This window comes from Phascolarctos cinereus, unplaced genomic scaffold, assembly GCF_003287225.1.
Source record: "Phascolarctos cinereus isolate Bilbo 61053 unplaced genomic scaffold, phaCin_HiC Scaffold_726;HRSCAF=1367, whole genome shotgun sequence".
Classification (NCBI taxonomy): domain Eukaryota; kingdom Metazoa; phylum Chordata; class Mammalia; order Diprotodontia; family Phascolarctidae; genus Phascolarctos; species Phascolarctos cinereus.
Window position 1 is genome coordinate 86,641,523 of NW_027556098.1, and position 72,089 is coordinate 86,713,611.

Here is a 72,089-nt window from a genome sequence, read left to right on the forward strand (position 1 = left end):
ATGATCAAGTCAACAAGCCTTTATTACGTACCTCTTATGTACCAGGCACTGTGCTAAGCCCTGGAGATACAAATAAAGGTGAAAACAGCCTCTAACTTCAAGGAGATCAGATTTGAATTGGGAGAAGACGACACTCAAACAACTATATACAAACAAGATGCATACGGGATAATTTAGAGGTGACTCAGAGATAAGGCATTAACATGAAGGTGTATCAGAAAAGACTTCCAGCAGCAGGTAGCATTTTCTCTGAGACTTGAAAGAAGCCAGGAGGCAGAGAGAAGGAAGGAGAGAGTTCCAGGCATGAGGGACAGCTGGAGAAAATGCCTGGAGTCCAGAGATAGAGGAACATCACAGAGGCCAGTGTCATTGGACCACAGGGTACGTGGAGGGGAGTAAAGTCTAAGACAGCTGGAAATGTAGGAAGGGAACTGTTGATAAGGGGCTTTAAAAGTCAAACAAGGGATTCTATATTTGATCTTGGACATGACAGTGAGCTCCTGGAGTTTATTGAGTGATGGGGTGTAACATAGTCAAATCTGCACTTTAGGAAGATCTCTTTCACAGCTGCACAGGAAAAACCGACCACCATTTTCCCCCTCCTCCATCCCCTAGGAGTTAGCCTCAGCCCTGTGATTTGAGGGATTGAAATGTGACTGACCAGGTAGCCTTTACCCCTTAAGGAATCGTGGGGAAGGGAGTGGAACAGAGTGGAGGAGCAGGAAAGGAGGAGGCTAGGAGAAGCAGCAGGAGCCCATGGAGATTCTCAGCCAGACTCTATAACCAGAGCTTCCCCACAAGACTGGTAAGGACTGAGACTGTGCAAGTGAAGCACATCTCCACCCAGACTGCAGGCCCCAAGACAAAGAGTCTTCATTTCCTTTCTCCCTTTAGACCTTCCACTTCTCATCTTGATGGTATCCTCCAGGGCACAGTAAGCTTATCTCTGCTTCTTAAAAATTTGCTTACCTTTTCATGATTTTTGTCTCTTATGCCTGTAATTATCAACCTGTTACCCGTTACATTGTGTATTAATGTGTATCTTTGCTTGAACATAATTGAGAGCTGTGATTGGAAGATACTATTTTGGGGAGACAAAATGAGAGTTCAATTGGTTTTCTTTCCAACAATTCACTGACTAAAAATTTCCCAGGGCAGAGAGGAAATTTTATACTTGGATCCTCTGGGCAATGTATGAGAAGCAGTGGGGGCAGCTAAGTGGATAGAGCACTGACCCTGGAGTTAAGAGGAACTGAGTTCAAATCCAGCCTCAGACACTTGATGCTTACTAGCTGTGTGACCCTGGGCAAGTTATTTAACCCCATTTTGAGGAGAATTAGGAGGAGGAAGTGACTAGGGATACATATCTATACATGCGTGTGTTGGTATCATGCATACATACACGTATGCATATATATAAAAGAAAGCCAAAAACTGTTCCTTCTCTCAAGGAGTTATGAAAGACTTAGAAACTCTGATCAATACAATGACCAACCACAATTTCAGAGGAGTCATGATATTGTTAGCCAATAAGCTTTTATTAAATCAAGCCAACAAGCATTTATTAAGCATCTATTGTGGCCAGGCACTATGCTAAAAACTGGGGATATAAAGAAAGGTAAAAGACAGTCCCTGACTTTGAGGAGCTCAAGATGCCAAAGGCTGGAAAAGATGGAAAAGGCTACCTGTGGAAGATGAGATATATTTGGAACTTGAAAGAAGGGAAGCCAATAGACAGAGAAGAGGAGGGACAGTGTTCCAAGTATGGGAAACAGATAGGACAATGTTTGGAGCCAAGAGATGGAGTGTCCTGTTCTAACAGCAAAAAAGGTCAGTATCATTGGATTACAAGGAGGAGAGTAAGGTGTAAGAAGACTAGCGAAATAGGAAAGGCCCAGGTTATAAGGTACTTTAAAAGCCAAACCAAAGCTTTTTCATATTTTACCCTAGAGGTAAGAGGGGAGCCAGTAGAAGGGAGCCGGTAGAGTTTATTGAATGGTGTGGGGTATGATATGACCAAATCTGCATTATAGGAATATCAGTTGGACAGGTGAATGGATAATGACTTACAGTGGAAAGAGACTTGGGGCAGAGAGATTAACTGTGTATACAGATGTATCTATATAACTATATAGATTACAAATAACTATATAGATTTCTATATAGAAAGATACAAATGTATAAGATATATGTGCACATATGTACATATATGTGTGTGCATGTATGCACACATATCCATGCAGTCATGGTCAATCAGCCTATAACTTCACCATCAACGACAAGGAGACTTGTTTCTTTTTCTTTCATGATTTCTTTGCCCCTTAAAGGTTGCCCTTGCCGTTCATTTTAACCCAACTTCTCTGAGAGGTATAGAGAACAAAGAGCTGGATTTGGGATCAGGAAGACACAGGTTCAAATCCTGCCTGTGCCAGTAACTAGCTGTCTGACTGAGTGGGCACTATCGCTGACTCAGACAACTCCAGAAGGGTTATCTACCAAGACTTCAGGCACTCTCTACCCACCATGAAACCCCAGGTTTGCACCTTTGACTTTGTAACCTGTATAACCCTAGGCCTCATATTCTCACCTATAAAATGAAGAAATTAGGTTGTCTTATCCATTAAACTGTGAGCTCTTTGAATGCAAAAACTGTCTTTTACCTTCCTTTATGTCTCCAGCACTTAGCACAGTGCCTGACCCATAAGAGGTGCTGAATTGTTGTCTGTCCTTCTTTCTCTAAGGCAGGCCTGTACAACCAGTAGCCCACGGGCCACTTGTGGCAAGCCAAAGGATGTCAGGCTGCCTGTGAAAAATGTAGAGGAAAGCATCCTTTACCTTTTTCATGGGCCACCCGAAATCCTTTGGTGGACTGCAGGTTGTGCAGGCCTGCTCAAAGGGGACCATGACATCAGGAAGGTGATGTCATAACGTGCATGTGAATTGGATTTCAGTGAGGGAGGGCTGTGTAAAGTCACCAGCCTCGCTCTCTCCTCAGGAGCCATTCGGGTCCAGTGGCCAGATAGAGATCAGCAGAATTGTAGATGGTCCTGGATGCAGTGGGAGACCTTGGCCTTTTGAAGGTAAGGTCTTTCCCAGGTCTTAGTTTGTCTGAAGCAATGTCCATTCAGTGATTAGGCTAGGTAAGAAATGAGGCAGAGAATGGCCTCTTTTACCTAGTCCAAAAAAAATTAATCAGGGAGGGGAAACCTCATCATTTCTGGCCAAAACAGAAACAATTGCTATTTATATTCACCCTGAGACAATAGGGGCCCAAACAATGACCAAGTGAGGCTTGGCCTGGGACCTATTGTTGAGCAATCAATAAGAGCCAGAGTGATCTGGGTTTAAGGCATGGTCCTTAAGAAAAAAATCTAGCCCATAAACCCCAAGATACCTTGTGAGGTTTCAGCAATCAAAATTTGCATTCCTTTGGACAGAGCATCAGAAGGTAAGCATGTGATACCCTATGAAGGAAGGAAGGAAGGAAGGAAAGGAGGAAGAAAGAAGAGAAGGAAGGAAGAAAGAAAGAGTGAGCTGTGCTGTCAAATTGGCCAGTTGCAATTGGGTCCCCTACTCACAAAAGGGAGGGGAGTGAGGTTCAAGAGCAGCAGCAGCTGCCAGCCTCACAGCAGGGGACCTGTAGTAAGGCTCCAAGACTGAAGCAATCCACCAGTGATTCCCACTCCCCCGACCCCACCAAGCATAGGTAAGAAATGAGACAAAGAATAGTCTCTTTTACCTAGTCAAAAAAATAAAATCAATCTTGGAGGAAAGATCCTCAGGGAAGGGAAGGGAAGGGGAGGGAAGGGGAGGGGGAGAACAGAACCTCACAAATCTTTCCTTTTGGTCCAGGAAAAGCTTCCTGCTGAAAGTCAGGCTTGAACTTAGTCTTTGAGGAAAACAAGGATTACTTGAGGCAGAGGTGAAAGGGAGAATCTTCCAGGAATGGAGATTCTGGCCTAAACAGAAACAATTGCTATGTACACTCTGAGCCATCAGAGCCCAAACAATGACCAAGTGAGGCATGGGCTAGGACCTGTTGTCACCAATCAATGAGAGGCAGAGTGATCTGGGTTTAAAGCATGGTCCTTAAAAAAAAAAAGCAAAGAAACTAGGGAGCCAAGATGGTAGAGTAAAAGCAGTGACTTGCTTTAAGCTCTCCCCCAAACCCCTCCAAATACCTGTAAAAAATGGCTCTAAACAAATTCTAAAGCACCAGAACCCACAAACAGATAGAATGAAATAAATTTACAGCCCAAGACAGGCTAGATGGTTTATTGGAAAGCTTGGTTGCAGCGGGCTGGGAGAGGAGTATAGTTCAGCATGAGCCCCGCAGGCAAAGACTGAGCCTCAGTGAACCTGGAGCAGGCCTCAGGGGACTGAATCAAGGGGAGTTGTGGCAGTTTCTAGATTTCTTAATCCACAAATGCCAAAGACAGCTTAGAAGGTGAGTAGGAAAAATCTGTCAGACCTTGGGAAGAGAGAAGCTTGGTCCGGCTCCCATCCTGGTGCAGCCCCAAGGTGGTGGCTGCTTCTGGAGCTCTCGGCCCACAGACTGAGTCGGCCCACAGACTGAGGGGGGATCGAGTGGTTGAGGTGTTGCAGGGATCTCTTTGCTGGTGCTAAGGCAGGAATCTCTTGCTTTGCCTATGCTTGGATCTGGGTCACAGTTCTGGTTGGCGGCCCTGGGTTGAGGAGGAGCACTGGCGTGGTGGAGCTTGTGGTGACAGTGAAGAGAGAATCCTCCTCACAGTTCCAAGGCAGAAAAAGAGTGTTCATGGTCACTCATAGACCAGAGCATAGGCCAGAAAAGGAGTAAACACCTCACCCTTGATCATAGCACCTCGGAAGAACTGAAAAGTTACAGGTACCTAGAAGTATCTCTGAAAACAGCTGCAAAAAACCCTCAAAGTTTTGGACAGTACATTCTCAGACCCCTACCGTAACAGTTTATAACTCAAGTAATTGGCTGGAATCATGAGTAAACTATGCAAAATAAAGTCAGACCATAGAATCTTTCTTTGTTGACAAAGAAGATCAAAACATACAACAAGAAGAAGCCAACAAAGTCAAACCTCCTACATCCAAAGCCTCCAAGAAAAATCTGAATTAGTTCCAGGCCATGGAAGAGCTCAAAAAGGATTTTGAGAAGCAAGTAAGAGAAGTACAGGAAAAACTGGGAAGAGAAATGAGAGTGATGCAAAAAATACAGAAGAAAATTACACCTTAAAAAATAGCCTAACCCAAATGGCAAAACGGGTCCAAAAAACCAATGAGGAGGAGAATGCCTTAAAAAGCAGAATTGGCCAAATGGAAAAGGAAGTCCAAAAGCTCACGGAAGAAAATACTTCCTTAAAAATTAGAATGAAGCAAATGGAAGCTAATGACTTTATGAAAAAATCAAGGAATTGTAAAACAAAACCAAACGAATGAAAAAATAAAGACAGTGTGAAATATCTCATTGGAAAAACAATTGACCTGGAAAATAGATCCAGGAGAGAAAATTTAAAAATTGTTGGACTACCTGGAAGCCATGATCAAAAAAAGTGCTTAGACATCATCTTTCAAGAAATTATCAAGAAAAACTGTCGTGATATTCTAGAACCATAGGGTAAAATAGAAATGGAAAGAATCCACCAATCACCTCCTGAAAGAGATCCCCAAAGGAAAACTCCTAGGAATATTGTAGCTGAAATCCAGAGTTCCCAGGTCAAGGTGAAAATATTGCAAGGGACCAGAGGGCTTGGAATATGATATTTCAAAGGTCAAAGGAGATAGGATTACAACCAAGAATCACCTACCCAGCAGAACTAAGTATAATCCTTCAGGGGGGAAATGGGTATTCAGTGAAACAGAGGACTTTCAAGCATTCTTGATGAAAAGACTAGAGCTGAATAGAAAATTTAACTTTCATATACAAGACTCAAGAGAAGCTTGAAAAAGTAAACAGGAAAGAGAAATCATAAGGGACTTATTAAAGTTGAACTGTTTACATATACACACAGAAATATATTTGTAACTCATGAGACATTTGTTAGTATTAGGGTAGTTGGAGGGAAAATATAGATAGATGATAGATAGATAGATGGATAGATAGATAGATAGATAGATAGATAGATAGATAGATAGATAGATAGATAGAGGGCATAGGATGAGTTGAAGGTGAAAGGCTGATCTCTAAAAAATGAAATTAAGGGGTAAGAAAAGGAGAGGTAGAATGGGGTAAACTATCTCACATAAAACAGATAAGAAAAAGTTTTTACAGTGAAGGGGATGTAGGGAAAGGTAAGAAGAAATAAGTGAATCTTATTCTCATAGGATTTGGCTTAAGGAGGGAATAATATATACACTCAATTGGGTATGGAAATCTATCTTACCCTACAGGAAAATAGAGGGGAATGGGATAGTAGAGGGGGAAGATGATAGAAGGGAGGGAGTAATCAGAAGCAAACACTTCTGAGAAGGGACAGGATCAAAAGAGAGAATAGAAGGGCAACTAGGTGGCACAATGGATAGAATGCTGGCCCTGAAGTCAGGAGGACCTGAGCTCAAGTGTGGCCTCAGACCAAACACTTGACACTTACTAGCTGTGTGACCCTGGGCAAGTCACTTAACCCCAATTGCCTTTTAAAAAAAAAGAGATAATAAAATAAACAGGCAGTGGGATAGGATGAAAGAAAATATAATTAGTTTTTCACAACATGAGTACTATGGAAGTGTTTTGCATGACTACACATGTATAACCTGTATCAAGTTGCTTGCCTTCTCAATGAGGGTGGGTGGGGAGGGAGGAAGGAGAGAATTTGGAACCCAAAGTTTTAAAAACAAATGTTAAAAAAATTGTTTTTACATGCAACTAGGAAATAAGATATACAGGCAATGGGGTATAGAAATCTATCTTGCCCTATAGGAAAATAGGAGAAGGAGATAAGAGAAGGGGGTGGGGTGATAGAAGGGAGGACAGAGTAGGGGAAGGGGTATTCAGAATGCAGGCTGTCTTGGGGCAGGGGGACGGGCAAGATGGGGAGAAAATTTGGAACTCAAAATCTTGTGGAAGTGAATGTTGAAAACTGAAAATAAATATTTAATTAAATATTTAAATTTTTAAAAAATTTTTTAAAAAGGAAATTACTACGTGACCTGAGTTCAAATCTGGCCTTAAGACATTTACTAGTTGTGTGACCCTGGGCGAGTCACTTAACCTTGATTGTGAAAGAAAGAAGAAAGAAAGAAAGAAAGAAAGAAAGAAAGAAAGAAAGAAAGAAAGAAAGAAAGAAATTACTATGTGGTCTGTGACTTTGAGGCTACATCATTGAGCAATTGTAAGCGAGTACTGTGATGCAGTCTTCCTTTAACAATACTTCTGTGTTTCTGATGAAATAAAATAAAACCTATTTTAAGCACACACAAAAAAGAGAAAAAAGAAAAAAAGAAAAGAAAAGAAAAAGAAATCTAGCTTGTAAACCCCAAGGTGATTTTTCTTTTACTAGGTAAAAGCAGCCATTCTTTGCCTCATCTCTTACCTAGGCTTAATCACTGAAAGACTGTTGCCTCAGACAAACTGAGACCTGGCAAAGAACTCAGTTTAAAGGGCCAAGGCCTTGCACTGCATCTAGGGCCATCTCTAATTGACCTGATCTCAACAGTTTTTGTCAAATAGTAAGTTTTTATCCCAGAAGCTGGAGTCTTTGGGTTTATCAAACAGTAGATTATGATAGTCATTTATTACCATGTCATGTGTACCTAATCTATTCCATTGATCCAACGTTCTATTTCTTAGCTAGTGCCAGACAATTTTGATGATTGCTGCTTTATAATACAGTTTGAGATATGGTAAAGCCAGGCCACCTTCCTTTGCATTTCTTTCATTAATTCGTTGATATTCTTGACCTTTTGTTCTTCCAGATGAATTTTGTTACTATTTTTCTAGCTCTATAAAATAATTTTTTAGTAGTTTCGTTGGCATAACACTGAATAAGTAAATTAATTTAGGTAGAATTGTCACTTTTCCAGTTGTTTAGATTTGATTTTATTTGTGTGAAAAATGTTTTGTAACTGTATTCATATAGTTTCTGAATTTATCTTGGCAGGTAGACTCCCAAGTATTTTATATTGTCTACAATTATTTGAAATGGAATTTCTCTTTCTATCCCTTACCATTGGCCTTCGTTGATTTAAGTAGAAATGCTGATGATTTATGTGGGTTTATTTTATATCCTGCACCTTTGCTAAATTTGTTAATTGTTTCAAGTAGTTTTTTAGTTGATTCTATAGGATTCTCTAAGTATACCATCATATCATTTGCAAAGAATAATAGTTTTATTTCCTCATTGCCTATTCTAATTGCTTCCATTTCTTTTTCTTCTCTTATTGCTAAAGCTGAAATTTCTAGTACAATATTAAATAATAATGGTAATAATGGGCATCCTTGCTTTACTCCTGATCTTATTGGGAAGGCTTCTAGGTTATCTCCATTACAGATAATGCTTGCTGATAATTTTAGATAGATACTACTTAATATTTTAAGGAAAGCTCCATTTATTCTTATACTTTCTAGTGTTTTTATAGGAATGGGTGCTGTATTTTGTCGAAAGTTTTTTCTGCATCTATTTAGGTAGCCACATGATTTATATTGGTTTTGTTACTGATATGGTCAATTACGGTGATAGTTTTTCTAATATTGAACCAGTCCTGCATTCCTGGAATAAATCCCACCTGGTCATAATGTATTGGCTCTTCCTGATTTAGATATCAGACCATATTTTTGTCACAAAAGGAATTTGGTAGGAATCCTTCTTTGCCTATCTTCCCAAATAGTTTGTGTAGTATTGTAATTAATTGTTCTTTCAACATTTGGTAGAATTTACTTATAAATCGATCTGGTCCTGGGGATTTTTTTTCTTAGGGAGTTCTTTTATGGATTGTTCAGTTTCTTTTTCTAAACTGGAGTTATTTAAGTATTCTATTTCCTCTTCTGCTAATCTGGACAGTTTATATTTTTGTAAATATTCATCCATTTCACTTAGATTGTCAGTTATTGGCATAGAAGTGGGCAAAATAGCTCCTAATTATTGCTTTAATTTTCTGTCCATTAGTGGTGAATTCACCCTTTTCATTTTTGATACTGGCAATTAGGTTTTTTTTCTTCTTTTTTTTAAATCAAATTAACCAATGTATTTTATTGGGTTTTTCAGGAAACCAGCTCTAAGTTTTATTTATTAGTTCAATGGTTTTCTTTCTTTCAATTTTAGTTATGTCTCCTTTGAGTTTCAAGATTCCTAATTATTATCTTTAATTGGAGGTAAGGTTAATTTGTTATTTTTCTAGCTTTTTTTGTTGCATGCTAAATTCATTGATCTCTTCTTTCTCTATTTTATTGATGTAAGCATCTAGAAATAAAAATTTTCCCATAAGTACTGTTTTGCCTTCATCCCATAAATTTTGGTATGTTGTCTCATTGTTTTCATTCTCTTTAATGAAGTTATTGATTGTTTCTATGATTTGTTCTTTAGCCCATTCATTCTTTAGTATTAGATTATTTAGTTTCCAATTAGTTTTTAACCTATCTTTCCATGGCTCTTTATTAAATGTAATTTTTATTTCATCATGATCTGAAAAGAATGCATTTAATATTTCTAGCTTTTTGCATTTGATTGTGAGGTTTTTATGCTCTAATACAAGGTCGATTTTTGTGTAGTTGCCATGTCTGCTGAGAAAAAGACACATTCTTTTCTATTTCCATTCAATTTTCTCCAAAGATCTAGTATATCTTACTTTTCTAAAATTTTGTTTACCTCCTTAACTTCTTTCTTATTTATTTTGTGGTTAGATTTATCTAGCTCTGAGCGGGGAAAGTTGAAGTCCTTCACTAGTATAGTTTTGCTATCTATTTCTGGCTGTAACTCATTTAACTTCTCCTTTAGAAATATGGATGCTATACCATTTGGTACATATATGTTTAGCATTGTTATTACCTTTATTGGGGGCAGCTAGGTGGTGCAGTGGATAGACCACCGGCCCTGTGTGACCCTGGGCAAGTCAGTTAACCCCAATTGCCTAAAAAAAGAAAAAAAAAGATATTACCTTTACTGGTACCTTTTTGGCAAGATGTAGTTTTCCTCCTTGTCTCTTTTAATTAGATCTATTTTTGCTTTTGCTTTTTCTGAGATCATGAATTTTACTCCTGCTTTTTTTTTTTACTTTAGCTGAAGCATAATATATTCTGCCCCAGCCTTTTACCTTTACTCTGTGTGTGTCTTTTTGCTTCAAATATGTTTCTTGTACACAGCATATGTTAGGATTCTGCTTTTTAATCCACTCTGCTATCTGCTTCCATTTTATGGGAGAATCCATCCCATTTCCATTCACAGTTATAATGACTAACTGTGTATTTCCCTCCTATATTCCACCCATTTATACTTTTCTCTCTCTCTCCTTTCACCCTGTTCCTCTTCATCAGTGTTTTGCTTCTGATCACCACCTCCCTCAATCTGCCCTTCTTTCTATCAGCTCCCCACGTTTTCTTGTCTCCCTCCCCTCCTGCTTCCCTATAGGGTAATACAGAGTGTGTATATTATTTTCTCTTTTTGCCAAATCCAATGAAGGAAAGGTTCAAACAATGCTCACCTTCTCCCTGTTCTCCTCCCACTGTAATAGGTCTTTCATGTCTCTTCACGTGATATAATTTACCCCATTCCACTTCATCCTCCCATCTTCTCCCACCACGATCTTCTTTCTCACCCCTTAGTTTTTTTTATATCATCCCATCAAAGTAAATTCACACCTGCACCCTCTGTCCATGTATATGCCTCTAACTGCCCTAATAGAGATACAGTTCTTAAGAGCTACAAGTATCTAATATGGAAATAGTTTTGCATGACTACACATGTATAATCTGTATCAAATTGCTTGCATTCTCAGTGAGGGGGGTGGGAAGGGAGGGAGAGTATTTGGAACTCAATTAAAAAAATTTTTTTTTCTTTTTAGGCAGTTGGGGTTAAATGACTTGCTCAAAGTCATACAGCTAGTAAGTGTCAAGTGTTTGGTCTGAGACCAGATTTGAACTCCTGACTTTAGGGTCTGTGCTCTATCCACTGCACCACTTAGCTGCCCCATGAAACTCAATTTTTAAATTGAATGTTGAAAATTGTTTTTACATGTAATTGTTGACAAATGAAATACTACATAAAATGGGGGTGGAGGGAAAAAGAGTTACAAATATCATTTTCCCATGTAGGGACACAAACAGTTTAACCTTATTGAATAATTTGTGTTTTTTCTTTCCTGTTTACCTTTTTATACTTCTCTTGAGTCTTATATTTGAAAATTGAATTTTCTGTCCAACTCTGGCCTTTTCATTACAAATGTTTAAAAGTCCCCGATTTCATTAAATATCCATTTTTTCCCCTGAAAAAATAAGCTCAGTTTTGCTGAGGAGTTGATTCTTTTTAAAAAATATATATAAATTTATTTATACTTTTCTTTTTTAAAAAAAAATTTACATTTTAAAAAATTTTTTTATGTTTTTTTTTCCCTATGATTTTGAGTTGAAAATTTTTCTCCCTTTTCTCCCCCCACCCTCCCCAAGACGGCGCACAATCTGCCATAGGCTTTACATTTACATACCCATTAAACATATTTTCACATTAGTGAAGTTGTAAGTAAAAATTAAAACCAATAGGAGGAACCATCACAAAGATGAAACAAAACTCAACAGAAGGTAAAAATAAGTGATAGGATTCGACTTCCATAGTTCTTTCTTTGGATGTGGACAGCATTTTCCATCCGAGGCCTCTGGAGATGTCTTAGATCCTGTAATGCTGAGAAGGGTTCAGTTTAACATTCTTAGCCATTGCATCACGTGGCTGTCATTGTGTACAAAGCCCTCTTGGTTCTGCTCATTTCACTCAGCATCAGACCATATAAGTCTTTCCAGGTTTTTCTAAAGTCAGCATGTTCATCATTTCTTATAGCACAATAGTATTCCATTACATTCATATACCACAACTTGCTCAGCCATTCCCCAATTGATGGGCATCCTCTCAATTTCCAATTCTTTGCCACCACAAAAAGAGCTGCTATGAATATTTTTGTACATGTGGGTCCTTTTCCCATTTGTTTGATCTCTTTGGGATATAGCCCTAGAAGTGCTATTGCTGGATCAAAGGGTATGCACATTTTTGTAGCCCTTTGGGCATAGTTCCAAATTGTTCTCCAAAATGGTTGGATCATTTCACAACTCCACCAACAATGTATTAGTGTTCCAATTTTCCCACATCTCTCCAACATTTATCATTTTCCTGTTTTGTCATGTTGGCCAATCTGATAGGTGTGATGTGGTACCTCAGAGTTGTTTTGATTTGCATTTCTCTAATCAATAATGATTTAGAGCATTTTTTCATATGACTATAGATGGCTTTAATTTCTTCATCTGAGAACTGTCTGTTCATATCCTTTGACCATTTATCAATTGGGGAATGGCTTGTGTTCTTATAAATTTGTCTTAATTCTCTATATATTTTAGAAATGAGGCCTTTATCAGAGAGACTGGTTGTAAAAATTCTTTCCCAATTTTCTACCTTCCTTCTAATCTTAGTTGCATTGGCTTTGTTTGTGCAAAAACTTTTCAATTTAATGTAATCAAAATTATCCATTTTGCTTTTCATAATGTTCTCTATCTCCTGTTTGGTCATGAATTCTTCTGTTCTCCATAGATCTGATAGGTAAACTATTCCTTGTTCTCCCAGTTTACTTATGGTATCAGCCTTTATATCTAAGTCTGAACCCATTTTGACTTTATTTTGGTATATGGTGTGAGATTTGGGTCTATGCCTAGTTTCTGCCATACTCTTTTCCAGTTTTCCCAGCAGTTTTTTTCAAAGAGTGGGTTCTTATCCCAGAAGCTGGGGTCTTTGGGTTTATCAAATAATAGATTACTATAGTCATTGACTACTGTGTCTTGCATATTTAACCTATTCCACTGATCCACCTCCCTATTTCTTAGCCAGTACCAAGCAGTTTTGATGATTGCTGCTTTATAATACAATTTAAGATCTGGAATTGCTAGGCCACCTTCCCCTGCATTTCTTTTCATTAGTTCCTTTGATATTCTGGACCTTTTGTTTTTCCAAATGAATCTTGTTATTATTTTTCTAACTCTATAAAATAATTTTTTGGTAGTTTGATTGGTATGGCACTGAATAAGTAAATTAGCTTAGGTAGGATTGTCATTTTTATTATATTAGCTCGGCCTACCCATGAGCAACTGATGTTTTCCATTATTTAGATGATTTTATTTGTGTGAAAAGTGTTTTTGTAATTGTGTTCATAGAGTTCCTGGGTTTGTTGGAGGTAGACTCCTAAATATTTTATAATGTCTACAGTAAGTTTAAATGGGATTTCTCTTTCTATCTCTTGCTGTTGGGCTTTGTTGGTAATATATAGAAATGCTGATGATTTATGTGGGTTTATTTTATAGCCTGCAACTTTGCTAAAGTTGTTTATTATTTCAAGTAGTTTTTTACTTGATTCTCTAGGATTCTCTAAGTATATCATCATGTCATCTGCAAAGAGTGATAGCTTTGTTTCTTCTTTGCCTATTCTAATGCCTTCAATTTTTTTCTCTTTATTGCTAAAGCTAATTAGTACAATATTGAATAACAGTGGTGAAATGGACATCCTTGTTTCACCCCATCTTATTGGAAATGCTTCTAGCCTGTCCCATTACATATAATGCTTGCTGAAGGTTTTAGATAATGCTATTTATTATTTTAAGGAAGACTCCATTTATACCTATGCTTTCTAGTGTTTTTAATAGGAATGGGTGTTGTATTTTATCAAAAGCTTTTTCTGCATCTATTGAGATGATCATGTGGTTTCTGTTGGTTTTGGTGTTGATATGCTCAATGATGCTGATAGTTTTCCTAATATTGAACCAACCCTGCATTCCTGGTATAAATCCTACCTGGTCATAGTGTATTATTCTTGTGATAAGTTGCTGCAATCTACTTGCTAGTATTTTGTTTAAAATTTTTGCATCTATATTCATTAGAGAAATTGGTCTATAATTTTCTTTCTCTATTTTGACTCTTCCTGGTTTAGGTATCAACACCATATTTGTATCATAAAAAGAATTTGGTAAGACTCCTTCTTCACCTATTTTCCCAAATAGTCTATATAGTATTGGAATTAATTGTTCTTTAAATGTTTGATAGAATTCGCATGTAAATCCATCTGGCCCTGGAGATTTTTTCCTAGGGAGTTCATCAATGGCTTGTTCAATTTCTTTTTCTGAGATGGGGTTATTTAAGTATTTTACTTCCTCTTGGTTAATCTGGGCAATTTATATTTTTGTAAATATGTATCCATTTCACTAAGATTGTCAAATTTGTTGGCATATAGTTGGGCAAAATAATTCCTAATTATTGTTTTAATTTCCTCTTCCTTGGTGGTAGCTTCGCCCTTTTCATTCTTGATACTAGTAATTTGGTTTTCTTCTTTTTTTTTAATTAAATTAACCAAAGGTTTATCTATTTTATTGGTTTTTTCATAAAACCAGCTCTTAGTTTTATTTATTAGTTCAATAGTTTTCTTAATTTCAATTTTATTAATTTTTCCTTTGGTTTTCAATATTTCTAATTTGGTGTTTAGTTGAGGATTTTTAATTTGTTCTTTTTCTAGTTTTTTTAGTTGTATGCCCAATTCATTAATCTCCTCTTTTTCTATTTTATTTATGTAAGCATTTAGAGATATAAAACTTCCCCTAAGAACTGCTTTCTGCATCCCATAGGTTTTGGTATGTTGTCTCATTATTGTCATTCTCTTGAATGAAATTATTGATTGTTTCTATGATTTGTTGTTTGACCCAATCATTTTTTAGGATTAGATTATTTAGTTTCCAATTATTTTTTAGTCTATCTTTCCATGGCCCTTTATTACATATAATTTTTATTGTCATGATCTGAAAAGGATGCATTTAATATTTCTGCCTTTCTGCATTGGATTGTGAGGTTTTTATGCCCTAGTACATGGTCAATTTTTGTGTATGTGCCATGTACTGAGAGAAAAAAGTATATTCCTTTCTATCCCCATTCAGTTTTCTCCAGAGGTCTATCATACCTAACTTTTCTAATGTTCTATTCACCTCCTTAACTTCTTTCTTGTTTATTTTGTGGTTAGACTTATCTAGTGCGAGAGGGGAGGTTCAGGTCCCCCACTAGTTAGTTTTGCTGTCTATTTCTTCCTGTAACTCCCTGAACTTCTCCTGTAAGAATTTGGATGCTATACCATTTGGTGCATATATTTAGTAATGATATTACTTCATTGTCTATGGTGCCTTTTAGCAGGATGTAGTTTCCTTCCTTATCTCTTTTGATTAGATCTATTTTTGCTTTTGCTTTGTCTGAGATCAGGATTGCTACCCCTGCTTTTTTTACTTCAGCTGATGCATATATATTTGCTCCAAGCCTTTTACCTTTACCCTGTATGTGTCACTCTTTTTCAAATGTGTTTCCTGTAAACAACATATTGTAGGATTATGGTTTTTAATCCATTCTGCAATCCGTTTCCATTTTATGGGAGAGTTCATCCCATTCACATTCACAGTTATGATTACTATCTGTGTCTTTTTCTCCATCCTTTTCCCCCATTTATGCTTTTCTTTCTCCTTTTTCCTTTCCCCCTTCACTAGTGTTTTGCTTTTGACCACCCTCCTTCAGTCCCTTCCCCTTTTATTATCCCTTTCCCTTTTCTTCCCCTTTAGTCTTACTGCTGCTTCCCTCCCTTCTTTCCCCCTCCCTTTTCTTTCCCCCCTCCCTTTTCTTTCCCCTTTTCCCTCCTACTGCCTATAGGGCAAGTTAGATTTCTATACCTAACTGATTATATTATGCCCTTCTTGAGCCAAATCTGATGAGAGTAAGGTTCAAACAATGCTCCCCCCTCCCTTCTTTCCCTCTGCTGTAATAGGATTTTGTGTCTTTTCCTGTAATGTAATTTACCCTTGTCTGCCTCCTCCTTTCTCAGTACATTTTCTAAGATCAGATTGATCCACTTATTTGGATCCATTTAACCCACTTGATTAGATTTTTTTTTATCATTACATCAAAGTCAACTAATATCCACCCTCTTTATGTATACTCCTTTAACAAGATGTAATAGCAATACAGTTCTCAAGGGTTGCAAGTGTCATATTCCCTTGTAGGGGTTTAAACAGCCCCCCCCCTTAATTAACATTTACCTTTTTAAGTCCTTCTTGAGTCCTGTACTTGAAGATCAAATTTTTATCAGGAAAGTTTGGAAGTCTCCTGTTTCGTTGAATATCCACCTCCTCCCTTGAAAAATGATGCTCATTTTTGCTGGGTAATTGATCCTTGGCTGCATTCCAAGCTCCTTTGCCTTAGGAATATCATGTTCCATGCCCTGGTCTTTTAATGTAGAAGCTGCAAGGTCCTGTGTAATCCTGACTGTGGTTCCATGATATTTGAATTCTTTCTTTCTGGCTGCTTGCAACACCTTCTCTTTCATCTCGTAATTTTGGAATTTTGCTATTTATTTCTTGGCGTTGTCAATTTGGGAGCTCTTTCAGGTGGTGATCGGTCGATTCTTCCTATGGTTATTTTCCCTTCTGGTTCTAGGACTTCAGGGCAGTTTTCCTTTATGATTTCCTGAAAGATACTGTCCAGGCTCTTTTTTTCATCATGATTTTCAGGTAGTCCAATAATTTTTAAATTGTCTCTCCTGAGTCGATTTTCCAGGTCGGTTGTTTTACTGATGAGGTATTTTACATTTTCATCTATTTTTTCATTTTTTTGTTTCTGTTTGACTGATTCTTGCTCTCTCATAGAGACATTAGTTTCCATTTGTCCAATTCTAGTTTTTAACAGATTGTTTTCTTCTGTTAGTTTTTGTACTTCCTTCTTCAACTGGCCAATTGTGTTTTTTAGGGACTTGTTTCCTTCAGTATACTCTTCTGTTAGTTTTTGTATTTCCTTCTTCAACTGGCCAATTGTGTTTTTTAGGGACTTGTTTTCTTCAGTGTATTTTTTTTCCAACTGGCCAACTGTATTTTTGAAGGACTCTTTTACCTCTCTCATTTGACTATTAAAATCCTTCTTGAGCTCTTCTAAGAAGGCTTTTTGGGCTTCAGACCAGTTCATATTCCCTTTTGTTGTTGCAGATGTGGGTTTGTTGACAATGTTGTCCTCTTCAGAATTTCTGTCTTGATCTTCACTCTTCTCATAATATGAATCTATGGTACATTTCTTTTTACTCATGGTGTTTCTTTATTCCCTGGCCTTTAAAGAGATTGAGCTCTCCTGCTGGGGAACAGAGGTACTGACCCAAGCTTCTTGTGTTGGGAGCCTAGGTCTTGGTCACTGGCTTTGCTTGCTGGGGCCTCTTATGCTGGGAATTGGAGGCTGTAGGTTTCTGGCAGCTTACCTGTGTTGGGCTGGAATCAGCAAGGCTGGAACTTTCAGGCAATTCTAGGTTGCCTGCTTTTCCTTTTCTTTAGCTTTCTTCAGCTCCTTTTAGTTGGGTGCTGCAGGGTGTTTATCTGCCTGGGGCGCCCTGCAATGTTGTCTCCCTCCTTTCTGCTAATGCACCAGGAGATTCCTTTGCAGTGGAGTGCCAAGGCTCCTGGTGGTTTTCTGAGCTGGTTTCCACCAGTTCCTCCCACCCCCACCCCGCACCCTCACTGAGGCACTGGGAGGTCCAGGTGTTGGTGTTTGCCTGCTCTACCACCTGGGCTTCAGGATTTCTTCACAATTGGAGGCTTCAGGGCTCCTACAGCTCACCTGGTGTTGGGTTGGAATCAGCAAGACCGGGCCTTTAGGAAGCCTTTAGGTTGTTTTCTTCACCTCCATTCAGATGAATGCCGCAGGGTACTTGTCTGCCTGGGGCCCCTTTTAGTTCTGCCTCCCTTATTTTTGCTGAGGCACTGGGAGACCCGTTTGCTGGGCTGCTGCGCTGCTGCTTCTCGTCTGTCTTCTAGTTCAGGTGTTCCAGGGTTTTTTTGTTTTCTGGGGTGATATTTTCTGGGTTTTCAGAGATTGATAGGGGAGAGTGAGAGCTTTTCACTCCACCATCTTGGCTCCCGGAAGCGGAAGTCTCCAGGAGTTGATTCTTAATTATAATCCAGGCTCCTTTGCCTTCCAGACTATCACATCCCAAGCCCTCCAGTCTTTTAATGTAAAAACTGCTAAATCTCGTGTTATCCTGACTGTGGCTCCATGATATTTGAATTGTTTCTTTTTGACTGCTTGGGATATTTTCTTCTTGATATGGAAACTCTGAAAATTGGCTATAATAATCCTAGAAGTTTTCATTTTGAGATCGCTTTCAGGAAGTGGTTGGTGGATTCTTTCAATTACTATTTTACCCTCTGGTTCTAGGATATCAGGGCAGTTTTCCTCGATAATTTCTTGAAAGATGCTGTCTAGGCTCTTTTTTTTTTTTTTAGCATGGCTTTCAGATAGGCCAATAATTCTTAAAGTATCTCTCCTGGATCTATTTTCCAGGTCAGTTGTTTTTCCAATGAGGTATTTTACATTTTCTTCTATTTTTTCTTTCTTTTGATTTTGTTTGATTGATTCTTGATGTCTCATAGAGTCATTAGTTTCCTCTTGCCCAGTTCTAATTTTTAAGAAATTATTTTCTTCAGTTAGCTTTTGTACTTCTCTTTTAATTTGGATGATTCTACTTTTTAAGGAGTTGTTTTCAGGGGCAGCTAGGTGGCGCAGTGGATAGAGCACTGGCCCTGAAGTCAGGAGGACCTCAGTTCAAATCTGGCCTCAGACCAAACACTTAACACTTACTAGCTGTGTGACCCTGGGCAAGTCACTTAACCCCAATTGCCTTAAAAAAAAAAAGAGTTGTTTTCTTCAGTGATTTTTTTGTACATCTTTTTCTATTTGTGCTTCCTTTACCAAGCTATTGACTCTTTTTTCCTGATTCTTTTGCATAACTCTTATTAATTTTTCCAATTTTTCTCCTACCTCTCCATTTTTTAAAAGCCTTTTTGATCTCTTGCAGGAAGACTTTTTGAATCTGAGACCAATTCATATTTATCTTTGAGGCTTCACATGTAAGCATTTTGACATTGTTTTCTTCTGAGTTTGTGTTTTGATCTTCCCTGTCACCATAGTAGATTTCTATAGTCAGGGCTTTTCTTGTTTGTTTTTTGCTCATTTTTCAGCCTATTTCATGACTTTTAAAGTTGAGTTCTGCTCCTGGGGTACAGGAGGCACTATCCTAAACTTCTTGCCCGAGTGGCTACTGGCCTGGTCACTGGTTTGCTGTGCTGGTGACTAGCCTGTTTCCTTGGGGCTGGAGGCCTCACTGTGCTGCTAGCCTGATTAGCTGGGACCTGTGGACCTTACTTGTTGATCTGTGCTGGGGTTGAGGGCCTCCTGCTGGCTTGCCCTGACATCTGGGTTGATCTGTGCTCCCCCTTTACCCAAGTGAAATAGACCTTTCATGCAACCTTCTAAGTTATCTTGAGCTCAAAGATAGTTTCACCCCATCCTTTTGTGAGTTCTGTCACTCCAAAATGCAATTTGAGGCTTGATTTAAAGTTATTTTGAGGGAAATTGGAGAGAGCTCAGGCACCTTCCTGCCTTTTTTCTGCCATCTTGGCTCCCCAGATCACAGTTTATGAAAGTTTTCTCATTTTGTATGATCTGTGATCTCTAGCAGTGATATTTCATGTAGGGAAATATTGGTAGATACAGCTGGAAAACTAATTTGTAACCAGATTGTGGAGGGCCTTGGATGTTAACTTAAGGAGTTTTGTAGATAATAGGTTGCTATGGTTTTGATCAAATAACATGATCATGATAGTATTTTAAGCAGATTAATCAAGCAGCAATACGTGGGATAGACAGGGAAAGGAAGAAGCTAGAGGCTAGGAGACTACTACAGTACCCCATCATAAATTAAAAATAATAGAGTTAAGTCACTAAAGTGCATACCCCTTTTGACCCAGCAGTTTTATTACTAAGTTGTACATTAAAGAGGTCAAAGACTGGACTTAGGTGCTTATAAGCAAATACATTTGTAGCAGCACTTTTTGTGGCAGCAAAAAACTAGAAAGAGGATAAGTACCTATTGATTGGGGAATGGCTGAATATGTCATGGTATATGAATGTAAGCCATAAGAAAATGTAAGCCATAAGAAATTCTGACATTAAAGAATCCAGAGAAACTTGGACTTTGGTGAACTGAAATAATGAAATGGTGAAACTGAAACAGAACTTTAGAGACCCACTTCCATAATGTCCATAATAACATACAATAAAACAACACTGAAAGACTTCAGAAATCTAATCATTCAGTGACTAATCATAAATTTGAAAGAATGATAGTGAAGTAGGACAGGTGATAAATTTGGTTTTGTTCAGTCACTTCAATCATATGTGACTCTTTGGGATCCCATTTGGGGTTTTCTTGGCAGAGATACTGGAGTAGTTTGTCATTTCCTTCTGCAGCTCATTTTACAGATGAGGAAACTGAGGCAAACAGGGTTAAGCAAATTCCCCAGGGTCACACACCTTTCTGGGGACAGATTTGAACTCAGCAAGATAAGTCTTTTTGACTCCAGGCCAAGCACTCTATCTACTTCACCCCACCCAGCATACCACTTGAGACTTTGTCAAGACGCTGATTTGGTTTTCTTTAAGGCTACTTCTTATAAAGGGGGGCTTTATCAGAGAAAGTGAGTCAATGTGAAGTATCAAAGTTGTTAAACTAAAAGAGCATCAATAAAACTTTTTTTTTTAAAGAAAAGGGAGGTGACCCTGAGAGAGGAAAAGAAGCAAAACATCTATAGTTCTCCCTTTCTATTTTTCCTGGAGATGACTCATTTAGACTTTGAAGATTGGATAGTAAAAGTCTACTGGCAGGTCAACTAGTGAAATGTTCTAAGAGAAAGTTTTGTGGACTGAAACCACTTGAATTCTCCCCAAACTATATCTTGACCCAATATTTCCAGGAGAGCTGCAAGAATAGCAGTAGTTCACATTTATACGGTGTTTTAAGGCATAAAAAAAGTTTTCCTCCCAATAACCCTGAAAGGTAGGTAATGCAAGTATTCTCCTCCATTCACTTTACAAAACACAAAACTGAGGCCTCAAGAGGTCAAAGAAATTGATTGGCCTCACCCAACTGGCAGAATAGGAGTTTAGTCTCAGGTTTTCTGAGACCAGACTGATGCAGACCAGTGTTCTTTGCAATAAGTCCTGCTTTCTTTCCAAAATTTGATACAATTTTAATACATAGAAAGAAAAGGGTAGTTAAGGATCTGAATCTTCCCCAAACTGATTGAGACTTGGGGAAAAAAAGCTAGAATCTATTTCTTTTCCTTTTTCCCAAGCCCACAGACTATTGAAATAGTCATGAAATTGGGAATAGACCTCCACTCCCAACCTGCACCTATCCATGAAAAGCCCTCCTCAATATTCCTTTTCACACCCCTATCTCCATCTATCTCCCACACAGCATTGAGCTATCATTTTGGAATCAAAAGAAGATTGAAAAATGCTAAAAGATTCAAGCCTTAGGCAATGCTGCCAATCTGATATACCAAATATATCTGACTGATTAGTTCAGATATCTTTAATCCAGCCACAGCACCTTCATTTCTATTAAAGAACTTTGGTCTAGAAAATCCATGACCAGTGCAGTCTGGTGTACCCAGCCAGAAACTCAGTACTGTAATCATTTCATGTCCTTACATAATTGAGTACCATCTTCCAACATCCCCTTCTTACTTGAAAGTAAGAGATAGCATGGTTTTCTATTTGTATCCATAGTATTTAATAGTGCTTGGCACTTCGTGCTGAATTAATGTTTTTTTCATTCCGTCTTATCTCCTAGTTACCTGGATCAAGAACCTTCCCCCACTAGGGAATTCCACTCCCTATATACCTCCCCAACCTTAAGTAAGGGAGCAAATGGTCCCTTAACATTACTATGATATTCTAACATAGTTTCAGCTGCCCTTTGTCCTCCTAGGGTGACTCAGTTGGCTAATAGAGGTGGCTATTATTTGATGAAGGCATTGTGCTCATGGCTTGAAGGTAAATATAGAAAAGGAGATTCACACATTATAGTCATGCAACTCTCCTTGGGCTCAGGGAGGTGTTAGCATAGGAGTCTTTAAGCAGGATCCCTTTTCAGTGCAGGGATCTTCTACAATAGATAAGCAAAACTTACGTCCAGAAGAGTCGAGACCCTGGAGGATAAGTATCAAAAACTTGGAACCAGAGCCCTACTTTGCTGCCTATCTGTGTTGCTGAGTCCTTGAGAATCACCAGAAGGTTCTACAGTGCTCTCCAGCCTCAGAGTAGGCATCCTTTATAAACTGTTTATGCCTTGCTCCTACTTTACTGAGAGATGGTAAGTCTATTAATAAGACAGTTCCATTCAGTAATGGTTGGGCTGCCTCTCTCCCATTCCCAGGCTGTGCCTAGGAGACTGAGTTGTTCAGTTGGTTTTCAGTCATGTCTGATTCTTTGTGACCCCATTTGGGATTCTCTTGGCAAAGATACTGGAGGAGTTTGCTATTTCTTTCTCCAGTTCATTTTCAGATGTAGAAACTGAGGCAAAAGGGTTAAATGACAAGTGCCCAGGGTCACACAGTTACTAAGTGTCTGAGGTCAGATTTGAACTCCAGGCCCAGCCCTCTATCCATTGTGTCACCTAACTGCCCCTAGAAGACTAAAGAGGAAGGAATTGGACTTTGGAGGGCATAACCTGGACTGAGTGGGAGGTTGTACTTCTTTGATGAAGTGTCTTTTGCGTTTAATTTTACTGTGCTTTTACTTAACCTAATTAAACTAAAGTTCAACTCTACCTTGAGTAAGGGTAGGGGGCAAGGGTGAGTGTCTCTTGGAACAACCTCCTCTAGCAAGATTGAGAAAAGCTGGTTTGTAAGAGAGAAGCCATACAGTGATATGCTGGAATAGGCACACAGGAAAGCCCAGTAAGTAGCAAAGAGGTATGTGGTGCTGGGTGTGAGAACCACTGGCCCACTGCCCTGACAGCTGAGAGAACCCAGATGACAGGATGATTACACTTCTATCAGGCATTTCAGATCCCACAATAAAAGACCAGGCTTATTTAATTAAAGTGGGAAGCCCTCTAGAGCCCAGCCAGTGATACATTCCAGCACTAATTAGTCTCTGGGTCACTTCTTCCAAACATGGGAAAGGATATGCTTTAATGAATTCAAGAAGAGAATATCAGGTAGTCATGAGGCAAGGACATCCAAATCATAACATCCATGACATCCATCCCCTTACCTTCACTCACTCTATAAAGGCCTCATCTGCTCTCATGTGGACTTTTGCAATAGCTTTCTAATTGGTCTCTCTGCTCTAGGTTTCTTCGCTCTCCAATCCATCTTCCACATTGCTGCCAAATTGATGTTCTTTCTCCAAGTTCCAAATTGAAGCAAGATGGGGGGACTGGATAGAAAGTCAGCCTTGGAGTCTGAAGTCCTGGGTTCATGTCTCACCTCTGACACACATTGGTTGTGTGAACCTAAAGGAATGACTTAACCTCTTAGTGCCCCATGCCCAGGTAACTCACTAAGATCAGAAATTTCAGTGAAGGTTCTGATCTTCATTAGTAGAAGTTACTTACTAGGAGCTCCCAACATCAATGAAATCACAGGGGGGAAAAAATAAAGCACAGGTCACTCCCTTGCTCCAGATACTTCCTTATTGCCTCTAATGTAAACTTCAAACTCTTCTGTTTGGCATTTGAAGGCCAGCATAATCAGGCCCCAGTCTATCTCTCTAGACCGAATAATGCAAAAACGTCACTCTCCTTCATGCTTTCCACATTCCAGACAAACAGGCCTATTTGCAGCTTCTCATATACAACATTCCATCTGCCACCACTGTTCATTTTCTTAAACTGTTCTTCAAGTTCCTAATGTTCTCCATCCTCACCTCTGCCCTTGAAATGGAACTCCCTTCCAGGTCCCCTTCAAAGACCGGCTCCTATGGGAGTTCCTTCCTGAGCCCCTCAATCACCAGGATTCTCTCCCCAATCTTCAATTAATTTGAGTATGTTTTGGATTTATTTACCTATAAATGTGTTTCTTTTTTGTTTATGTTTTTCTTTTCTTCCATTATTAGGCAAGTTCTTTGAAAGCAAGAACTTTTATTTTCATTTTTGCGTCCCCCATGCCTAGCACAGTGCCTAAGACTAAACATAGTAAGAAGTATAAAAAAGTTTAGGTGAATTGGATTATACTCCTTAAGCCAATATGAACATTTGTTTAGGTCTTTCAGGCTTCAAATTCTTCTCATGCTGTGAAATCTTTGAGACTGTAGTCTCTTTCTGTCTCCCTTTTCCTCTATCCTTCCCACTTCTCCTTCCTCTTCATCCTCCTTTTCCCCCTTCTCTCTCTCTCTCTCCCTCTCCCTCTCCTCTCCCTCCCTCCCTCTCTTTCTCTCTCTCTCCCTCTCTCTCTCTCTCTCTCTCTCTCTCTCTCCCTCTCTCTCTCTCTCTCTCTCTCTCTCTCTCTCTCTCTCTCTCTCTCTCTCTCTCTCTCTCTCCCTCTCTCTGTCTCTCTCTCTTCACACACACACACACACACACGCTCGCGCACAAGCGCGCACACACACACATAAGTAGAAAAAGAGAAAGTGTTCTGAAAGTTTTAGTAAAGTTTTAAGCTTTAAAAGCTTTAAAGCTAGTATTTTTGTTCCCTAACAATTTAAGCTTTTGAAACTTAACACCACACTAAGACTTTAGGGACAACTTGTATATACAAAAACACAAAATATATAATGCAAACACATACACACATATGTATAAGAATAAAAATTAGGTTCTAGAAATTTTATGATGGGTGGAAAGGATTTTTTATTTAGTTTCAGGTGCTCTTTGACTATGGATTTCTGAATTTTGGAGATTGTGTATACAAAAACACATAATATATGATGCAAACACATACACACATATGTATAAGAATAAAAATGAGGTTCTAGAAATTTTATGATGGGTGGAAAGGATTTTTTATTTAGTTTCAGGTACTCTTTGACTATGGATTTATGAATTTGGGAGACAGAAATTTGCTGTTTTGAAATCAGGAGACGGCTGACTTGGGCTCTCAGAGCACCAGTGTCTGATTAGATAGAATATATTTCAAGATGTTGTCATAAAAAAAAAAAAAACCTTCTTGCCAAAACACAAACACCCATCCCCAGTGACTCACTGAATTCTGGGAGTTCTAGTTAAGAGAAAGCTTTTTTCAGAAAACTGTATTTTCTTAAAACTCCAGTAAAATCAGAAAATAAATGGCTCTTCTGAGAATAAGGGAGGTAAGCCATATTGGGAGGGGTGTTAATGGGGAGGACTTAGATCAGAAGGCTTCATCAATGCTTTTGGCTGCTCTTTCCTCCATTTTCATTTTGTGCTCCAGCAGTGCCTGCTTTACTGGGCTGCCAGAGAAGAAGCTTTGAGAAACTTTCCACCCCAATCCCCAAAACAGGTGGAACTCAAAATTTTGACCTGAATTTTGTTGTGGAGTTTAAGGGTGATTTGACCCTCCAACTGAGAGAAGTGAAAAGAGACAGGAGTGAACCTACATGTATTGAAAGGGAAAAAGAAAAACTAAAGACATGAAGGGAGAATGCTCCCCCCCCCCCAGTCCCCAGGAATTAATTTGGCTGCAATGGAAACAAGTTTCTGAGCTTGTCCCTTCAGGGACAAATCGACAGGAAATTGTGAGATTCCTTCAGGAGCCCCACTTGTGAGGAAGCCCATTTAGTAACTAGCACAGGGTTGCTGGGGCTGTTGTTATTGGTTATCTTCCCTGGGAACACAGCACATTGGGGATTCAACTGAACCACAAAAGTAATCTAAGTCCTCAAACCTGTCAACTACAGCACTGGGAACTGCTGCTTTGGGGTTTTGTTTGGAAAGCCATAACTTTGTCTCTTGGCATGCTTAGGCGCAGCACTGTCTAGTTGAATGGGGAGATGTTTGAGGGGTTTATTCCTCAACTCTCACTCAAGGATCTGTGTCGTGGACCACCATTAGCTAAGTCTCAAAACAGCACAAGGAAGCTGAGACACACAGGATGAAAGTAGCTTGTCTATACATGCTGTCAATTGGGAACAGCACCCAGCAGTCAAAACTTCATTTTATAGCATCCTGCCCCACCCCCATCCATATTAGTATTAGCTCACCTTTCTCGTGGGTGAAAATGCTTACTCAGATGCCAAAAACAAACAAAATCTTTAAATACTTGGTTAGAAAGGAATATAAAAAGAACACTAGACAGAAAACCTAGGCTCTAGTTCCAGGTCTTTTATTTACTTACCATATTGTCGGGATGTCACTTCACTTTTCTAAGACTTGTTTTCCCTTTCTGTAAAAATGAATGGCCCAGAGGACCAATGATGAACCGTGCTATGCACTTCTTGACAGGTGCACAGGATGGTGCACTCAAGGTGCAATGAGACATGTTTGTATATGATCTTTGTGGGAATGTTTTGTTTGTGCATATTTCTTATCAGGATTTTCTTTTTTATTTCCATGAGGGGGGGAGGAAAAGGAGAAGGCTGGAAATGTAAAATGAAATAAAATAAAATGAAGAGACTTGGACTAGATGGTTGCTAAAGTCCATCCAACTCAAAAGTTACACAATAATGTTATTGAAGTAAGGTTGAAGTAAGTTGAAGTGAGGCCATTCTTTGTCTCATTTTTACCAAACCTTAATCAATAAATGGGTATTGCCTCAGACAAACTGAGGCCTGGCAAAGACCTTACCTTAAAAAAGCCCAGGTCTCCCACTTCATCAGGGGCCAGCTCCAGTAGTCTTTATCGATATCTTGCCACTAGACCCAGCTGGCTCCAGAGGAGAGAGTGAGGCTGGTGACTTTGCACAGCTCTCCCTCACTGAAATCCTATTCAGTTGTAAGTCATGACACCTCCTTTCTGATGTCATGGTCCTCTTTGAGAGCAAAGGACAAACCACAACAACTACATGATGTTAATTGTAGTAAAGTTGAATTGAGTTATAAGGGTCATTCTACAGCTCATTCTCAGTTTCCTTTCCTGGTTCTGGTCCACAATGTCGGGGCTTTGGCACTTACTTTGGCCATCTGTGATTCAGGGCTAAAAGGCTGGCATTTTGAGATGATGAAGTGTTTCTTTATTAGCTGTGGACCTAGAAGAGAGTGTGACTCAGAGTATGTATAAAAGGGGACAACTTGGCTCCAGGCCCAGACTTCTATGTACCACCTGTCTGGAAAGAATGTCACCATTAAAAGGGCCACTGTGAATATTTTTGTACAAATGGGGTCTTTTCCTTCTTTCTTTGATTTCTTTGGGGTGATAGGCCGACTAGCAGGTATCACTAGAACGAAGGGCATGCACAATTTAGTCACTTGGAGAGCAGAATTCCAAATACCTGACCAATTCACAGTTCCACCAATAGTCCATAAATATGACTATTTTGCCACAGCTCTTCCAGCATTTGGCATTTTCCTTCTTTTTACCAACTTTGCTAATCTGATAGCTGCAAGGTGGAACCTGAGTTCTTCTTTAATTTGCAATTATCTCAGGACATTTTTTTCACATGGCTATAGATAGCTTGCATTTCTTACCTTGAGAACTCTCTTTTCATATCCTTTGACCATTTATCAATTGAAGACTGATTCTTATATAAATTTTAATCAGTTCCTTATATGTGTCAGAAAAAAAAAACTACTTTTATCACAAAAACTTGCTTCTAATTTTAACTACATTGGTTTTGTTTGCACAAAAACCCTTTTAATTTTATATAATCAAAGTTTCCTGTTGATTGGTCATGAGTTGGAGGATGACTGAACAAATTATGGAATATGAATATAAGGGAATACTATTATGCTGTAAAGAATGATGGACAATGTGGTTTCAGAGAAACCAGAGAAGACTTGTATGAACTGATGCAGAGTGAAATGAGCAGCAATCCATATCTACCACCCAATCAAAATCCTGGAAGCTATTGTTACAAACCTCCAGGTTACGCACCTTCATTCTTCAATAATTTTGGTACTTGACCCACAATTTTTCTCTACTCCTCTATTCCTGCCATAATACTAGGGGACTTCAAAATACAGAATTACTGTCTCACAAGCACCCTAATAACTCAGTTCCTCTACTACTCACTTTTCATGACCTACCTCTCTACACCACATCAGTTGTAGTATATGATTGTGATGAATACTATTGTGCTATAAAAAATGATGCAGGATGGTTTCAGAAAAATCTGGGAATACTTACATGAACTGATGCAAAATGAAGTGAGCAGAACCAGGAGAATATAGTACAACGGTAACAATATTATAATGATGATCATCTGTGAAAAATGTAGCTTCTCTGATCAATACAATGATTCAAGGCAATTTGAAAGGACCCATGATGAAAATGTTATCCACCTCTAGAGACAGAACTGATGAATTCTGAATGCAGATTGAGGTATTTTTCTATTTTATTTTATGGTTTTATTTTATGTTTTCTTTTGCCACATGGCTCATAATAGAACTAGGTTTTGCATGATTTCAAGTGTATAATTGATATTAAATTGCTTGCCTTCTCAAGGCAGGAAAGGGTGGTAGGGAAGAAAAGAATTTGAAACTCAAAATTTTTTTAAAATGATTGTTAAAAATTATTTACATGTAATTGGGAAATATTTAATGAAATATATAATTTTCTTTAAAAAAAAAAAGGAGGGGGAACAGCTATCCCCTCTGCCTCTCTCTTTCATTCTGGCTGTAAACCACTTCAGAACTGTTTCAAGCTGCTTCCAGAGAGCAGGATGGGGGAATAGTAACTGGTGCTATCTATAATCTTGGAGACCATGAGCACATAGCATCTAAAGCATATGTCTTTCAAAGGCAATTCCAAGTCTAGGTTTAGGCTACTTCTTTTGTGTTTGGTTTTCCCTGATTTTAGGTGAATGAGTGCCTTTTCAGAGCTTCGCATGTTTTAACTTGGAAGCAACTTCATGAGTTTGAGAGGTCCAGTGGCCTTGGGTCCAATAAAAGGAGGTCCTGCTTCAGGCAGGAGCAGTGGCAGGCTGACAGAAGGAGAGGAATCCCCAGAAATTGTTCCAGTGCTACTGGAGAAATGGCCACCAACAATAGGATTGGCCGAACCCTATCTAATTTATCAGAGATATTCTAGTTAACATAATACTTAATTAGCAATCTTGCAAATTGTTTTATGTTCTAATGAAGTTTAAGTATCAACCTCCCAACAGATTGTAAGGATAGCTATAATGTAAGTTAATGAATCCCATGTAGACTGTTTGGTTAATGTGAGCTGTGAGACTTATTTTGAGTATTTCATTTGTGCATAGAAATAAATCACCTGTTCTGTACCTCATTCATATTATGCATTGTACACCTTTCCCACTTTCCCAGCCCATTTGGGGGGAAACCCTAGACATGAGCCATAAGTGGAATCATCCCTGAGGCACTGGAGTAGGAGACCTCACAAGCCAAAGAATGTGAGTATTGAGTACAGAGAGCCTAACCTCCTTCCATTGGAGGCAAGATTTCCCAAGACTGAATCCAGTCCAAACCACATGCCTGACTACAGAACAGGAAGTGGGTGCAATACCCCAAGTCCCTGTAGGCCCAACAGCAGTTCTTAAGGATTAGACTGATAATCATCAGATCGATTCCCTTTTTTTCCCCTTCAAGGAAATGACAGTTTGAAATCTTAGGGACCTACTCACATTAATATCTTGTTGATTATTCCCAAATACATCTTACCGTATCTATCAATGTTTTCTTCTAACTCTTCTACCATGTCCTCTCTCGGGTGGGAATTATATAAAGACATTTGTGACCCAGAGCCAGAACTAGAAGTCATTCCCTGAGTAATTTAGTTTTAAATGTGTGTATGGGATAGGGAGGAAAGATGAGACACTGAGAAATCAATGCCGGAGTGCAAGAAAAGAGTAGACTAAGAAGTACAGGACCATTACCTGGGGGCGGCTAGCTATTATGGCAGAGTAGAAGGAAGCAGTACAGCTGAGCTCTCCCTCACAACTTCTCTATAAAGATTTAGAAAATACACCAGAATGAGTCCTGATCAGGAAATCCAGGAGACAATCACAGTGATTTCCCCAGGCAGGATCAAAATAGTAAGACAGAGAGACACTACAAAATGGATCTGGTCCCATTCCCTTCTAGGGACCCTTCTGGCTCACAAACTGAATGAGGGCTTTCCTGAGGCTGAGCAGCAGGGCAAAAAGAGGTCCCACATCAGGCAAAGAGGGGCCTGATCTTGTGCAAAGAACAGGAATGGGTGCCATTGAGTAGCTCTTTTATTCACTACCCTGTGTAGGGTTACAGATTTGATTTGGACTAAGGAATGAGCCTCTACCTAAGGGCAGCAGTCCATGGCAAGAAGTAGGCAAGGGGAGAGTTTGCTGGTAAGATGGCGGAGTAGGTCAGAAATTTCCAAGCTCTCCAGATTTCCCCCACAAACAAGACAAAATAGTGCCTCAGGGCAAACATAGAGCAATAAAAACAAACAAGAGTTGGGGCAGAACAGTAGTCCTCCCAGGACAATTGGAGAAGAATGAAAGAAAAACAATTCAAATATGGTAGAGACACAATTAGAATCACACAAGACCTAGCAGTGGCTACACTAAAAGACCACAAGTCTTGGAACACTATATATTGAAGAGCAAAGGAACTGGGGCTGTGGCTGAAAATACCATACCCAGCAAAGTTAAGCATAATCCTGAATGGAAAAAAAAAATGGAAATTCAATTAACTGCCAAATTTTCAGGATTTTATGGCAAAAAGACCTGAACTTAGTAGAAAATTTGACATACAAGACCCAAGAGCAATACAAGGTAAACCTCAAAGACTAATTACAAGGTACTCAATAAGGATAGACTGTTTACTCTTTATACAAGGAAATGTAAACTGTATGTCTAAGATTGTAATTAGTAATTGGGTAGTTCAGAAGAAAGATTTGGGTAGAGCTGAGTATGATGCGTTTCTGAAAAGTAACACTGTCTAGGAAAAGGTAAAAATAGTAAATATACAAATGAGGTACAAGAGGAAGAATTGATACAAAAGAATTAGATTGGGGAAGAAGGCTAGTAGTTCTGGAACCCTACTTTCATCAGAAATGGGTTAAAGAGGGAACAATGCATATAATATTTAGAAAGAAGGCAAAGGGAATAGGGAGGAGGGAGGGAATAAGGGATGGATTTTTAGAGAGAACCCTACTCACATCAGATCTAGGTTAAAAAGAGAACAATATATACACTTAGAAGGGAATAAAAGTCTTCTAAATTTATAAATAAATAAGAGGATGAGGGATTAGGATGGGGGGTATAGAAGGGTGTTTGGATTAAAGGGGTAAGGGTAAAGGTGGGTGGGAAAGGATAAGGGAGGGATCTTGGTGGGTAGGCTAAATAATAGGAGGGCAAGGTAGTGAGTCAAAGTAAAGTAGAAGAGTCAAGAGGGATAGGAAATAAGAGATACACACAAACATAAAATAAGATTAGGAGTAGAATTTATTAGAAAAAAAGCAGTGGTAGTGATCGTGATCTCAGACAAAGTTAAAGGTAAAATATATTTGGTCAAAGGAGAGAGATAGGGATACTATACTATGTGTCAGTCATATTAATCAATATTGTTTTAGACTATTTAAATAACTAGACAGTATAAGGCTGGAATATTGCAGTGCTATAGGAAATGATAAGTTGGTGGACTTAGAAAAATATGGAAACACATGGACTTATCAAGGAAAGTGTTATGCACCCTCAGGAAAACACAGGACAAGTATAGTACAGGCTTACATAGATGCATATGAATGTGTATGTCTATATGTGAATATGATTACAGATATCTAAGTATGTGTGCTTTTTTTCTTTTCTTGTTTTATATTTAAGTTTATATTTCTTTTTTTCTTGTGTATTTAAGTTTTAGTATTTAAGCTTAAAATAAATTAATAATAAATAATAATTTAAAAATAAATAATAAATACTTTTTAAAAAAATAAACAACAACAATAATAAAAAGAAGTAGGCAAGGGCCATAGGCCCTTTAATAATCCAGGAGAAACTAGAGAAAGAAGTAGGAGCTATGGGGCTCTTACCAGAGGACCCGACTTGGGTTTCAGACACAGTTCTAGGTTAGTCTGAAGCTAAAGCAGAATCATAAGGGCAGGAAACCCAGATAAAAGGGGAGCCTGAAGTCCTATGGTTCTGCACCTGTAAAGCAGAGGCATCAAATACATGAGTGATGTAGAAATGTTGGCCACTAAAGCATACATAAGGATTCCTGCAGGTCACATGTTGACTTAGAAAAACACATAGTAATATTATCTGTGTTCTATTTGAGTTTGGCACACTTGCTATAGATCTTTTCAGTTGATCAATAGTGACTGAATCCAGCAACAGTCTTCTAGAACTCAAACAAGGGGAAAGCCTATATCTGGGTTGCTCAAACCTAAACCCAGGACAGGAACTTGTAGAACTCAGACCAGGAGTACAGCATTCAGAGTTCTCCTTGGATCAGACTAATTTAGGCTCACCTAAAAGCTTGCAAATACCCAATGTGACCTGACCCTGATATTCTGCAATAATAAGCAATACCCCCAAAAAAGCAGCAACAGGACCAAAAAGAACAACAACAACAACAAAAAAAAAACAGAACAAAATATGATCCAGGCCATCCCTCTAGACGTGCACCTGAAGTTTGGCCAAGATAAGGAAAGAAGGAAGGAAGGAAGGAGGGAAGGAAGGAAGGAAGGAAGGAAGGAAGGAAGGAAGGAAGGAAGGAAGGAAGGAAGGAAGGAAGGAAGGAAGGAGGGAAGGAAGGAGGGAGGGAAGGAGGGAAGGAAGGAAGGAAGGAGGAAGGAAGGAAGAAAGGAAGGAAGGAAGGAAGGAAGGAAGGAAGGAAGGAAAACATGTGGTTGGGCTTTTAGTTGAGGAAAAGAAAAGAGGGGCAGAGCAGGAGAAACAGATTACATGAAATCTACAGCACACAAATTGCTGAGCACACACCTTTCTCACTACTCTTCTTTGTTAAAAAAAAAAGGAAGGGGCAGGAAACAAAGAGAAGGAGAAGTATAAGAGAATGAGAGAGAGGATATACAAAATTAACTGTCATAAAACTGTGAATGTGAATGGGATAAACTCACCCATAAAACAGAATATTTCTTCTCTAACCACATCACAGACACTGGTTCAATATGAATAAATTAGAAAGCAGAATCTAAAAACATGTTGTTAACAAGAAACATACTTGAACAGAATATTCACACACAGTTAAAATAAGGGGCTGGAACAAAATCTATAATGATTCAGCTGATATTTTATAAGGCAGAGGAAGCAATCCTGATCTTAGACAAAGCAACAATAAAAATAGACAACAAAAAGAAATAAACAGAGAAATTGCATTGTTCTGAAAAGTAGCATACACAATGGATGGCAATACAAAACATATAATTAAAAGTTAAATGAGTTACAGGGAGAAATAGATGATAAACTAATAGTGGGGGTGGGGGCCTCAATGTATGTTTCAGCCCTACATAAATCTAACAAAAAAATAAACAGGACCTATATAGACCTATATAGAATTTTAGAAAAGTTAAATATGGTAGGCCTCTGGCAATTATTGAATTGGAACAGAAAGGAATGTGCATATTTCTTAACTATGAATAGCACATTAGAGCATAAAACCTCATAAATACATGCAAAACAAAGAAATATCAAATGAATCTTTTACAAAGCACAATGCTATAAAATTACATTCAATAAAGAGTTGCTGAAGAAATTATTAAAATTAGAAACTAACTTAATCCTAAAGAATGGGTAGGTCAAAAAACAAATTGTAGAAATGATAGATAATTTCATGAAAGTTAACAACAATGAGATAACATACTGAAATTTGGGGGATGTAGTCAAGGCCATCCTTGGGGAAAATTTATGTTTTTAAATACTATCATTAGTAAGAGAGAAAAAGAACAGATCAATAAATGAGGGAAAAGGAAATTCAAGAATCATACGCGAAAAGGATTTTTGCAAATGATTTGATAGTGTACTTAGAGACTATGAAATAAATATTCAAAGAACAATATAATATCATACGAACTATTCACAAAAAGAGAAAAGGAAGGGATCCTACCAAATTTCACGATATAAATATGATCTTGATACCTAAATCAGTCAGATATATGACAGCCAAAACTTCTAATGCATGTTGATACAAAACTTTTCAATACAATATTAGTAAAGAGTATACAGCAACATAACAAAAAGATTGACAAAAGCTATGGCCATTCTTCTTCCCTAACTACTTCACAAACACTGATATTTGAAGAATACAAGGAAAAGATTATACTTACCTATAAAGGAAAGTGCAACTGGGTGGTGCAGTGGAGTCAGGAGGACAAGAATTCAAATCCAGCCTCAAACACTTACTAGCTGTGTGACTCTGGGCAAGTCACTTAACCCTGTCTGCCTCAGTTTCTTCATCTGTAAAATGAACTGGAGAAAGAAATGGCAAACCACTCCAGTATCTTTGCCAAGAAAACCCCAACTGGGGTCACAAAGAGCCAGACACGGCTGAAATGACTCAACAACAACAACAATAACAACATGGTGCCATACTTAGACTTGATTGAAACAAACCATTGATTATGGATGTAATAGGAAATTCATACAGTAAAATATAGCTGTCATCCACTTATGTTAATAAATTCACTCTCAGTATGATATATGTAAGTGAATTATTTGCTGAGCAGATATTTTTCTGAGGATCTCTTTTATGATATAAGCCTTTTAGCAAAAGCATTTCTGGGGAGAGTGTTAAACAGAACAATGATTCACTTTGAAGAGTTCACCAAAACAGGAAAAAAATAATATCAGTTGCATTTATTCCAAAAGAAGAGATCAAATTTGCCTCATCCCTGGATGTGGTATTTGGCCTGAATTTCAGCATTGTGGGAGGGTGGGGTTTTCGATCAAAAACTCCAGAAAATTTATGCATTTAATGAAAGCCAATCTTCTGGCAACTTCATCAAGCACTATTTTTGGCAAATTTCTCTGGTATTTTGGTTACCTCCCAGATACCAAAGAAATTTTTTTTTATTCTTACAGAATTCTGTAGCTTCAAGAAAATCCAATGACACCATGTTCGTGAAAAGATTTGAGTTAAAGCCTATATTCCATCATTCCCTAAGATGAAAAGTAAACATAAATTCAGAAAGAGTGGTATCATATTAATATCCTTCAAAAATGAACCATGGGGAAGGATAGGATTATGGGTTTTAATCTGGAACAGACCTAAGAGGCCATTAAGTTGGACTCCCTCATTTTATGGATAAAGTATTGAGGCCCAGAGAGGGTAAATGACCAAGGTCACATAGGTAATAAGTAGCAGAGCTCTAATTCAAACCTAATTCTGTCCCCCAGAGCAAGCCTTCCAATGGGACAGGTAGCAAAATAAGCACCATAATCCCCCGTCCTCCCCCAAGGAGGAGATGAGGGGCTGCAGCAGCCTTCTGGACACTCCTTGTGCCGCAGTGCCTACCCCTCTGGTCATTCCCTGTGTTACCAATAGGAAGGCCAGGGCAGGCTACCACTGCCCTGTAGCCTAGTGTGTATGCACCAAACCCTTCCAGCTGGGAGCTGGGCAGAAACCATGCCTGTGCAGAGCTAAGCCACTCAGCTGGGCCCTCCTTGAGACATTCAGTCTCAGCTTCTCAGTCCATTTTCCTTCCAGCCATCTGCTGTAGCTGGCCTCAAACAAGACCTCCAGAGACCAGTCAAGACTGTGAGAAGTTAAGCCTCTTGCTCTGAGAACTGTAACCAAATCAATCCTACCATTGCCTCTGGAAAGGGCTTGAAAATGGATTTGCCTTATTGTTCCACTCACTATCTTTGTCACTTCCCCAGGCATAACTCCCTTCTTTGGCCAAAACTCCAGTGTGCGGGAGCTAGCTCTGAAGCAGTTGTTAAAATTCCAATGACAGCATTTACACCTCAGAAATCAGCCAGTGCTACAGATCAGGGGTTGATTTATTATTTTATTGATAAGACTGTAGAAAGCAATGCAGATTAAATTTTAAAATGTATTTCTACATACTTTTTTTTTCTTATCCTGTTGCTAAATACTTGCTAACACATCACTGCCTATGTTTTCTCCCTCCCTACACTCTCCACTCCAGGACGTAGACTGTCTGGCTTTTATCTTTTTATCCCCAGTATTTAGCACTGTGCTTGGTATATAAAACATGTTTTTAAAATGCTTTTAATTATTTCACTCATTCAAAAAATCCAGGAGTGTGATTTGCACTTTACTACAATCTTCAAAAAATAAGACCTAGATGAGCATAGCATTATCACTTTGTAGGGGTAGAAAAGATCACAGAGATGATCTATCCCTATTCATTTCAATCCTACAAGCATTTGTTAAACACTTATTATGTTAAAGGCACTGTACCAGGCACTGTGAATACAAAGACAAAATTGTTTTTAAAGTTTCAGAGATGAAGAAAATGAGGCCTAGAAAGATAAAATAACTTAACCAGTGAGCTAATGGTAAAATTAGCACTACGGCCCAGGCCTCTGATCCCAGTGCTTTTTTCACAAAATCACGTTAGTAAGGACCTTAGAAGTAATTTAGTCAAGTCAGACACGAACATAAATATCCCTTACAATAAACCTCAGAAGACTTCATCCAGCCTCCACTTGAAAACCTGTCGCTGAGGAATACATTATCTTCCTAATTAGCTCTTTCTGCTCTTTAACCTCTCTAATTAGAGCCATTTATTGGACATGTTTGTAACTTCTACAAACCGGGGTAGGGCTAGCTCACGCTGTCATTCATCTAAGGTGGGCAGCCTACCCTAGAACACCATGAGGTTTCTACAAGTTCTAAGGATGGCCATTTCTTGGGCAGAGGGTGTGGGAAGAGCACCAAGTGCCAACTGGGGAAGGGGGAGGGGGAGGCGGTATATCCTGTAGCACTCGAAGCTTTCTGTTCTGCAGATGAGAGGAAGGGCACTCATGATTAGCTGCAGCCATTGCTTGGCACCTAAGGCTGTCACAGGGCCAGAGGTAGAGGAAGTTGTTTAGTCGGTTGGCTTTTGTCCTTCATTCTCAAAGAGGACTAAATGACATCACTAGCCAGGGTCATGGTACAGTGTGTCCAACTGTGGCTGATACAAGCTCAGAAGGCTCTACCACAGGTCAGGCACAAATAGTCTATAAGAATAGTGAGAGTGGAGATACCTGTAAATTTGGGCGTCTCATATTTCTTTGGAGCTACTTCAATTCTGCTTTGCTCATAGAGTACAGCACCTTCTGTGATGTGGGCACATACACCCTACTTGGTGGTCCTGTGCCAGTGTCTCCCAGGTCTCACAATTGATTCCAAAGTTCTTCAGAAAGACTTTGAGAGTACCATATTTCACCACATAATCATCGCAGATTTTATGCCGAATTTTTTGCAAAAAAAGTGGGGTACAACCACTATGTGAAGCTTTTTAAAAAAAAAAATTGTGCTGTTATTACTTAAAAATAATTTATTACTAAACTATCCTTAGTGCAAGATTAGGATGCATGGAATACTTGTGAATATGTGTTAAAATTGAATACTGACAATGTGCATGTGCTGAGAATTCTAGGCTCATGGTTTGCAATGCCCGAGAGATAAATGTGTTTCCATATGCACCAGTGAATGCATCACTGCTCTGTTTACCTTTTAAGTGGCATGATGAAGAGAATTATACCATGCAACTATTACCCAATAAAAGGTTATAAACCAATTTTTCAATTGAAAAAACAGGGTGTGACGATTATGTGGTAAAACATCATACTTTTATGGCTTCTTCTGATCTCCATGTAAGCACTTGCCTTGTGTGAATTCTCCGTAAAATAGTTTTTTAGGTAAATGTGCTTTTGGCATTCAAATAATGTGGCCAGTCCACTGGAGTTGCACTCTTTGCAGTAAAGTGTGAATGCTTGGCAGTTCAGCTTAATAAAGGATTTCAGTGTTGGGTACCTTACCTTGTCAGGTGATCTTCAGAATCTTCCTAAGACAATTCAAATTGAAGCGATTCAGTTTTCTGGCATAGCACTGGTATACTGTCTAGGAAGCAAGCTTAAGTGCTTTGGGCAAATGCAGCCAGCCTTCCAAGCTTCACACCCTGGGGAAAAGTCCTAATGGCCCCACCTGAATTGCAGCTTTCCCTCTCTACTTACTGTTTTTTCCTTATATTTATCTCAAACTTTCACCAACTGCTCCTAGTTCTACTACGCTCTGGTATCAAGCAGGAGTCATGCCCCCCACATGACCATCTTTCAAATGCTTAAAAATGGCACCATATTCACCACCACCCCATCCCAAAGTCATTTTTTCTCCTAGGTTAAACATCCACACTTTCTTCAACCAAACTTATACAGCCTGCTTTCCAGTCCTTTCACTATCCTGGTTCAAAAAGATGGACATGCTCCAGTTGGCCAGCATCCTTCTTCACATTGCTTGGCTCAGAACTAAATACAATGCTTAAATTCCAATCAATTCAGCAAGTATGTATTAAGAGCCTACTGCATCCAAGGCACTGTGCTAGGCACTATGGATAGAAGAACAAAGATGGAAGAGTCTCTGTCCTCAAGAGGTTATTTAGGGAGGGTGGAAGGGACAGTGGTAAGGAGAAAGGGATAACATATTCACAAATAAGTAAATACAAAATATATATAAAATATTACATAGTATTTTCAAGAGGGAAAGAGCAATAAAATAGTGAGGAATATATGGGTGGTAAGTAGCAGGAAAATCCCCTTATAAGAAGTTGTACCTGAGCTATATTTTGAAGGAAGCAGAGGATGCTAAGAGGAGAGGTGAAAAGGACATCTTATCAGCTTGTTTAGTCACCCTAAGGGCATTTTCTCATTTTCAGAAGTATTTAACCTTGACATTCTATGTTGCTGTTGTGTTTCAGTCATGTCCAACTCTTCATGAACCCATTTGGGGTTTTCTTGGCAAAGATATTAGAGTAGTTTGCCATTTGCTTCTCTAGCTCATTTTACATATGAAGAAACTGAGGCAAACAGGGCTAAATGACTTGCATGAGGTCACACAACTAGTTTCTGAGGTCGGATTTGAATTCTAGAAGAAGAGTTTTCCTGACTCCAGGCCAGGCAATCTATCCACTGTTTTACTTAGCTGCCATTCCACAGATCTTTTATTTTATAGACACAATGTTTTCTGTAGATGTAAAACTTTTTTCATTTCAAACCTGTGATTTTATTGACTTAAAGAACATAGGTGAGAAAACTTCCTCTATCAATACAGCTCAGAAACTCTTCTGATATTTGAGATCTCAGAGATTTACCTAGAGCAATTGTCCATGGTCATACGAAGGCAGAATTTGCACCTAGATCTTTGTGACTGCAGGTGCAGCTGTCCGTTCATTGGTCTATGATATCTCTCTGGCACCTGGCACAGTGCCTGGAACATAGTAGGTGATTAATAAGTGCTTGACGATGACTCTGAAATGCAAAACTCGTACTCAATTTATAACAATTTCTTATGTGAGTTGGCACTGAGGGGTTACCAGGAACCCAAATGATAGCCATAATCACAGTTTGTTATTTCTGTGACTTGCTCTAAACTTGTATACCTTGTTGGAAAGGGGGAAAAAAGAAACAGCATTTAAGGATACAATGCAGCTCTATGGGAATCTGGCACAAGTTGCTTGGGGTTTGTTTACAGTCTATACTGGCACCAGCACCAGTGTAGGAGCTTGGTGAGGTAGGTAGGTATTGAGTTTCCCTACAAATGGCTCATTCACTCATGTCAGCCTGGGTCAGACACACATCATTACTATAAGTATCTTGCTCTGCTTTCTGATGCAGAGAGCTTATTGTGAAGAAGCTTATTCAAGAAGAAAAATCAACAGTCTCCCCCCTTCATTTGAATTCATTCCAACCTCTGATGTTTTTGTATGGCCTGATTCATTTACTCTCTTACATTTGACCCTCCTTCTCTCAAAGGAGATCTATCTTTATACAGACTGCACTTCCCCAACTCCCCCCCCCAAATATACTTACCTTTCTTCCTTTCTCCCTTCCTTCCTTTCTTTCTTCTTATAACACCTTAGCCAGGTCTTCATGAAAGATTTCACTTATAAACTGGCATGCATAACTGAATCATAAAAAAAGAGTCAAGGGGAAAGAAATAATAACATGCCTTGATTTGTACATGGGTGTGGCCAAGATTAGGCTAGCTCAGCCACGCACGTAGGGCAAATTCTCATCATGCCACCAGGTAGCAAAGAAAAATCTCAACATCCACTTTTGTTGCTTCCTCATGACTCGACAAGGACAGAGCACACTGTTTATCTCATAGGTTACTAGGCACATGTCCCATGACTTTTGGGGATAGTCATATTCCACATATGTCCTTGTCAAAAGGCGCTAGGGCTCCCATGGTTTTTCTAACTAGAAAATAAGCTGTTGTTCGTCCTTTGTTCTCAAAGAAGACCAATGACATCAGGAGGGTGCTGTCTTGACTTGCAAGTGAACTGGATTTAAAGAGGCTGAGTTGTGCAAAGTCATCAGCCTCACTCTCTCCTCCAGAGTCATGGGAGTCCAATGGCAAGATATAGGTCAAGAAGACCAGTGATGACTCTGGATGCAGTGGGAAACTATGGCCTTTTTAAGCTAAGGTCTTTACCAGATTTCAGCTTGTCTGGAGCAACACTGATTCAGGAGTTAAAGACTAGGTAAGAATTGAGGCAAAAGATGGCCTAGTTTGCCTTCACAAAAGAATCAATCTGGGAGGGAAGACTCTCAGGGTTTCTGGTCAGAACAGAAACAATTGCCATTTACACTCACTCTGGGCCATCAAAACCCAAACAATGAGCAAGTGAGGCTTGGTCTGGGACCTATTATTGGCCACTCAATCAGAGCCAGAGTGATATGTGTTTTAAGGCATAGTCAAATAGCTTCATTTTAATCCCAATAGGCTTTATTCAGAGCTATATTTCAAGAAATCATAAATAAAAACTACATGAGACAAAAGAGTTAATTATCCCGGTTTTTTGGGGGGGAAAAAAACAATGATAGAATAAGTAAGCAAGAAAGAAAAAAATCTAGCCCGCAAGCCCCAAGATATCTTGTGAAGTATAAGCAATTAAAATTTATATCCTTCTGGACAAAGCACCCTCATGTAAACACTTTCAAAGAGAAAGGATTAAACATGAACACATACGGTACAGTTATTATGTCCTACAATCTGTTGATTAAATAAATGTTGAATAATCAATACTAACAACAGCATGTACCATCTTGACCAGGAAAGAAGTCTCAAATCAGAAAAAGATTCCCAAGCAGGATGACAGTCATGGCATGTACTGTTTTTCACATCTAGAATATACGGCCTCCTCACCTCTACTTCTTAAAATTGTTTCCTTCAAAACGTTGGTCAAATGCCACCTTCTTATATGAGACTTTTCATATCCCTTCATGTCCTGATGATCCTCTCACCGAAATTGTTCATGTTTTTATTATACATTTTAATATTATAAATTCTGTAATAGACATATTAGGTCTACTTTATGTGTGTGTATATAGAAAGGTCCCCTAGAAGGCAAAAACACCTAGCTTCATGTCCTGCTTTCAAGACATATTGTCCACATGACCCTAGACAAGTCATTTAACCTCTTAGTGTTCAGTTGCCTGTCAGGTTACTCTTTAAGGCTATAAACTGCAAAGAAGGCACTAATTTATATCAGTAGAGAGTTCCTTACTTTGGAAGCTCCTTATGCCATTGAAATTACAGGCTCAATCCCTCTTCCTATCCCTATTTTAAGTGTGCATATTGTCTTCTCCTATAGAATGTAAGCTCCTTGCAGGCAGGACATGTTGTTTTTAACTTTCTATCCCAAGTGCCTAACTGTGTCCAGATACATAATTATTGTTCAGTCATTTTTCAGTTGTGTCCAACTCTTCATAACCCCATTTGGGATTTTCTTGGCAGAGATACTAGAATAGTTTGCCATTTCCTTCTCCAGTTCATTTTATAGATGAGTAAACTGAGGCAGAGTTAAGTGACTTGCCCAGGATCACACAGCTAGTACATGTCTGAAGCCAGATTTGAACTCGATGAGTCCTCCTGACTCCAGGTCCACAGCTCTATCCACTACACCATCTGTCTGCCAGCAGACACATAATAGACTCTCAGTAAATGATTGTTGCTTGATTATTTGTATGCTGAAGAACCCGAAGGTTTTTCTAGCTTTGTTTTGTTTTGGAAAGCAATTGTCTCAGTGGATAATGGATCAGACTAGAAATCAAGAAATTGTAATTATGGAACCGGTTTCTCTTTTTACCTGCTTACTACCTTCAGCAAATCTTTTACCACTTCATAACTCTGATAGATGGAAAGTTGAGATGATATCTGGTCTCTCTCAAAGTGCTGTAGAATCTGCTGTGAATAAAGAAAAAAAGCCTCTGAAAAACTGAGATCCCTGGGAAAATTTTTTCATTGTTCTTATCATACCGAATCTCATTTTTATGTAATACCCTTTAAAGAAATTGACAGTTTTACTAAATAAAAGTGACTAGTAAGAATGATTGAAAATAATATTTAGGAATATTTTACATAACTTCTTGCAAATCCTAATGCGGTAATAATAGGGAAAAGGAGAAACACTGGCCTGGTTTCGTTGTTATTATCATTCAAGTAGAGAATTTTTTTTCAACAAAATTCTTAGGGTAAATGATCAATTTCCAAGTGAACTGAGTCATAACCCATTTTGTAAAATACAAGCTCTACCAGGCTATTATTATCTTCCACAATGATAACTGATAGTTTTTCAGAACTTGCTAGTAGATGTACAAGAGACCCTTATTCAAAGGGCATTAATTCTTCCAGGTCACTAGGAATCTATTAAATAAATTATTGCTGCAACAATTTACAAGCTGTCTTGAACAATTAATGCATCTCCGGCCAATTCTCTTATCTAATCTTAGCCACTCCGTTTCAAAACAGTGCTTACCAAGCTTGTTACTTGGTGTCATCCTGGTACCTATTTGCATTGTCCACAGCATTCCAAGGTGTGGTCATAAAGTCAAGGGTACAAAGGAGCTCAGAAAAAAAAAAAGAGGTTACCTGCCATAGGAGACTTCAAATGAGAATTCAGAAAGCACTTGCTGCTGTAGTGAGCCCCAAGGAAGGTTTTGATTTGAAAAATTAAGGGAAAATGTGTATTAATTATATATTATAACTGGCATAGGAGAAATTAGATTTCTGTTTTTAATACCATAATTGTGTCTGTACTTCTTAATAACAAATCTGTAGCTTTTAATAAAACTTTCAGGAAACCCAGGAAGTTTCCGAAAATGTAAGAAAGGAGAGTCATAGCTAGGCTGAGGTAACTGGGGCTTTGCTCCATTAGCACCAATAACTTGAGAAGTTCTTCCTCTGGAATTAGGGTTAGGAACCCCAAACAGTGTCTTCCAAGGAGATGCATTTACTGGTTTGAAGTAACTTGAATTTAATGGTTTGAAGACTTTTATGAACCACTTTTCTTTCTTGGTCAGTGCTGAGCCACCAGTCCCAGGGTCCCGTCACCACAGAACCCCTCTCACAGGGTGCACCTTCCTCTCCCCCATTCATCCTCCTAGGGATACAGGCTGAAGATTCTGGGACACAGGCAGCTCCCTCTTCCATCTCGAATGTTCCTGCAATCAAACCACTCCGTGTTGCTACTCCCCATTCAAATGCTTTTGTTCCATATCTGAGTCATTTTCCTTAACTGTAAAATTGGGATAATAATAGTGCCCACCTCTCAGGGTTGTTGTGTAGATTAAATTAAATAATATTTGTAAAGCATTTAGCAAGTTTCTGACACATAGTAGGTGCTCAATAAATCCTTCCTTCTCTTCCCTTTCTTTTTCATCCCATCCCAAGTGAAAGAATTCCTAGTTATGACTCTGGCAATGATACACCCAATCCTCTGGGAGAAGAAAATAAAAATAACTCAATTACCTAGAACTGACCCCTAAGGAAAGTCATAAGGGGAGAAGCGAGCCAGATGTGGAGTCAGAAAATGCTGCAACAGAAAACAGACAAGAGGTGGTTAGACAGTATCAGAAGTCTGATCAGCAGTGTGAGTTGAGAATGAAAGGCAAAATGCACCTCAATGCTGGTTTCCACAATGATCTTTTGTAGAAAACAGGTGAGGGCAGCTCCTGTTTGCCTTTGGGCTTTGGCAGGAATCTGCTCTTTTGGGTCAGATGCAGCTGAGCAAGGAAGCAACAGAAAGGTGAGAAAGCCTCAGGGGAGGAAAATGCAAGAAATGTGCTCTAGATGAAATACGTAATATTGGGAACAGGTGAGGTGAAAAGCTAGCCAGGATAGTTATCCACAAGGACTCATAGACATAAAGAATTTCCCAGTTCCTCTCTCAGTATGAGGACAGAGAGTATGAAGGGAATTTTCCAGTGGCCTGCTAACAGCAGTCTAGTCTGGGTCCCTGCAAGCACCAGAAAATGCCTACATAGGCACAAAATGTTGAAAGACTTGAGGAACCCTGTCCTGCTCTAGGTGATAAGAGAGAATGAAAATGAAATGTTGCTTTGAAAGATACTTTGGGGAAAGTATCTCAGAGGGAAAACAGAGAGAGAAAGGCAAAGTGGAATTAAGACAAATAGGTGGCAGAGTGGACAGAGAGAGTCAGATCTGCAATTAGGAAGATCTGAGTTCATATCTAGCTTCCAATGCTTCCTGGCTGTGTGACCCTGGGCAAGTCATTTAACCTCTGTCTGTCTAAGTTTCCTCATCTGTAAAATGGAAATAATAATAACAACATCAGCTACCTTCCAGGGTGGCTGTGAGAATCAAATGAGATAGTACATATAAAGTACTTTGCAAACAATAAAGTGCTATATAAGCTCTATTATTTTTTTTTGGCAATTTTTTTGGCAACAAAGTGACTTGTACAGGGTCACACAGCTATTGAGTGTCAAGTGTTTGGTCTGAGGCCAGATTTGAACTCGGGTTCTCCTGACTGCAGGGCCGGTGTTCTATCCACTGTGCCCCCAATTATTATTTCTTAATTTTTTTTATCTGTCCCAGGAGGTTGGAGGGTAGAAGAATGTGACATAGAAAGAAGAGGAAGGTCTTTGAAAATCTGAAGCTCTGTAATTTTGGGTTTTTTTAATAGTACTTTATATTTTTTCCCAATTATATGTCATGACAATCTTTAGCATTCATGTTTATAAGATTTTGAGTTCCAAATTTTCTCCCTCCCTCCTTCCCTTCCCCTCTTCCTAAAATGATAGGCAACTTGATATAGGGTTATACATGGGCTATCATGTAAAGCACATTTCCTTAATAGTCTCAGTTGTGAAAGAAGAAACAGATTAAAAAAAAAACAGCCTTGCTCAGCTTCAGTTTTTTTCATTATGTAAAGAAGCAATTATAATCATACTTGTGCTACCCAATTCATAGGGTTATTGCAGTGCTTTGTGAAACTTACATTACTATATAAATGGGGGTAGATCCAAGATGGCAGAGAAAAGTCTGGAAGTCACCTGAGCTTTCCCCAATTTCCTTCAAAACAACTTTAAATTAATCCTCAAAACAAATTCTGGAGCAATAGAACCCACAAAAGGATGAGGCCCAAGATAACTTAGAAGGACTGTAGGAAAGGTGTGTCTCACTTGGGTAAAGGGGGAGCACAACTCAGCTTGGATGTATCCAGGCAAGGCAGTGGGAGGCCCCTAGCTCCAGCACAGATCAGCAACTGAGGCCCCACAGTCCTGACTCAGCAGGCCAGTGGCACAGAAAATCATCTGTGAGGTCACTAACCCCAGTGCAGCAGGAAAGCCATTAGCCCCTTGCCCCTCCCAACCTTGCAACAGGTGAGCAGCCAGCCCTGGAGATCCCAGTGACAGGCCCCTGGCCCCTAGGGCAATAAGCTTGGGACAGCGCCTTCTGTAGCCCAGGACACAGACTGAGAAGAAAACAATGTCAAAATGCCTACATGCAAAGCCTCAAAGAGAAATATAAATTGGTCTCAGGCCCAAAAAGTCCTCATGGAAGCATTCAAAAGGATTTTGAAAATCAAATAAAAGAGGTTGGAGAAAAATTGGGAAAAGAAATGAAAGTTATACAAGGGAATCATGAAAAAAAAAGAGTCAACATCTTGGTAAAAGAAGCACAAAAAATGGAAAAAGATTTACAAAAATTCACTGAAGAAAACAACTCCTTAAAAGGTAGAATTGACCAAATGGAAAAGAAGTTTCAAAAGCTAATTAAAAAAATAATTCCTAAAAGTTAGAATTGGGCAAGTGGAAGCTAATGACTCTGTGAGACATCAAGAATCAATCAAACAAAATCAAAAGAATGAAAAATAGAATGTGTTTGAAAAATACAATATAGGAAAATAGAAAATAGATATAGAAAAATAGAAAAAATGTAAAATGCCTCATTGGAAAAACAACTGACCTGGAAAATGGATCCAAGAGAGATAATTTAAGAATTATTGGACTATCCAAAAGTCATGATGAAAAAAAGACCCTGGATAGCACCTTTTAAAAAATTATCAAGGAAAATAGCCCTGATACCCTAGAACCAGAGGATAAAATAGTAATTGAAAGAATCCATAGATCACCCCCCTGAAAGAGATCCCAAAATGAAAACTCCCAGGAATATCATAGCCAAATTCCAGAACTCTCAAGCCAAAGAGAAAATACTGCAAGCAGTCAGAAAGAAACAATTCAAATATTAAGGAGTCACAGTCAGGATTCCACAGGATTTATCAGCTTCTACATTAAAGGATTGGAGGATCAGAATATGATATTCTGGAAGGCAAAGGAGCTTGGATTACAACCAAGAATCAAGTACCTAGCAAAACTGAACATAATCGTTCAGGGGGGAAATGGACATTCAGTGAAATTCAGTTACAATGTTATTTCTAGATGGCACATATTAAGAGTAATATTGTTCAACTACAAGGCTGACCCCTTTGGCAGAGATTATACCCTAAGACATCAGGTGAGGGCACCTGGGATAGTTAGCTAAAAGTAGCTATTTGTAGGGGACATTATAGCTGTCTTAAAATATTTTAATTTCTGCCATCTGTCCTGTAAAAAGAGTACTGAATTTGGAGTTGTGGGGTCCTACTATGAATTCTGACTGTAATATTTACTATGTGACCTTGGGCAAATCCTTTAAACCTTTCTGTTCCTTGAGTTCCTCATCTTTAAAATGAGAGGGATTGACTAGCTAGTGGTATCAGATTCAAATAGAAATGGATTCTTGCACACTGCATCTTGACTTAGAAAAACAGAAATTAACTCTATCTCTGTTTTATTGTATTTGTATTTCTTTTGTTAAACATTTCCCAATTACATTTTAATCTGGTTTGGGCTGCACTCAAGAGTTTTGTGTGTTACATATGCCCCTTCCTAACCACCCTGAGTTTGACTCTTGTAAACTAGATGACTCTTCCAGATCTAGACTTAAGATTCTTTTGATACTTAATATGAGACATTGGACTTCTTTGGTTTGGCCACTAGCAGGCACACCTTGGAGCAGTGAGTGGGAGCTCTAGAATTATCCAGAAGTGGAAGGGGCTGTTTCAAGAGGTAGTATGACTTTAAGTGGAGGTTAGACAGATCCTTCTCAGAGATATTGGGAATTCTTGCTCTGACACAGAATGACCTCTGAGGTCCCTTGCAACTAGGAGATTTTACGATTCCTTAAACATTTGTCACTCACCCCCCCCATGTCATTCTTGTTTTCTATGGCTCTCTGGACTAGCCACAAAAGTCGGCATTCTCTCCCTTCCCTTGGGATCCTGTGGATTTTACAACCTCTTTCTTGGTTTAGTTTCCTTTTGCCGTACAACTAACTCATCAACTTCCTTCTAATCTACACGTAAACCGGAACTGGAGGTAGCAAACTCCAAAGGAATTAGGGGTTTTTTTTACTTTTTTATTTTTTCTGTTTTTTTTGTTTTTTGGTTTTGTTTAAGTTTTATTAATTTATTTTGATTTATAAACAATCACTTCCATATGCTGTTGAGTTGAAAATTTTTCTCCCCTTCCTCCCCACCCCCAAGACGGCACACAATCTGATATAGGCTTTACATTTACATTCCTATTAAACATATTTTCATATCAGTGAAGTTGTAAGTAAAAATTAAAACTAATACGAGGAACCATCAGAAAGATGAAACAAAACTCAACAGAAGGTAAAAATAAGTGATAGCGATTCGACTTCCATAGGTCTTTCTTTGGATGTGGACAGCATTTTCCATCCTGAGGACTCTGGAGATGTCTTAGATCCTTGTAATGCTGAGAAGGGTTCAGTTTAACAATTTAGTCATTGCATAACGTGGCTGTTATTGTGTACAAAGTCCTCTTGGTTCTGCTCACTTCACTCAGCATCAGACCATGTAAGTCTTTCCAGGTTTTTCTGAAGTCAGCCTGTTCATCATTTCTTATAGCACAATAGTATTCCATTACATTCATATACCACAACTTGCTCAGCCATTCCCCAATTGATGGGCATCCTCTCAATTTCCAATTCTTTGCCACCACAAAAAGAGCTGCTATGAATATTTTTGTACATGTGGGTCCTTTTCCCATTTGTTTGATCTCTTTGGGATATAGCCCTAGAAGTGCTATTGCTGGATCAAAGGGTATGCACATTTTTGTAGCCCTTTGGGCATAGTTCCAAATTGTTCTCCAAAATGGTTGGATCATTTCACAACTCCACCAACAATGTATTCCAATATCTTCTCCAACATTTATCATTTTCCTGTTTTGTCATGTTGGCCAATCTGATAGGTGTGATGTGGTACCTCAGAGTTGTTTTGATTTGCATTTCTCTAATCAATAAGATTTAGAGCATTTTTTCATATGACTATAGATGGCTTTAATTTCTTCATCTGAGAACTGTCTGTTCATATCCTTTGACCATTTATCAATTGGGGAATGGCTTGTGTTCTTATAAATTTGTCTTAATTCTCTATATATTTTAGAAATGAGGCCTTTATCAGAGAGACTGGTTGTAAAAATTCTTTCCCAATTTTCTACCTTCCTTCTAATCTTAGTTGCATTGGCTTTGTTTGTGCAAAAACTTTTCAATTTAATGTAATCAAAATTATCCATTTTGCTTTTCATAATGTTCTCTATCTCCTGTTTGGTCATGAATTCTTCTGTTCTCCATAGATCTGATAGGTAAACTATTCCTTGTTCTCCCAGTTTACTTATGGTATCAGCCTTTATATCTAAGTCATGAACCCATTTTGACTTTATTTTGGTATATGGTGTGAGATTTGGGTCTATGCCTAGTTTCTGCCATACTCTTTTCCAGTTTTCCCAGCAGTTTTTTTCAAAGAGTGGGTTCTTATCCCAGAAGCTGGGGTCTTTGGGTTTATCAAATAATAGATTACTATAGTCATTGACTACTGTGTCTTGCATATTTAACCTATTCCACTGATCCACCTCCCTATTTCTTAGCCAGTACCAAGCAGTTTTGATGATTGCTGCTTTATAATACAATTTAAGATCTGGAATTGCTAGGCCACCTTCCCCTGCATTTCTTTTCATTAGTTCCTTTGATATTCTGGACCTTTTGTTTTTCCAAATGAATCTTGTTATTATTTTTTCTAACTCTATAAAATAATTTTTTGGTAGTTTGATTGGTATGGCACTGAATAAGTAAATTAGCTTAGGTAGGATTGTCATTTTTATTATATTAGCTCGCCTACCCATGAGCAACTGATGTTTTTCCAATTATTTAGATCTGATTTTATTTGTGTGAAAAGTGTTTTGTAATTGTGTTCATAGAGTTCCTGGGTTTGTTTCGGAGGTAGACTCCTAAATATTTTATAATGTCTACAGTAAGTTTAAATGGGATTTCTCTTTCTATCTCTTGCTGTTGGGCTTTGTTGGTAATATATAGAAATGCTGATGATTTATGTGGGTTTATTTTATAGCCCTGCAATTTTGCTAAAGTTGTTTATTATTTCAAGTAGTTTTTTACTTGATTCTCTAGGATTCTCTAAGTATATCATCATGTCATCTGCAAAGAGTGATAGCTTTGTTTCTTCTTTGCCTATTCTAATGCCTTCAATTTCTTTTTCTTCTCTTATTGCTAAAGCTAAGGTTTCCAGTACAATATTGAATAACAGTGGTGATAATGGACATCCTTGTTTCACCCCATCTTATTGGAAATGCTTCTAGCCTGTCCCCATTACATATAATGCTTGCTGAAGGTTTTAGATAATGCTATATATTATTTTAAGGAAGACTCCATTTATACCTATGCTTTCTAGTGTTTTTAATAAAAATGGGTGTTGTATTTTATCAAAAGTTTTTTCTGTATCTATTGAGATGATCATGTGGTTTCTGTTGGTTTTGTGTTGATATGCTCAATGATGCTGATAGTTTTCCTAATATTGAACCAACCCTGCATTCCTGGTATAAATCCTACCTGGTCATAGTGTATTATTCTTGTGATAAGTTGCTGCAATCTACTTGCTAGTATTTTGTTTAAAAATTTTTGCATCTATATTCATTAGAGAAATTGGTCTATAATTTTCTTTCTCTATTTTGACTCTTCCTGGTTTAGGTATCAACACCATATTTGTATCATAAAAAGAATTTGGTAAGACTCCTTCTTCACCTATTTTCCCAAATAGTCTATATAGTATTGGAATTAATTGTTCTTTAAATGTTTGATAGAATTCGCATGTAAATCCATCTGGCCCTGGAGATTTTTTCCTAGGGAGTTCATCAATGGCTTGTTCAATTTCTTTTTCTGAGATGGGGTTATTTAAGTATTTTACTTCCTCTTCGGTTAATCTGGGCAATTTATATTTTTGTAAATATGTATCCATTTCACTAAGATTGTCAAATTTGTTGGCATATAGTTGGGCAAAATAATTCCTAATTATTGTTTTAATTTCCTCTTCCTTGGTGGTAGTTTGCCCTTTTCATTCTTGATACTAGTAATTTGGTTTTCTTCTTTCTTTTTTTAATTAAATTAACCAAAGGTTTATCTATTTTATTGTTTTTTTCATAAAACCAGCTCTTAGTTTTATTTATTAGTTCAGTAGTTTTCTTAATTTCAATTTTATTAATTTTTCCTTTGGTTTTCAATATTTCTAATTTGGTGTTTAGTTGAGGATTTTTAATTTGTTCTTTTTCTAGTTTTTTTAGTTGTATGCCCAATTCATTAATCTCCTCTTTTTCTATTTTATTTATGTAAGCATTTAGAGATATAAAACTTCCCTTAAGAACTGCTTTTGCTGCATCCCATAGGTTTTGGTATGTTGTCTCATTATTGTCATTCTCTTGAATGAAATTATTGATTGTTTCTATGATTTGTTGTTTGACCCAATCATTTTTTAGGATTAGATTATTTAGTTTCCAATTATTTTTTAGTCTATCTTTCCATGGCCCTTTATTACATATAATTTTTATTGCATCATGATCTGAAAAGGATGCATTTAATATTTCTGCCTTTCTGCATTGGATTGTGAGGTTTTTATGCCCTAGTACATGGTCAATTTTTGTGTATGTGCCATGTACTTCTGAGAAAAAAGTATATTCCTTTCTATCCCCATTCAGTTTTCTCCAGAGGTCTATCATACCTAACTTTTCTAATGTTCTATTCACCTCCTTAACTTCTTTCTTGTTTATTTTGTGGTTAGACTTATCTAGTGCAGAGAGGGGAGGTTCAGGTCCCCCACTAGTATAGTTTTGCTATCTATTTCTTCCTGTAACTCCCTGAACTTCTCCTGTAAGAATTTGGATGCTATACCATTTGGTGCATGTATGTTTAGTAATGATATTACTTCATTGTCTATGGTGCCTTTTAGCAGGATGTAGTTTCCTTCCTTATCTCTTTTGATTAGATCTATTTTTGCTTTTGCTTTGTCTGAGATCAGGATTGCTACCCCTGCTTTTTTACTTCAGCTGACAGCATAATATATTCTGCTCCAGCCTTTTACCTTTACCCTGTATGTGTCACTCTTTTTCAAATGTGTTTCCTGTAAACAACATATTGTAGGATTATGGTTTTTAATCCATTCTGCAATCCATTTCCTTTTATGGGAGAGTTCATCCCATTCACATTCACAGTTATGATTACTATCTGTGTCTTTTTCTCCATCCTTTTCCCCCATTTATGCTTTTTCTTTCTCCTTTTTCCTTTCCCCCTTCACTAGTGTTTTGCTTTTGACCACTGCCTCCTTCAATCCCTCCTCCCTTTTATTATCCCTTTCCCTTTTCTTCCCCTTTACTCTTACTGCTTCTTCCCTCCCTCCCTTTTCTTTCCCCTTTTCCCTCCTACTGCCTATAGGGCAAGTTAGATTTCTATACCTAACTGATTATTATGCCCTTCTTGAGCCAAATCTGATGAGAGTAAGGTTCAAACAATGCTCCCCCCCTTCTTTCCCTCTGCTGTAATAGGATTTTGTGTCTTTTCCTGTAATGTAATATACCCTTGTCTGCCTCCTCCTTTCTCAGTAAATTTTCTAAGGTCAGATTGATCCACTTATTTGGATTCATTTAACCCACTTGATTAGATTTTTTTATCATTACATCAAAGTCAACTAATATCCACCCTCTTTATGTATACTCCTTTAACAAGGTGTAAGAGCAATACAGTTCTCAAGGGTTGCAAGTCTCACATTCCCTTGTAGAGGTTTAAACACCCCCCCCCCTTATTAACAACATATTGTATTTCTGTCCCATTTACCTTTTTAAGTCCTTCTTGAGTCCTGTACTTGAAGATCAAATTTTTTGTTGAGCTCTGGTCTTTTTATCAGGAAAGTTTGGAAGTCTCCTATTTCATTGAATATCCATCCTCCCTTGAAAAATGATGCTCATTTTTGCTGGGTAATTGATCCTTGGCTGCATTCCAAGCTCCTTTGCCTTAGGAATATCATGTTCCATGCCCTGCGGTCTTTTAATGTAGAAGCTGCAAGGTCCTGTGTAATCCTGACTGTGGTTCCATGATATTTAAATTGTTTCTTTCTGGCTGCTTGCAGCACCTTCTCTTTCATCTGGTAATTTTGGAATTTTGCTATTATATTCCTTGGCATTGTCAATTTGGGATCTCTTTCAGGTGGTGATCGGTGGATTCTTTCTATGGTTATTTTCCCTTCTGGTTCTAGGACTTCTGGGCAGTTTTCCTTTATGATTTCCTGAAAGATACTGTCCAGGCTCTTTTTTTCATAATGATTTTCAGGTAGTCCAATAATTTTTAAATTGTCTGTCCTGAATCTGTTTTCCAGGTCGGTTATTTTACCAATGAGGTATTTTACATTTTCATCTATTTTTTCACTTTTTTGTTTCTGTTTGACTGATTCTTGCTCTCTCGCAGAGACATTAGTTTCCATTTGTCCAATTCTAGTTTTTAACAGATTGTTTTCTTCTGTTAGTTTTTGTACTTCCTTCTTCAATTGGCCAATTGTGTTTTTTGTGGACTTGTTTTCTTCAGTGTACTCTTCTGTTAGTTTTTGTCCAATTGCGTTTTTTAGGGACTTGTTTTCTTCAGTGTATTTTTTTTCCAATTGGCCAATTGTATTTTTGAAGGACTCTTTTACCTCTCTCATTTGACTATTAAAATCCTTCTTGAGCTCTTCTAAGAAGGCTTTTTGGGCTTCAGACCAGTTCATATTCCCTTTTGTTGTTGCAGATGTAAGTTTGGTGACAATGTTTTCCTCTTCAGAATTTCTGTCTTGATCTTCACTCTTCTCATAATATGAATCTATGGTACATTTCTTTTTACCCATGGTGTTTCTTTATTCCCTGGCCTTTAAAGAGATTGAGCTCTCCTACTGGGGAACAGAGGGTACTGACCCAAGCTTCTCATGTTGGGAGCCTAGGTCTTAGTCACTGGCTTTGCGTGATGGGGCTTGTTATGCTGGGAATTGGAGGCAGGGTTCTGGCAGCTTACCTGGTATTCGGCTGGAATCAGCAAGGCTGTACCTTTCAGGCAATTCTAGGTTGCCTGCTTTTCCTTTCCTTTAGCTTTCTTCAGCTCCTTTTAGATGGGTGGGGGCCTGAGGCCCCCTGCAGTGTTGTCTCCCTTGTTTCTGTTAACACACTGGGAGATTCCTTTGCTGTAGAGTGCCGAGGCACCTGGTGGTTTTCTGAGCTGGTTTCTACTGGTTCCTCCCACTTCCACCCTGTGCCCTCACTGAGGCACTGGGAGGTATTGGTGTTTACCTGTTCTACCACCTGGGCTTCAGGATTTCTTCACAATTGGAGGCTGCAGGGCTCTGACAGCCCAGCTGGTGTTGGACTGGAACTAGCAAGGCCAGGGCTTTAGGAAGCCTTTAGGTTGCTTTCTTCACCTCCTTTCAGATGAATGCTGCAGGGTACTTATCCACCTGGGGCCCCTTGTAGTTCTGCCTCCCTTATTTTTGCTGAAGCACTGGGAGACCCGTTTGCTGGGCTGCTGCACTGCTATTCCCTGTCTTTCTTCTAGCTCAGCTGTTCCAGGGTTTTTTTCTGGGGTGACATTTTCTGGGTTTTCAGAGGTTGATAGGGAAGAGTGAGAGCAACTACCTTTTCACTCTGCCATCTTGGCTCTCGGAAGCCCTTACCACCAAAAGGAATTAGGATCAGCTATTTTCCTTACCTCTAAGATAAAACAGGATTATCTAGATCAGGACCAGCCAGTGATCTGAGCACTTCTGTCCCTGAATCAACCAGGACCAAGGACTACCTGTAGTGTGCCAGAGTTTCTAACTATGGCCAAGTTTCTCTCTTATGAGCCCAAGCCAGCAATACCTAGAAAGACAGGTAGAGAATAAATGTTCTCTGTCCTAGGGTCAGAGCTCACCTTTAGTGTTATCTATTCACTAAATGCCATTTTTGATGATTCCTTCTAATCTTCTATACTCAGGATCTCAGCAGGCTGGAAGGATGAGATAAATCTATCTATTAAGAGGTAAAGATTTAGAGCTATAACTTTTTTTTTAAAGTTGGAATATAAGTCATCTCTATCCTCACTGTATTAAATGTAAAAAGCAACATATCTTACAGGAACCTTACTGATCACTCAACAATTACAAGATTGGTGTTTGGTGTTGCATTAAACATGAAAATCTTATACAGTCTAACAAGACAGATTATTTAAGATTTTATAATGCAGTAAAAATACACTCATGAAAATTTAGCGCTATGGACAGATGCATGCAGTAGGTTAAACATAGGCAAACAAGTTGTATACATTTATTAACTACAGTGCCAAGATGCAGTAATCTTGCTTTTCTCTGTTATAGTAAATAAATTTCACTAACGGTTATAGATATTTCACACATACCTAAATATATACAATGATAATTTTCATTGTTCAGTTACATAAATTCTGGGACAGGGGTCATCTAATCCAACCCCCTTGTTAAATAGATGAGAAATATGAGACCCAGAAGGGAAAGGAAATAGAAGAACTGGGATATGAAGACAGGACATTTGATTTCAAATCCAGTGCTTTTTCCTCACAACCATGATGTATCCCCAACGAAATTTAATAGAGATATATGTGAAGTCCAATGATCAGCTTGCAAATATCAACTTCACAAATCCCACCTCCGACCAAACACTTGACACTTACTAGCTGTGTGACCCTGGGCAAGTCACTTTAACCCCACTTAGCCATGCCCAGACCACCAAAAAAAAAATCTCTAGCAGGCAGAAGAGGGAAAAAGAGAGTATAACCATACTTAACTTTCCTGATGTTGTGGTATGTAGAAACATTAGAGCAACCATGTATAATGGTACAGATGTTCCATCTTACTATGTGTCAAGGTAAGCCTCAGAGCCATATGTAGGAATATATGCTCGTGGGGCAAATAGCGTCAAGTGCACTCTCAGTTGAAGGCAGGAGCAGATGATAGTATAACAAGCATTGAGAATCAAATGAGACCCTGGGATACCAGAGTGAGCCTGTTGCAGAAGAGACCTTCACATGAGAGTGAGGGTAGAGAGGAGCGGGAGCTCACCCCTCTTGCTACCTGGGTGCTAAATTATGTTGACTGTATGCTGCTGAAAGATTGTAAATTCGACCAGAATTCTCTAAATTTGACTCTTTCTCAATACCATGCCCTCTAAATTTGGTGCCCTGGGACAAAGCTCCAATTGCCCCAGCTCTGATGAACCTCCATGAATTCTTCTCATAGTGGCATGCTGTATTTGCCTTGGTGACTTCTGAAAGTGAAAGTGTTGCCTTATATGCAGTCTTGTTGCTAAATTTTCCACAAATAGTCAGGAAATATAACAAGAAGATTAGACATGTGAAATGTAGTGATGGTAGGAAACCATTACAAATTATTTTGTGGGTTCTCTTATCTCCAATGACACTATTTCAATTAATATGATTATTAATAATAAGGTAAGCTCTTCACAATAACAATGCTATTTCAGGCCTTCAGCTTCACATTTTCAAGAAGTTTTCAGAAACTTGACTAACATAGCATCAGATATCTTATTTTATCAATCCTATTAACTCTGGTTAGCCAGCAAATGTTGATATGATACCTATGAATTAAAAGATTTTAGTAAAGTAGATAACCAATTCATTTGTTTATATCATGAATGCACATAATGGTAACTGAAGCAGTGACATGGTCATTCTCATTTCCAAATGGAAATCATCATTTCCAAAAACGAAGCTAGTTTCATATGGACACAAAATCATGACCTAACAGAATTGGCCAGAACATAACAACTTTTAAAATTGGAAGGGACCTTATAGATCAGTTAGACTCATGCAACTTGAAATTTGAAAATCAGTGCTATTTATGATAATAAACGTAACCAGTGAAATTTACAGGAAGGAAAGGGGATAGAAAGAGGGAGGGAAGGAAGGAAGGAAGGAAGGAAGGAAGGAAGGAAGGAAGGAAGGAAGGAAGGAAGGAAGGAAGGAAGGAAGGAAGGAAGGAAGGAAGGAAGGAAGGAAAGGGGAAAAAAGAGAAAAAAGAATGAAGAAAGAAACAAAAGGGGAGAAAGAGAGAGAGAGGGAGAGAGAGAGACAAGAAGAAAAAAAGGAGGAGAAGGAGGAAGGAGAAAGAAAAAGAAAGAAATCTACAAGTAGTGACTTGCAAGTGCACATAGCTGTTTATGCATATCAAGTTTAAGTTTAAATAAGGACTTATTTGCCAAAGAAATGGTTTCTCCTTCCCCTCCACCCACCCCCCAATCACACAAAGAACTAAAACAACAATTCTCTTCGATTTTGTTTTCTGTGCCAAAATAGGTATGCAATGTCTGAGAACTACGAAGGTGACTAAATGTTATTTGATTCAAATTGACACATTTTTTTCGGCACCCAGTCTGCAGTTTGCCCAGTGTTAGGTGCTGAAGGAGGTACAAGACTCAGTAAATCACAGTCCTTGCCCTTCTACTACAGTAAGAGAAGTCAGTCATATACACAGATGATTATTTTTTCCTTGATGGGGGGGAAGGAAAGAAGCAATCTGGCCCTGTGATTTCGTGGTTGTAGGGAACTTCCAGAAGAAAATTCCTAATCAGCAACTTATGCTCTTAGAGAGCTGCCTGAAGCACTGAGAGGCTCAGTAACTTTCCCAGGGTCACATAGCTTATATGAGTCAGAGGCAGAACTTGAACCCAGGCCTTGCCTCTATCCACTACACCATGATGCCAATCACAAATGAAAACAGAATGCAATAAATGGCCCGGAAAAGGTAAACATAAAGTTATCTGAGAGATGCAAGGAGAAGTATGAAATAGATACCCAGAGGACCAGTAACTGACGCCATCTTCTGGGATGGCTCCAAAGTCCAGACTCTCTGCCCTACCCCAAATTCTTGGTTCTTAAGAAATGAAAAAGAAATGGAAAGGGAATGTGTGAGGTTAGAAACAGAGTTGAGCAACAGCTTGGGGGCAGGGGTTAAATCTCCAAATGCCATTTGTGGGCTATTACTTCTTAAAGTAACAAGGGGAGATGTTTTGTGGTGGGGAAGGGCAGCTTCCTGAGGAAAAGTTCTGGTTGCAGCCTCTCCCAGAAAGCAATATTATGGCTACAGGAATGTAGTAAAGTAGAGTATTTGCTAGTCTTTGGCATTTTCGAAATATTCAGTGTGCCCTCCTCTGACTCCTGTTCCTTTGGCCAGTTTGAAGTGATACCCACAGTCAAGGAGGATTTTCAAGGGTCTATAACAGGAGTTCTTAACATCCTTGAACATGTTTGTTTGTTTTTTAAACGCTTCAGAAACTGAATTGATCTCCTTTGCAATCATATGCATTTTCTTTTATGACTTGAAAAACATTATTCTGAAAAGGGGTCAGTGCGTCAACCAAGACTGCCTAATGGGTTCATGACACACAGAAAGGTTAAGAACCCTTGGTTTATGGTACTCACCTGGAATTTTACAAAATGCTCTCCTCACAACAATCCTTTGCAATAGATAATGAAAGTATTGTTTTCCCTTCTTCTAAGAGGAGAAACCAGAATGTCAGAGAGCTAAAAAATCAAGACTTAAACCCAAGTCTCCTGGATGTCAGTCTAGTGTTTTCTTCTGCTCTCTCTCACACAGTCTGACAAACCCATTAAGATCAAAAGGTGTGGCATTATCTGTGTACCTATCTTCTTCTGATGTATTGAAATGTGGGTGTACATCAGGAAAGACCCCCCCTGGAAAATCTCCATCTCCCTCATCCAGTAGGATCTCCTACTCACTCCAGAGTGCTCTTGGCATGTAGGGAACTCCTTTATTTACAGAGTAGGAAGTTTCCCTTGTCTCTGCCAACAGCCATATATGCAAGGGTGTGCTGGAGCCAGCTAATACCAGCTTGGGAGAGACTACAAAACAAGACCTTATTTATTGTTTTGTTGATTTAAGAAAGTGATGGAGAAAGTGTCAATAATGTAGATAAAAGTTTAAAATGTGTACTGCATACATTTCCCCCCCAGAAAGCCAGTTGGGAAATGTTTACCAGCACAGGTCTTATTGAGTCAATTGGCAACTCCCTTTACTGAATGTGGAAATTGGGTGGGAATGCAAATGGACCCCATACAAATGACTTCAGCGGTTTTGTGGGGACCAGAAAAAAAAAGGCAATTTAGAGGAAGGGGAAAATAAGAAAGGGAAAACAATGACAAATAAGAAATGGACAAAGAAAACAAGAAAAAGGCATGGTAGAACTGTCCTCTAGGGCAGGGATATTTTCATTGTTGTCTTTGTATCTAGAGCACTTATCAAGGTGCCTGACACATAGAAGGCATTTAATAAATTGTTTGCTGATTGATTAATTGGTAAAGAGTTCTGGATCTAGAGACAGAAGAAATAGGTTTTGAGTTCTGTTCCATACTATCTGTATCACCTTAGGGAAGTTACTTTCCCTTTAAAATCTTCATTTCCTTCATCTGTAAAATTACTTAATCAACAAGCATTTATTAAGTACTTCTTGTATGCCAGAAACAATACTATGCAGTGAAAATCTAAGGAACTAACATTTCAGTGAGACAACATGTAAAAAACTATGTAGGGGCAGCCAAGTGGCTCAGTTGATTGAGCTCTGGCCTTGGAGTCAGGAGGACCTGAGTTCAAATTCGGCCTCAGACACTTAACACTTACTAGCTGTGTGACCCTAGGGAAGTCACTTAACCCCAATTGCCTCACTAAAAAGCAAAACAAAACAGAAAAAAATATAAGTAAATATAAGATGTATACAAAATTGATGGAACATAATCTCAGGGGGAAGGTATCAGAAGCAGGGAAATCAGGAAAGGCATTTAAGCTATTTTGAGGATGGAATTAGATAATTTCTAGTTCCAGATCTTCCAGTTTTAACCTTAAGTTAAAACATATATTGATGCAGTTAACTCTAAGTTATTTACCTATCCTGAGGAGGCAAGTAATTAGTATGGATCATTACAAAAGAAAATCTCAAATTCGTTTATGGTGGCACAGGAAAACACAATGCAGCAGCTTTACTTTCCAGGCCCTGTTTTAGGATTGTAAGAGCTGGAAGGGGCCTTGAAGTCAACTAATCTAATCCTTTAGCCTTATAAGTAAGGAAATCGAGGCCAAATAAGGTTAAATGATTTGCTTAGGGTCACTTAGGTACAAATGACAAAGCCACAATTTGAACCCAAGTCCTCTGACTCCAAAGCCAGTACTCTTTCTACTATATTACTCTGCCTTGGGCTGAGACTGGGAAAGGAAAACGCTCAATCACTTTTTTTGTCACTCTCATATCAGATTTCATTAATTACACAAATACTAATATGCAATCCCTATGAACATTCCAAGTGACTGGAGAAGGAGATGGCTCCAAAGTTTTCTGAGAAGCAGAAATAATCCACAAAATGGAAAACATGCAAAGATAAACAGAAAATTAGAACAATATGAAAACAAGAGAAGTCATCAAGAGGTGAGAAAAACTGGAAAGGAAAAAAAGGAATTTACATTCTTAAATTGTGTATTGTCATAAGGAACCCATTTGAAGAGATTTAGAATGTGAACTCATTCTACTCTTAACCAAAATATGGAAAGAAAGCTACAGCACATACGTAGTCAGGGGATAAACAAAGAAATTGTCTGGGACCAGCTCTCAGAGATCCATTGAGGAATGGAAAGTTTACAGACACCATTTGGGAGGGGTTGATAACTTGCCTTAGTAAGGAGGCTGACCTTTTCTATAGCTTCAAAAAAAATTTTTTTAAATCCTCAAAGTGCTTATCTGTGCAAACCTGCAATGCTGTTTTTCCTCTTCACCCATCCTTTGATAAACACAGCAATGATGACTCCAGCAGCTTTTCCCTTACTCCTGTTTCAAAAGAGATGGACCATCACCAAAGATGCTTGCCACCTGGTAATGATCTTAAGTCATGGACCACACCTTCCTAACTAAATGAATGATACAAAAGGACACAGACATCTTTTCAATGAGGATGCTTTTTTCTTCATCACTATCGGTGTGGCAAGATTGTCCTCTTTGTGACAAGAACTAGAAAGATACAGAATTAGCTTGGTAGAGTGCAGTTAAATAGCTTATTAAATTAATTACCTTCAAATAGATTTTTATATTTTTAGGCACCTCCTGTCATAAAGGCCAATAAAATTGAACTCCAGAGTTAAACATGCTAATTTTAATTTTTGTCACCTTCCTGAATAGCTCCCTAAGTAACATTGACAACAAAATTAATTTTCTCAGCCTAAGAATAATGTGTTGGGTTTCCTTTTTAATGACAACAATCTTTTTGTTTCCAAATGCTTCACGTCTTATATAATGGCTCAAATCTTGGCTGCAATTATAAGATAAGCAGTTTCTCATAACCTTTTCACAATGGATTTTCATCAGTTCCTTTAAAAAGGAAACTAAAATTCATATTTAGCTTTGGGCTGGTATATTAGAAACCACTCTCACTGTTGGCACATTCCAGATTTAAATACATAAAGGAATAGGATCTTAATTTTTTTCTATGTACAATCTGATATTTTCGCCTATATAGACCTATATAGGGAGAAGGGAGAACAGAGGGAGGTGGGGGGACAGAGAGAGAGAGAGAGCAGGAAGTGAAAGTTAGTAAGAGATCAACATCGGACAACTAGTAGGGGTGATTCAGAAGAGAAGGCAAAATTATTACAAGTAAGCATTTTATTCTGACTTCCATAATGCAACAACTTAGCATCTGTTAACTTCTCATGAAGGCAACATGAAAATGGGTCTGTGTGTGTGTGTGTTCTACAAAAGAAATGGAGGTGGAGCAAGGAAAGATGATACTTGAATGAATAAGGTCCTTGAGAATGGGGACCATGTTTTCTCTATGATCTGTTCAGTGGAACCACACATTGCCAAAGACCCCCTCTGTGCAAACTTTCAACTCATTTTCTCCAGGACCCAAGCAGTCCAAAGAGTTTGCTTCCACTTAAAAATCTCAGATGCTGGAGCTTCACAGAGACATACCAGGGCTCCAAACCTTTTGATGATTGTCTATTCCTGATCCTTGCTAATCATCTTAAATGATTTCCAGTCCCCTCAACTTGCCCCAAACGTCTCCTTACTATATTTCAAGGCAGGCAATGTTGAATGTGATGGTGGGTTTGATTTGCCTTGGAAACTTCTCACAAATGGAGAAAAACATCCCTGACCAAATTAGTCCATCACTAATTCAAAGGCAGAATCTGTGGGAAATATGAACACTAAATAAGCAATTTTCTATCAAGAAACAAGGGAGTCATATTTGTTTTTTTGACAGGACTTCAATTAGATGCAGCCACACACACACACATACACACACATACACACACACACACACACACACACACACACACACACACACACGTTCTTTGCCCTTTCCAATAGGATTTTTTTTTAGCTAAACATAAAACAAATACTAATAGATCTTAGACTACATATATACATACCAATTTGGGATGAACAGAATGTGCTATGTGTCCAATTAGGCTTTGTCCTTTGTATTCTCATGCTATGTCTCCAGCTTTGATTTGTTCAGTTGCCAAAGGTAACAAGGGAAGATGATTTTTTCAAAACATGTGGTATAAACACAAATAACTCTGACTACTCTCCTGGCACAGTTCTTTATGCTGACAGTATCATTTGTCAAAAAAATAAAAATAGAAATGCTATGGATGCTTCAAAGTATATGTGGAGATCAAAGCCATCATCAATATCAGCCGGGTGATACAGTGTATCCACTGAGCACTGAGCCTTGGGCCAGAAGACCTGAGTTCAAATCCATCCTCAGACACTTACTAGCTGTGTGACCATGGGCAAGTCACTTAACCTCTGTCTACTCAATTTTCTCAATTATAAAATGGAAATAACAATAGCACTTACCTTCTAGGGCTGTTGTGAGGATCAAATGAGATGATCTTTGCAAATCACTTAGCATAGCACCTGGTGCGTAGTAGGTACTTGATAGAAGTTTATATCTCTTCCCTCTCCCCTCAATCTGTGGCATAGCAAAGAGAACCCAAGTCTTGGATTCAGAAAACTTTTGTTCAAGTCCCAGATCTTCCATAGCATGTGACCACAGCATTTCGTTTCCCCTAAGGATCAATTTCCTCATCTGTTAAATAGGCAGAGAAATACTCAATAGAAACTCAGATTCAAAAGGGACCTCAGAAGGGAACTAGAAGTTATCTAGTTCAAATTCAACCAGAGTAGGAGACACCTCATCCAACATCCCAACAAGCGGTCATTCAATCTCTACCTGAAACCTCCAGAGAAGAAGGCATTGATTTCCAGAAGTCCATTTCATTCAAATAACTTGTATTCTTTCTTTGATCTTCCTCTTAACATAATAAGAAATGTTTTCCCCCTCCATAACATTCATAGCCACTTTCAGCTGATCCCAAGCATTATCCTAAGTACCCCTAAGCATTGGGCTGAATGGGGTGTACAGGGATGGCCAGCACCTCTGGTGTGAGGGCTTGCTAGTGTTGAGGTTTAGGGGTGCTGGGACCCCAAAATCATGATACACAGGTCTTGCCCAAAAGAATTCAACCCAAGCCTTCTTTCAGCCAAAGATAAAATTTATTAAAACATCCGTCATATTGGCCAGACTCAGAAGGAGTCTAAGTATTTGTATCACTAATGCAAGCAGGCCAGATTTCAAAAATCTGAGCTGTGGCTAGATTGTAAGAATCTGATGACCTTAACAGAGACAAGATGGACCTGTGGGAGGGATCTAGGAGTAGCCAAGTAGTTTGGGGTGACTGGAGGAGGGGGTCTAAGGAGGATCTGGATGGGAGTGGCCAGTAAGCTGCGGTGAACAGAAGGACCACATGGCCAAGGAAGAATGGAGCCTAGCTAGGATTAAGGGTGAGAAATGGTTGGGGGCCATAGGGAGGTAAGGCAATGGAGAGCTAGGCTAGGTTAAGGGCAAAAGAGAATTGGGAGATTGGGAGTAGCCACAATGAAAGGCCAGTTGATCAGATTATATAGGCTCAGGCAAAAGCCAGAGATTTAGCCATGTGAGAAAGACCAGGGTTTTTCCTTTCTGGGGTCCAGATCCCAACCCCATCACTAGGCCCTTTTCAGGGCTGCTCATCCACCTTTGGTGTCCACCTCTTACCTAACTCTTATATGCAGCTCCAAGAAACTGTAGCATGTACAGTGGCCACACCCCAGCAAGCCATCTAGGCCAGGGGTGGGGAACCTGTGGCCTCAAGGCCATATGTGGCCCCGTAGGTCCTCAAGTGCAGCCCTTTGAATCCAAACGTCACAGAACAAATCCCCTTAACAAAAGGATTTGTTCTGTAAAACTTGGACTCAGTCAAAAGGCTGCACCCAAGGCCACAGGTGGCTTCAAGGCCACAGGTTCCCCACCCCTGATCTTGGCAGATGGTTGAGGGTAACTGACAGGCCTCAAGCCTATTGGTGAGTTCTGGGGATGTCTACCCCAAGCATGCGAAGACTTCTCCCAATAGAATGGGCGTATGAGAACAATTTGTTCCGACTGTCATGAAGGTGGCTAACACAGGGGCTATGGAGGGCTTAGAGGTTGGTCAGATATTGAAGATACTCAGGTCACCCACTGCATCCCAGACAATCACCAGTCAGCTTGAGTTTTGTCTTACCACTGGACTTTGGTGACTCAGAAAGGGAGAGGAGGGCTGATGACTTTTCACCACTCTGTCTCATTTAAATCCAATTCACACATAAAAAAAGACATCATGTTCATTGTTGATCCTCTTCATAAAGGACAAACAAGAAAAATAATCCTAAGCGTTAATGCTCTTGACTTTATTCTTACCTAGCCATGCTGCATTTTTGTATTTGTCCTGACTTGCCTGACTTATAGAGACTCCAGTTGAAATTAAAAGCATTTATACATAACCCTCTAAGCCAAAAGGACTTTTTCAGTCCCTGTGCCTTTTGGCTTTTAATAAACTTTCCTATTCCCCCTAATCAATTTGACAGGAAATAAATTCTAATGTTTACCATGTATATGCACATAAAAATACAATAATGATATTAATTTCAACAGGACAATATAGATTTTTTTAACCAAATATTCCCCATAGCTCTTTACAATTCTTTACAATTACATGGGAGTCCATGTAACCCAGATTGAGAACCCCTTCTCTAAACTCATAAATAAAAAAAAAATTACAGATACTGGGAGAAGCCAATATTAGAGATTGTGGGTTATATTCAATCACCAGTTCGTGTAGTTAATGTATCACCGTTATTTTTTTTCTCTCTAAGACTTTTTTTTATTTTTTTCCTTAGTATAAATTTATTTATTTTTAGTTTTCAATATTCACTTCCACAAGTTTTTGAGTTCCAAATTTCTCACCCCCCCCCACTCCAAGATGGCATGCATTCTGAATACCCCTTCCCCTGGTCTGCCTTCTCTTCTATCTCTCCCCCCTCCCTTCTCTTATCCCCTTCCCCTTCTATTTTCCTGTAGAGCAGGATAGACTTCTGTACCCCATTTCCTGTATTTCTTATTTCCAAGTTGCATGTGAAAACATTTTTTTTAAAACATGTTTTTAAAACTTTGAGTTCCAAATTTTCTCCCTTCCTCCCTCCCCACCCACCCTCATTGAAAAGGCAAGCAACTCAATATAGGTTGTACAGGTGCAGTTATGCAAAACACTTCCTTAGTAGACATGTTGTGAAAAACTAACTCTATTTCCCTTAATCCTATCCTGCCCTCCCATTTATTCTATTCTTTCTTTTGACCCTGTCCCTCCTCAGAAGTATCTGCTTCTGATTACCCTCTTTCCAATGCCCTCCTCTCTATCATCCCCCTGCTCTCTTGTCCCCTTCTCCCCCTATTTTCCTGTAGGGTAAGACAGATTTCCATACCCAATTGAATGTGTATGTTATTCCTCCTTAAGCCAAATCCTATGAGAATAAGATTCCTCATTCCCTCTCACCTTCCCCTGTTTCCCCTCCACTGTGAGAGACTTTTCTTTTCTTTTTTTTTGTGAGATAATTTACCCCATTCTACCTCTCCTTTTCTTCTCCGAGTATCATCCTCTCTCATCCCTTAATTTTATTCTCCAGATATGACCCCTTAATCTTCAACTCACCCTGTGCCCTCTATCTATCTATATATACATACATACAATTTTTTTCCTTCAACTACCCTAATACTGACAAAGTTGTCATGAGTTACAAATATCATCTTTCCATGCAGGAATGTAAACAGTTCAATCTTAATAAGTCTCTTATGATTTCTCTTTCCTGTTTACCTCTTCATGTTCCACTGGAATCCTGTATTTGAAAGTCAAATTTTCTGTTTAGCTCTGGTCTTTTCATCAGGAATGCTTGAAAGTCCTCTATTTCACTGAATGACCATTTTTTCCCTTGAAGGATTATACTCAGTTTTGCTGGGTAGGTGATTCTTGGTTGTAATCCTATCTCCTTTGCCCTCTGGAATATTATATTCCATGCCCTGCGGTCCTTTAATGTAGAAGCTGCTAAATCTTGTGTTATCCTGATTGTGTTTCCACAGTACTTGAATTGTTTCCTTCTGGCAGCTTGTAATATTTTCTCCTTGACCTGGGAACTCTGGAATTTGGCTACAATATTCCTAGGAGTTTTCCTTTGGGGATCTCTTTCAGGAGGAGATCTGTGGATTCTTTCAATTTCTATTTTGCCCTCTGGTTCTAACATATCAGGGCAGTTTTCCTTGATAATTTCTTGAAAGATGATGTCTAGGCTCTTTTTTTGATCATGGCTTTCAGATAGTCCAATAATTTTTAAATTCTCTCTCCTGGATCTATTTTCCAGGTCAGTTGTTTTTCCAATGAGATATTTCACATTGTTTTCTAATTTTTCATTCTTTTGGATTTGTTTACAGTGTCTTGATTTCTCATAAAGTCACTAGCTTCCAATTGCTCTATTCTAATTTTTAAGGAAGTATTTTCTTCAGTAATCTTTTGGACTTCCTTTTCCATTTGGCCAATTTTTCTTTTTAGGGCATTCTTCTCATTGGCTTTTTGGACCTCTTTTGCCATTTGGGTTAGGCTGTTTTTTAAGGTGTTATTTTCTTCAGTATTTTTTGGGTCTCCTTTAGCAAGCTGTTGACTTGTTTTTCATGATTTTCTTGCATCACTCTCATTTCTCTTCCCAGTTTTTCCTCTACTTCCCTTACTTGCTTCTCAAAATCCCTTTTGGGCTCTTCCAAGGCCTGGGACTGATTCATATTTTTCTTGGAGGCTTTGGATGTAGGAGCTTTGATTTGTTGTCTTCTTCTGGTTGTATATTTTGATCTTCTTTTCCACCAAAGTAAGATAATATAGTCTGACTCTTTTTGCGCTGCTTGCTCATGATCCCAGCCAATTACTTGAGTTTTAAACTCCTTGTTAAGGTAAGAGTCTGCTTCCAATGTGGAGAGTGTACTGTTCCAAGCTTCAGGGGTTTGTACAGCTGTTTTCAGAGATACTTGTAGGGACCTGTAGATTTTCAGTTCTTCCAAGGTGGTATGATAAGGGGTGAGGTGTTTACTCCTTTCCTGGCCTGTGACCACAAGTATTCCTTTCTGTCCAGTAACTGTGAGGAGGGGTTCCTCTCTACAGCCACTACAAGCTCCACCATGCCAGCGCTCCTCCTCACCCCAGCACTGCCGCCCAGAACTGTGACCCAGATCTACACCCAGGCAAAGCAAGAGATTCCTGCCTCAGCACTGGCAAAGAGATCCCTGCAGTCCCTCTCTGACCAGCCACTGGATTCCCCCTCAGTCTGTGGGCTGGAAGCTCGGGAAGCAGCTGCCCCACCGCCCCAGGGCTGACTTTACATGAAGGGGAACAGGTGGTCACCCAGGTGATGGAATATGAGGGGGTTTCTGAACCCCCTCCCTCCTCTACACAAACACACATACACACACACACACACACACACACACACACACACACACACCCACACCCCAAATCTTTTTCACCAGCCTTCAAAGGAACCTAAAACTTTTATTATTTAGACATAATCTAGGTTTTGGAACATTCTTCCAGATATGAGGGTCTGGGGACAAGTTGGGGAATATCTCTCATAAAGTCTCTCTGGTTTATGACCCACTGAGGGAAACCCTGAGAACATCGATATATGTCTCATTTTACTTCCCTCAAAGGGCCTTCAAATTCCCTGCAAGCACACGCATGAACAGGGGTGTTAAACATAGAAATAAATGTTTGCATATAACAAAAATAAAGAAAAGATTCAAGCCCAAGCCAGTGGATAGTCACACACACACACACACACACACACACACACACACACACACCACACACAATGCTATCATCAGTTCCACAGGACCTATACAAGCCTTCAGACTTACAGTATTATACTTTTGTGGCCTACAGTTGCTAGATGGTTGACCTTTCACCCAAGTCAGACCTATATAATCCATATTACTCATGGTACCAGCAAAGGGCAAGGTCTGAGTTTATTTATTTATATACATTGAGGCTCTGCCTCATTGCCTCTTGGTTTCAAACTCTCCTGTCAGCCTTGTTAACGTGGCTCCTTATCTCACAAATCTTTCAAAGACTTGTAAAAATTGGACATTAGGAACTAGGAGGGAAGGGCCTTAGTCATAATAATAGTAATAACTCATACTTATATATCCCCTACGATGAGCCAGTCAGTGTGCTAAGCACTCCACAAATAGAATCTCATATCACAATAAATCTGGGAGGTAGTTGCTATTATTATCCCCATTTTACAGATGAAGAAACTGAGACAAAGAGATGTTAAATGACTTCCACATAAAGGGGACAATGGGAACAAAGGTGATATATGAATAAAATGAACAATATATTTTGCCAAATTGTAGCAATAACCAATGACAATAATAATGATAATAATAATGAAATAATGGGATGTTCATTGAAAATATTTAAGGAAGGAGAAGGAAATTGAATTCATTTAATCAGGAATGTCCTATTCTTCATTCTCTATGGAATGTTTATTTTTAGCAACTTGAAATTTTGTTAGGGATGGTTTTAGTTAATTCCTCTAACTGCTTCACACACACCAGCTTTTGACTAGAGTTTCAGCTGTCTATGAGATTCCAAATATGAAATGACATTGGGGCTTCTTTAAAGATCATTATGTTTTCTACCTCAGTATCCCATAGTTATGAAAAAAATAATAGGCTAAGGGGTAACTTAATATACTGTGACCTCTTAGGGTAAACAATGTCATATCAAATAAATTCCAAATGGTATTAACCCAGAGTGGGGAACCTGCAGCCTCGAGGCCACACGTGGCCTTCTAGGTTCTTGGGTGCGGCCTTTTCACCGAGTCCAATTTTTATAGAACAAATCACTTTATGAAGGGGATTTGTTCTGTGAAGTTTGGACTCAGTCAAAGGGCCGCACTTGAGGACCTAGAGGGCCACATGTGGCCTCCAGGCCACAGGTTCCCCACCCCTGGACTATTAACAATCTCATTTTCAGATAGTTTTATTGGCTACTTGTGTACTCCCCCTTGGGCTTCATTTAAAAAAAAAACTGCGACATCATTAACATGAAAAGATTGAGTTTGGGGCTTTGCCTGCTCTTAGAATTTATAGTAACATAGCTCATTAGAGAAGATGGTTTGAGCCACTTACTTTGCGCCAGGCACTATGCTAAGTGCTGGTGATACAAATAAAGTCAAAAGACAGTCCCTTCTCTCAAAGACTTCCCAATCTAAGGTAGGAGATAAGGCACAAACAACTATTTACAGACAAGCTATATACAGAATAGATGGAGGACAATTAACAAAAAGAAGGCATTAGCATTAAGAGACAAGGAAAGGCTTTCTATACCCTACAGGATTTTAGCTGGGACCTGAAGAAAGCCAGGGACATCAGGATTCCAGGTATGAGAGACAGTCCATCCTAATGCCTAGCATTGGGAGGTGGAGTGCCTGGTTTGAGGAACAGCAAGGAGGGCAGCATCATTGGATCAGACAGTACATGGCGGAGAATGAATGAAGGGTGAGTGGAAAGGTAGGAGCACAAGAGTTTGTTAAGGGCTTTAAATGTCAGAAGACTTTATAGGCAATTCTGGAGCTTGTAAGATGAAATTACCGAGTTTTATTGAGTATAGCGGCTAACATGGTCAGGCCTGAGCTTTCAGAAGATAACTTTGGCAATTGACAAAAGGATGGTGCAGAGAAACTTGCAGCAGAGAGATCCATCAGCAGGCCGTTGCAATGGTCCAAGCACCAGGTGATGAGGGCCTGGACCAGCGTCATGGCAGTGTCAGAGGAGAGAAGGGGCATATGCCAGAAGTGTTACTAAAGTAAAAATCAACAGGCCTTGGCCACCTATTGGATGGGGGGCCATGGAGTGAGAGACAGTGAGGAGATTATGTTGATACCTTAGCTGTGAGCCTAGGAAATTGGGAGAATTGTGGTACCCTAGACAGTAATAGGGAAGATTATGTTGGGGGAAAGATAAGGAGTTCAGTTTTGGACACGCATTTAAGATGTCTACGGGACATGCAATTCAACAGGGAGATCAGCAGAAGGTTAGGACTGGTTAAGTGTATCTGAGAGTCATCAGCATAAAGATGATCATTGAATCTGCTGGAGATGATGAGATCACCAAGTGAAATGGTATAGAAGGAGAAAAGAAGAGGAGTTAGGACAGAACCCTATGGGATACTCACCATTAGTGGACGTGACCTGGATGAAGATCTAGCAAAAGAGAAGGAGAAAGAATGGTCAGATAGATAGGAAGAGAACCATGAGAGAGAAACATCATAAAAATCTAGAAAGAATAAAGCATCAAGAGGAAAAGGTGGATAAAAATGCCAAAGGCTGCAGGTAAGACAAGAAGGATGAGGACTGATTAAAAAGTCATTAGATTTGGCAATTAAGAGATCATCAGTAACTTTGGAGGGAGTAGTTTCCATTAAATGATGAGCTCAGAAGCCAGACTGCAAAGAGTTGTTTTGTGTAAGTTTTATAATGTATATCATTATTAATATATTTGTGCAACTCTATAATTTATAAATAAATACACACATGATCAAAAGTGTTTTAACAGTGTCAATCAATAAGCATTAAGTAAGCACCACAGCCCAGTACTGTGTTAAGTTCTGGTCATGCAAAGAAAGGCAAAAAATAATCCTTGTTCAAGGAGTTCACGGTCTAATGATTAGAAATGTTTATCTTTCTCTTTCTCGTTTTATCTAGTACTTCCTCTAATGTCTGTTTTTTTTCCTGACCACTGCCTTCTCTTATCCACCCTCCCTTTTATTACCTCCCCTTTCTCTTATCCCCTTCCCCTCCCATTTCCCTGTTGGGTAAGATACATTTCTATTACCAATTGAGTATGTGTACATACGTACACACACACACACACACACACACACACGTATGTATATATGTATATATTCCATCTTTGAATCAATTTATATTGGAGTGAGGGTCCAGCATTGCTCTCCCTCTACATACACCATTTCTTCCTCCACTGTAAAAGCTCTTCCTTGGGCACCTCTTTTATGTGACATGATTTCCCCCATTTTTACTCTCCCTTATTCTTTCTCCCAAGGCATCCTTCTTTTTCACCTATCCATTTTTTGTGCATCATCTCAACATCATCACTCTCGTGCCTCTATGTACAATCCTTCTAACTGCCCTAATAATGATAAAGTGCTTACAAGTTATATGTATTGTCTTCTCCTATAGAAAGATAAATAGCTTAACCTTACTGAGTCCTTTATGATTCTCTTTTATATTTATGCATTTCTTGAGTCTTATATTTGAAAGTAAAATTTTCTATCCAGTCTTTTCACCAGGAATACTTGAAAGTCGTTTCATTAAATACCCATTTTTCCCTTGAAGTACTCAGTTTTGTTAGGTAGGTTTTTCTTGGTTGTAATCCCAATTCTTTTGCCTTCTGTATATCACATTCCAAGCCTTCAGCTTCTTTAATGTAGAAGCTTATAAATCTTATGTGAGCCTGACTGTGGGTCTATGGTATTTGAGTGGTTTCTTTCTGGCTGCCTAAGGTATTTTCTTTGTCCTAGGAGCTCAGGAATTTGGCTATAATATTCCTGGGAGTTCTCATTTTGGTATCTCTTTCAGGTAGTGATCTTTCGATTTCTATTTTACCCTCTGTTGGGGAATT